The following is a 60948-nucleotide window of genomic DNA, read 5'->3' on the forward strand; positions in this document are numbered from 1 at the left end:
GCAGAGCAACGAGAAAGCTTTCTACAAGTACATTAACAGCAAAAGGAAAACTAGAGAAAACATGGGCCCACTGCTGAATGGGGCAGGGGAATTGATGGCAAGTGACATGAGAAAGGATGAGATTCTCAATGCCTCTTTCCCTCAGTCTTTACTGGTAAGCTTAGTCTTCAGGAATCCCAGGTGTCCCTGATCAGAGCAAACGTCTGAGACCGTAGGGAAGACATACCTTCAGAAAAGGAGGCTCAGGTGATGGAGTCCACCTGATGGGCTGCACCCACAAGTACTGAAGGAACCTGCTGATGTCACTGCAAGGCTACCCTTGATTATCTCTGAAAGGTTTTGGCAGCTGGAACAGGTTCCTGAAGCCTACGAGAGAGTAAATGACACACCTACCTTCAAGAAGAGCACTGGTAAAGATTCAGGGAACTACAGGTCAGTCAGGTTCACCTCAGAACCCAATAAGATGATGGAGCAAATAATCCTGGAAAACATTTCCAAACTCATGAAGGATAAGAAAATGACTGGGACTAGTCAGCATGGATTTACAAAGGGGAAATCATGCTTAGCCAACCTGATAGTCATCTAGCTTGATGGATGAGGCGAGAGGAGTGAATGTTGCTTAGCTCAACGTTTGTAAGGCTGTTGACACTGACCATCTCCCATAACATCCTCATCAACCACCTGACAAAGTTCAGGTTAGATAAATAGACTGACAGATGGATAGATAGATAGACAGACAGATAGATAGATAGATAGATAGATAGATAGAGTGATTGATTGAGTGAGTGAGTGAGTGAGTGAGTGAGTGAGTGAGTGAGTGAGTGAGTGAGTGAGTGAGTGAGTGTGGGGGAGGACGGATTGTTTTGTAAATACATGGGTTTGTCATCATAGGAAAAACTAGTCAGAATTGTTGTATATATTACTCTATAATTTTTGTTCTGTTAGCAATAAATTTTAATATTATTCCCTGTGATGAGTTTGTTTTGCCTGTCTGAGAACTTCTCTCACCCTTTAGCAAATTTATGGGAATTTTAAAATCTGCCCTGAGTAAAACCACAACATATTTTTTTTGGTGTAGAATGCGGGCAAGGTCATGAAGCTTTTGAGATAACTGAGAGAAGTTCGCAGATAAAAGACTGGCCATAGTAGAGACTGTTTGCTGTAGTTGTGGTGAATGCACAAAGGATGGAGTCAAGTATTATAATGATGTTGTTTTATTTTTTAGTAGAGAGATTTTCATTATATTCTGTTTATTGAAGGTTGCATGTTAAATGTAGAATTTAGAACTTTTGTGAATATGTAATTTCGCAGAGGTGAGGGGTGGAAAGATGTCGTGATTTTACTAGGTCCCCTCCCTGGGGCTGAAAATGCTTAATTCCAAGAGGTTTTCCTGGTGCTGAGCCAATCAAAAGCTTGATAATGCCTCTGGGAAATGACATATTTAATAGAGCCAGAAGAGAAGCACTTATTGTGCAGAGGAATTTACAGCCATAAGGGTGGCTGAGGGGTCCCCAAGCCCGGGGGGCCCCGAGCCCCCCGGCCCTGGCCCGGCAGTGCGGCGCCATGGCCAGGGCTGGGGCAGTTCCCGACCGTTTCCCCCCACTTGTGAGTGGGGGCAGCAGCGATGGCCAAGACATGCAGCAGAGCACAGAAGAAATTCCTAGAAGAGGGAGAGAGAAGCTTCAGGTAGTCTTGCTGCCCCTCCCTCACCATGGCAGGGGAAGGGGGCAACTCAAGCTGAGCATAGCGCCCCGGGCTGAGGCGCATAGCAGAGCGCAGACGTCCCGCTGCACCCAGCCCAGCCCAGGACGCCGGAGCAGAAAAAGCCACAGCGAAGCCGAATTCTGAGGCCCAGCAGAGAGGTGGCAAACTCAGCCTGGCCCCTGCGGTTCTGCGGCGCAGCAGCACGCAGCGACACGGAGTCGGAGCCGGGCCCAAACGGGCCCGGAGGAGCAAGCCTCTGTGGAAGAGCCGCCCGGGCTCCAGCAGCAGCTCGGAGCAGAGAGGCCCCTTTGAAGGGGCGGCGGCAGCACGCAGCATGTGGGGTGGAGCAGAGAGGAAAGCCAAGCTGGAACATTTTGGGGTAGGACTGAACTGAACCCCAGAACTTTTGGCCTGGGGAAGGGTGGCCCCCAAACTTGGAGGGGTTTCTCCCCCGAAGATTTATCCCCGGGCAGGGACCTCCACGTGGCAGGGAAGAGACTTTGAGCTTTAACTCCCTGTAATCTGTGGTGAAGACATGGTGAAACAGGTGTCCGCCCAAAGCCCATGGATAAGCCCTTGGTGGGAGCCAAGCAGTTAGAGGTGGGGCACTGAGACCCCTGCACCTTATAGAAGAGAGAGAGAGAAAGAGATTTTCAAACTACGGTGAATTGGAGCTATCGCCCTAGAGATAACAGAAGAGAAACTTTCAAGTGCTGCAGAATTAATTTGGAAGAGCTATAGCCCTGAGAATAAAAAAAAGACTTCTTCCCCCTGAAGTAATGTGGGGGGAGGAGGGGTGGTTTTGTAAATACATGGGTTTGTCATCATAGGAAAAACTAGTTAGAATTGTTGTATATATTATTTTATAGTTTTTATTCTGTTAGCAATAAATTTTAATATTATTCCCCCACGTTGAGTATGTTTTGCCTCTGTAAAACCTCCCTCACCTTTTTAGCAATTTTGTGGGGGTTTGAAAAATTGGGCCAGAGTAAAATTGCGACAGATAGAGAGATAGATAGATTCATTGACAGATAGATAGATAGATGGATGGATTAACAACTGGCAGAACAGTTGTTGTGAGAGTTGTGATCAGCTGCAAGAAGTCCAGTTGGAAGGAAGTCACTAGTGGCGTGTTCCAGTAGTCAATACAGGGGCCTATGCTTTTTATCCTTTTTTAATTAACTGGATGGTAGGGCAGAGTGCACCTTCAAAAAGTTCACAAATAATACAAAACCGGGAGGAGTGGCTGGTAGTCCAGATTGGTATGCTGTCAGAACAGGTTGGAGACATCAGAAGAGAGTAACCTCATGAAGTTGAAAAGATGGAAAAGCAAAGTCCTGCCCCTGGGGAGGAATAATGCCATGCACCAGTACATGCTGGGGGCTGACTGACTGAAAAACAGCTGACAAGGCAGACAAAGACCTGGGGGTCCTGGTGGACAACAATGCTGACCCTGAGACAGGAAAGGTGTTGTCATGGCAAAGAAAGTCAGCAGCTTCCTGGGCTGCACCAGGAAGTGCTGCCAGCAGGTCAAGGGTCTACTCAGGGCTGGTGAGGCCACATCTGGAGTGCTGAGCCCAATGCTTCCCAGTACAAGACAGACATGAACTTACTGGAGTGACTCCAGAGCAGGGCCACAAAGATGACTAAGGGACTGGAATTTGTTTCATACCAGAAGAGACTGAGAAAGATGGGACTGTTCAGCATGGAGAAGCCTCAGGGAGATCTCATCAATGTGTATAAATACCTGATGGGAGACAATGAAGAAGAGGCATCCAGACTCTTCACACTAGTGCCCACTGAGGTGACAAGAGGTAATGGGCAGAAATTAAAAACATGAAATCCCATCTGCTTTCGCTTACCCTGCTTGAACAGTGGCACTGGGCTTGATCTAAATGACGCCTTTCCAGCCTAAACATTTCTGTGATTCAATGACAAAACATTAATGAAAAATCCACTAATTTCTTCAAAAGTGACTGTGTTCATAAATTAAGACACAGTAAAACATGATGAATGCCTCATTCTCAGAAAATAAAATAGTAATTTGGTCTTACAGAAAACCTACTATTGCAAAGGACTGAAAGAAAAGCAGTGTTTCTACAGAAACACTATATAGCTCTGGAAACCAAAAACCTCTGTAGAATTATGAGTATCAGTCATTTTGAGTTACATTAGAATACATTACTGTGAGGAAAGATAACAGACTTTTAAATCAAAGAAAATACAAATTCTACTCTCTTTTAAAAGCCCTGCTTTCTCATTAAGAAAGCCTTAAGAAAATTCAAAGCTTACAGAACTTAGTATTATTGAAGAAGAAGATATCTAAGAGTAACTGACAAATGAAGATGGTCAGGTTGAACAGTCTGCTAAAAAGTATACATTTTAAATATATCATACCTCCTATGATGTTTGTCATATATAAGCAAAGTGAAAAAATCTGAATTTTTAACTAGGAATATAGTTCATGCCTTCTGATTCTGTTTTCTCTGTTTCTTGATTTAAGCTTTAGAGCAGGGATCTCTGTGTGATGTCTGATAAATGAAGCTTCAGATCCTGCATGTATTCTGTAGGAGTCACTATAATGCAAATAAATAAGGATAGCATGGAGGGGACAAGGTGAAAAAGAGATAGAAAAAAGAAATAATAAAAATAAAATTGCCGTAAATTAATCACAGACTTTCAAGGTGAAAATAAATTTCAGGAGAAAATCTCTAAAAATATTACATATCTAAAACAACTCTTAACTTACTGTCCACTGCAGAGTATTTGCAGAAAAATGGACACATTATGAACAATTCATATTTTTAAGAAGCACTAGGCCTCGCTTGAGATAACTTTGGAGGTTGCAAGCTGTGTGGTGTTTATACTCGCAGACTGTGTGAAACTATGTGAGTTTATAGTTGTTAGCTGTGTGAATACTGTATGTTTATAGTTGTAAGGTATGAGAAAATCGTGTGTTTATCGTTGAAAGTTGTGGGAAAACTAGAGATAAAGGGACACCTGGAAAATCTCGGAAAGCTCCTGAAGGCAGATCGATAGGAGGGACTTTGGGTGGGCCTGATGTCAGACCGCATGGACAGAGCACCAGAACCAATGAACTGAAGGCATGAGACACGTGCACAGACTGAGCTATCCAATCACCTTGTTGTGATCACGTACCTGGAAAAAACTAAACTGTAAAAAAGTTAACTCATTAAAATAATAAATTGAACATCACCTGATCATATTGCTCGTCTGCGTGCGTTCCGGAACTCGTGCCGTCCATAGTCCACAAAATGCACAGCTTTCTCTTCTCCTTGTAACACACTTGCCCAAAGGAAAGAATATTATAAAACACAGTCACTCTTTCTGAATGGAAAAGGAAAAGGGATGGAAGGCTGGTGCATGAGCTTCAGGGGAGTCATAGCATGCTGGAACATCAGGCTAAACCATGGATCTGTAGAGGCCATAAATCAGAAGGCCAAAATGATCTTTTTCTCTCATTTCCAGAAGAGAAAAAAAATCTGTTTGTTCTGTTTGCTGAGAACACGCAGAAAAAGGCAGGGTTTGGCTGCCTAAACACTGATGTCTGGTACTATAGCAGACACCATAAGGTAACTGAAATATCTACTAGCATATATGAAACATAAAGGAAAATAATCAGGGGCAGAGGAACACATCCAGATGAGAAAGAAATCATTTAGGGGCATGTATCATTGCATTATTGGTAGTTACAGAACTTCAAAAAATAATACAAAGCTCCTTAGACAATAAGCACAGCAGTCACAGAGGAATAATCATCTGAGAAAGCAGCATATACTCACATTAACTTTGTGCCAAGAGTAAAAGCTAATCCATAGTATTGCAGAAGATAATGATTGTTCAAGATGTTAGAAGAATACTCATGTGTAATATATGGATTCTTGAAAAAGAACCTACAGATTAGTACAGAATTATGTAAGCCCCTGATTATTAGTATGACTGCAATCTTGGCAAAAGATCTGCCAATAATACAACAGAAAGAGTTAGTGATCCTACTGGCAAAGTTATTATTGAAAATTAACAAGTAAAGACACACAAAGAACAATGAACTGTAGAACCCTCTGATAGCTTTGTTTGATATTTCCTTTCATCCAAAGTTATATTATAAGAATAAAACCTTCAGCTTCCAAAGTGAAGTGTAATGAATAAAAAAGCTGAAAGTTATTTTTACTTAAAGAGAAAGTGTGCCTCTCCACTCACAAATCACTGTTCTCTGAGGATAAATGGTATTCTAGAAATACTGATGTCTGAATATGATCTCTATCATCCAAAGTAAACAATACTAAGTTTGCCAGACATTCCACATCTAACTAAGAACAATTCCTGAAAGCGTCAGAAAAAAGCATGAAAATGATACAATATAAAAATACTAAAAAAGTCACACAATAATAATTGCAATACTAACTTCTTAATCAGAATTAGTTATGTGTAACTCATCTAAAATAACTTCCAAGTAAGGAAAACTCCTCCTTCATGACCTGCTATGTAGAAACACCCCATCTTAGATCTCAAAATGAAATGTATAGAAATAAAATGTCTATAATCATCTGGCTTTGGGAGGTCTCTGAGATGTTACAGTGCTCTACAGTTAAACCAAATAAACAACACTTGAATAACTACCCTTAGAAATATCACATGGTTAATTTTCAAACAAGAATTAAGTACTTATCACTTCCTGTTCCTCTCACACTCAAATTTATATTCAAAAAGCAGTCTTTTAGAAAAAGAAAACAGCAAGTCAAGGAATCAAAATTCTATTAAATAACATCTCTCACTTTATGAGACATTGCTTTGACAAGCTTCTCTGTATCATTTCATTAGCAGCAACATTTTAAAGAAAGAAATGTCACATTAAGTAATAGGACTATATATTCAAACTGCCTGTGTATTTTCTGCTATTCTAATTTCTTTAGATGGTGAAAAGTATCACATTGATGTGAAAAGTGATTCCTGAGTTTAAAATTCTGTTCATTTAGCTTTAGACATATAATATACAGTTTTCTATGCAAACTAGGCAGGGTAACTTTCCTTTATAGTCACTAGGCAGAAACAGGGACTCTAAAGGTAAGTTTTAACAATCTCATTTTAGTTATATAAATTAGGAAGAGGTGAAGTGGGCCTAGAAATGCTAGTCTCTTCTCATGGACTATCAAGGGACAGAAAGTCAGAAATTTCAGCTGTAAACAAGTACTATGTAGACCTTTATAGGTCTTGAGACTTTGATTAACTTCATTTGACCTAAAATCATAGAAAAGTAGCATGATTTCTAACCAGATTTTGAGAAACCTGTTGCATACCTAAATGACATCTAGATACTTATGTTAATTGTAGATTTAAAGGTATAGGTAACTTAAACACACATATGTGCCAAATATATTTTTGTGGAATACAGATATTACAAAATTGATATAATGTAACTGAAAAAATTTCACAGCTTGTCTGTATTTTTCTTCACTTCCTACATATCATTTATCTTGTGTTCAAAAACACAGTTAAAAAAAATCATGGAATAAACAGCATGCTGTGTAAGTCACTGAAATATTTTTTTTCCTCCTTTGTCTGTTCTTCATCCTCATCTTGTTTAAGATATCACTGCTCCTTCAGTAAGGTTGGACTAGATGACCCTTAAATTTACCTCCCATTCCAAACTATTCTGTCATTCTATGATTCTGTGATTCATCTCCTTAACTTATAAAATTTCTATGTGAAGAGTCTCTTACCAGAAGCTTCCTTAACTGAGGGATAAACCAGCTTAAATTACTTCCCATTTGTTGCATATCAATAACACAAACCAGTAACACAAAAATGTGAAATTACTGTGAAATTGCTGACGTACCACGAACCACCTGCTAGACAGTAACTTTTTAAAAAGTCTAAAATACCTCTTGGCATCCAGAACCTACTGCTACAGAAAAGATGTTTAATGAAATGAAAATAACACAATTGAACCTTATTTGACAAAAATAAAAAATGTTCACACAATTGGCTCCAAAGAACTATAAAACAGTATTAAAATCTATGCCTGGCCTTGTGTAAACAGCTACAAAATTATTTTGCCATGTATCTCACTGCAAGGGAATATTGAGGTACAAAGGCCTTGGAAAAATCCTTAATAGCAATAGACAAAAAAAAAAAAAAAAAAAAAAATCCTTAGTAGCAAGAGGCAATCTGTCTTTACTGAAGCTAATAGTGCAGAGGTTATATACGCACAATGAAAGATAACAAAAAAGGGTGTTGTAACAGGAAACTGCTTAATACAGAAATAGTGTATTCTCAATTGACCAGTGATTTCTTTAGGCATTTTTCAAATGCAGTTGAGTAAAATCCTCTTCTTGATCCAAAGATTTCATCTTAGGTTGCTTTGCTCTGCATTACACCAAGTATGCACACTATACCTTACACAAACTATGCACATACCAAATATATACCAACAATAACTGACTTTCCAGACAGTGAGAATGATGCAGAAATGTAAGCCTGAGTACACACTAAAAATGTTAGAAGATATTTCCAAATCCACCATTTGTGCAGCAACACATGTCAAGTTTTGTAACTATGAAAAATAACCTACTAGACCCTGAAAATATGCAGGAGGCAGAAATGTTTGCAGATTTGACTCCATGTGGCAGTAACAGATGACTAGCCATGTGGCTTGAAAGTGCTCTTAAAAAAAAAAACAAACAGGGAGTAACATTCACTTCCCAAAACTTAAGGAAAGGACAGCAATGTTGTGAGTCTATTTAAAAAGCACTCTGCGATTTTGCAAATATAATTATTCTCTATGCACTGATAAAGCATTCAACACCTCAAAAGAACACAAGCTTTTTTTTCCCCCAGGTTTGAAAAAATGCAAGGAGAACGTAAAAGAAGTTTTATCAGCATGTCAGTTGATGCTTTGATCTGTGGAATTTTTTTCAGCAGAAAACTCGGTGGGAAAAATCCTTTACACTCTATAACAAAAACCATCAAAGCAACTTAATCTTAAATAGTCAAAACTGGCTGATTTTTAGCATAAAGATACTAACCTGCAACAAAGACATTTGCAATGTTTCTAAATAAATAAATAATTATTTAAATAAATAGATCAAAAATTATATTAAAAGTCTCATTTTCAGATGTAGTAGTGCTTAAAAGCCATATAAAAATTTCCAATACCCAACCAATTCTGAAAATCTGAATGCAACTGCTCTGATTTCAGTGCAACTCTAGTAGTCATGTCATAAAATGAGCAATGAAATGTGTTGAACCACAGTGGAAAACAGGATGAGAATGCAGAATGCCTTTTCATTACAGCATATTAACAGAAACATTAGTTTGGCCTAGTTTTATCTTTCTCTGTCAAGCAAGATGAAATTGCATTAAACTACTTTTACTGAAGTGAGTAAGAAGAACAATCTGTGAATGACAAATGTATATGAACAATTAATGTCACGGACACTGAGTTATCGAATCCCAGCCATGAGAATTACTGGATGGCAGGACTTGCTAACCAAGCCAGGACCCTTTTTCCTATATATTGCATGCATAATAAACAGGAAATTTTTAGGGTCACTTACGCAACATCCAAAGATAAAGGATAGGTCAGCAAATGAGAATATAATTAATGTTATCTCAATTTTCCATATATGGAAATTAATCCAAATAGTTTGCTGAAAAGTGTATGAAGCATATGACAAATTTCAGAGTTGAGTCCAGAATTCATGAGTTCAAAGAACCACCCTCCTTCTCTATTTGCCAAAAGTTATGTGTATAGATTTGGCTTAGATAGCTTCTGTATTTGCAGTAACCATATAGAAGAAGGCCTAAAATCCACTGCCTTCAAGCATCCCCAGATAATACAGGTGATCAGTTATCCTACTGAATAGTTGCATTGACATAAGTGCATGGTTTTGGCACAGAGCATGAAACGTTTCGAAAAAATTGCTGCAATGTAGATTTGCCTGGCCCTATCTCACTGCTCTGTAGTAGGAAGAAGAACCTCTTGGTGCAGAGAGGTGAAACTAGGAAAATCTTGGACAAAGGCCCAAAAAATCACATCAGTGAGCTCTATTTGCCTGTTGAAGAAAACTTCCAGAAGAATGACCCTGTTTCAGTTAATAAAATCTAGACTGGATATAAAGATCATTAGAATTGGCCTTTAAAGATCATTATGGCTTTGAGAGAAGGAGGTAATGTAGGAGGTTCTTTATAATATCATGAATCGAGGTGGGGGGGAAGCTATTTTTAGTTTTCAATTTTATATTTGGGTTTTCAATTTAAACTACTGGGAATGTGGAGAGCTGAAAATATTGCTTTAATATGTCCCCAGCTGTGGACTTTTCTCTGATAAGATGGAAAATACTATTATCACCTTATATAGATGCAGCTGCCTTTGTCCCAGAGGATCCTAGGACATCGACAAACTATTCATAAAGAAAAGTATATTCACTCAATCATCGATTGCAGCAATCAGGTATTAGTCAGGAATACAAAACCAGTTAGAATAGCAGACTAAATAAGGACATTTGGGGCACTGATCTCATACACAAATCCCTGTGCTTATGGCACACGATTAGGCAACTCTAAAAGTCTAGACTTTAATTATTCAACAGTTGAATTTGAAAAGTAAGCAGCACCAGAAAAGGAACAAAAATGGAGCCTTGACTGCCCTGGTCAGTCAAACATTCAAAACAAATGTAATTCAGACCAAACATTTGTGTTTGTGCGTGTTTGCATTACACGTGCCTCTGTGTCTTTCCCAATGGGTCCTGCACATTTTTCCCCACTAATTTGATCAACTACCCTAAATAAAAAATAAACTGATCATGGCTTATATCTGTCTGACCAGTTAACCTTTTGGATAATAGAATAGTACTTACAACATTAGTACTTACAATAATCAGTGATGCCTGCAATAATGTTGTAATGTAGTCTTATAAGGTGGTCATGTCCAGGTTGGGAAGGGAAAGTCAAGGATTAAGGCTCCACCCTTAGAAGTAATTTGATTACTCCGATGAAGAATGGGAGAGCACTTCAATCCTCATTTTCAGCTTGTAGAAAATATTTCTGTTAGCTCAAATTCCATAGGAAAGCCTTGCTTGCTTTTGCTTTTACCAGAAAGCTGAAGCAAAGTTTTCATGGCTGCTGTTGCTGCTACATATCTGGATACAGTTGGCCCTGCAAGGAACACTCACACTTATTGAAATTTCATCACTGTAAGATGCCAACTGTTAAGCAGAACTTGATGTTCAAGTAGTTGCAGTACTTGCTCAGCCCAAACTCTGCCTTGAGCATGTAAATGCTGAGAGCAAGTGTCTGCAGAAGGCAAAGACAGCAAACAAATGTTGTGATGCTGTTATTTGCACTCTAAATAGAATTATGACTGTCAAGGTCAGAAGGTTAAGTTTAAATGTTAGACTGATAAAAAGCTGTTTTCTGTTTATAGAGAAAAACCAGAGAGTGACACAGCCAGTGTCCTATGTGCCTCTGAGTCTCCAACCTGACTGACCAAATACCTCTTTACAGTCAAGTTAAAATGGGGGCTTAACCTTGCCGGGCAAGCCAAATAGCTCAGGCTTCATAATGAATTTCTGTAGAAGGCAACACAGCAACACTTTTTAATTGCTCTATCGCTGTACTCCAATACTAATTCTAAAAATTAGTAGATGAGTAGAAAACTAAACAGTGAACCCAAAGGTAAAAGAAATAAAGTTACTTAGGGAAGAGTACCTGATCACCCAAGCATAACCTGAAAATACCATCTTAATATAACCAATACAGTGTTGCATTCTATATGAATACATTCTTATGCAAGTGAGCAACGTGGATTCCCATGACATCTCCTCAGTTGCTAACTCTGAAACCCCGGCTGACACCTTAAATGTCAGCACTGTTAATTATTTCAACAGAACATTCACTTAATGTGCTTGCTTCAAGAAAGAAAATCTTAAATCTATGCAAGATTACAAAACTTCCAGTTATCTACTCTTCAGTCATCAGATTTAAATGTGACCAAAAGTAGCTTCTACAGTTGTTCACACATTTTGTGCCCTTGAAAATTAAATTTTAGACTTATCATCATTTAAATTCAGGATGAAAACAAAGCACAATTTGTTTCCTGTAATCCCTTCAGACAGTACAAAGTTAAATTCATGCTTCTAGAGAGCTTATATTTTTCTGTAACTTGCTTATTTTAACCAGGATAATTTTTAACAAATCCTTATGTTGGTGTGGCACAATATAGCAACTGAAGCAACTGTGGCAGGATATATCGCAACAGATGAAATGCACAATCTGAAGAATCTTTTCTCTTTTTTTAATTTATAAGTAAAAAGAAGTTAACCCAGAAATATTCTTGGCCTATAGAGCAGTAGAAACCATTCACATGCTGTTAAACCACAAAATATTGTTATGCTTCAGTAGCAATAACTACAAAGGAAAGACTATGCCACACTAAAAAATGTTGCAGTAATGCTAAACATATTATGAGTTTCCAGAAAAACATAAGCAGTAAACATTAAAAAACAGATTGTTCTTTTGTGCATACAATATCTAGCATTATATAGATAAGATTCAACAAAGATCTTGTGTTGCAACAACCCCATGCAACCTTCCAGGTAGAGTGGCTGGAAAGCTGCTGAGTGGAAAAGCACCTGGGGATGCTGGTTGACAGCAGCGAGTCCAGGTGGTCAAGAAGGCCAGTGGCATCCTGGCCTGTGTCAACAATAGTGTGGCCAGCAGGGCCACAGCAGTGATTGTCCCCCTGTTCTTGGCACTGGTGAGGCTGCACCTGAAATCCTGTGTCCAGTTCTGAGCCCCTCGCTCCACGAAAGACATGGAGGTGCTGGAGCGTGTCCAGAGAAGGGCAACACAGTTGGGAAAGGATGTGTAGTACAAGTCTGATGGGGAGTAGCTGAGGGAGCTGGGAGTGTTTATTCCGGAGAAAAGGAGGCTCAGGGGGACCTTCTCACTCTCTACAATCACTTCAAAGGAGGCTATAACTCGGTGGGGGTTGGCCTCTTCTTCCAAGTAACAAGCAATAGGAGAGGAAATGGCCTTATGTTGCATCAGGAGTGGTTAAGACTGGGTATTAGGCAAAATGTCTTCATGGAAAGGGTTGTCAAGCACTGGAACAGGCTGCACAGGGAAGTGTTGGCTACAGTGCTTAGGGACTTGTCAGTGCTAGGTTAGAAGCTGGACCCAATCAACTTTAAGGTTCTTTTCCAACCTCAGTGATTCTGTGATTATATTTTGTCATCCTTAGAGATTGACACAGAACCACTAACTTGTAATTCTCACAAAAACCAGCCTAATGGCACTTTTATCTCCTTTCTGCATTCTCCCGGAGCACTACCCTTAATTTTCAGGTTTCCTCTTACAGGATTCTTACAATCTCCACTTTTAGACAAGGTTCCAGCCCACAGTACAACATGTCAATTGGTTTACCTGGCAAATCCTACTAAATCCAAACTCCTTCTCTTCTTCCCGTCAGTGATTTCATAGGCTGCTTAAGAAAAGAGTAGTTTTCAGTTTAAACCGGAAATAAAATATTTAGAAACACTATTCTTCCTCTATGTTTGTATTATGTCAGGATTTATCAACTCCTGCCAGTAAATTAGTTAGGCCCTTTCAGAATCTTCAGGCACATTTTATGCCCATCTAATTTTCACAAGTAGAAATCCCTCTTGCAAAGGTTCTTTTTAAAATGTCATTCTTCTCTTATTGTTTATGTCTTAAGGATTTTTTTGCATAGATTTAATTGTCTCTCAGTGACTTCTGCACTGTTGTTGATGGATGGTTTATACTTAGCTTATACTGATGGATAGCTTATACTGAGCTATTCCTTTTCCTTTCTATAAGGAAATTAAGTTGGTATGTTCATAAACATTCAAACTGACACAGAGAATGCAATCAATAAATTATCATAGAGTTGCTATGAGTCTATCACATAAATATCACTATATCTATGTGGTTTCTATGCTAAAGAAATCAGTGTTTCTTATGAGAGCAACACTGAGCTTACTGCAACAAAATGTTCAATCATATCTGTCATCTGAGATTGCAGAATAAGGTGTGAATATGTCCTGTAAATATAAACTGTATTTAAAGTTAAATACACAAATGCATTTAGTTTTTACCTGCCATTATGTCTCATACTACAAAAACAACAAACATCTTGAAGAATTAAAGTGACAAATACCTAGGAAGAATAATCAGTAGGTATATAATCGTTTATCACTTAGATTACACCTACATTATGCTACTCTTTTAACACCACCCACCACTTTCATTCTGCTCTAAAAATATGCCACATTAAATTGTGTATTATTGCTTTAGTATTAGAAACGTACCAAAATGTCACAACCCTAAGTATAGAATCCAGCATTCTGACTTGCTAAATTTCATCCTATTAATCATTGCCCAATGCTTCAATCTGTCTGGATCCATCTGCAAGGCATCTTCCTAGCTAACGCCTAGTCTCCCTTGTTTTTATAAATGCATCAGTGTTGTACCTTGCCTTGTTTGACCTTTCTTCACATTCTGTTATGTTCCTTACCTGACCTCATCTACTTTCTTCTTTTTTCTGCAGAAATGCACTTATAGGACTCCCTGAAACAACATCTCAACCTTGGCCATATTGATCATCATAACTGGTCTACTCTGGCCTCCAATCGGAGGTCTGGAGACACACCAACTATAATGCTGCTGATGCTTTTGAGAAAGCACACAGGATCACTCTTGAGGAGAAAAGAATTGTGTCTTGCAGAATGTACCACCTGAGGAGTCTTTCTGCTGTGCCTTTTGCAACCGGACATGTCTATCTCGTATTGGCCTTTTTAGCCACCAGCGCGCTTGTAACAGACGTGGGTAGAGCCCTCCCCAAATCTTCATTCGCGAAGCCCAGCCATGATGATGATATTTTAATCTATAAACTGTTTTGAAAATAATCTGTGTTTGTTTCTGGTTTTGGTTTTTTTTGCAGGCTTTTGTAAGGCATGTGTAAAGAATGTTCTTTAAAGTCACAAATAAAAGTTTTGAGTCTCATAAGGCAAAGTCTAGTCAAGATATGATGTGGATGAGCTAAAGCAAATAGGAAAGGTCATCAATTTGATATCAGATTTTTCTAATATAGTGAATGAGATATCTGAATGTACATCAGAGACTTAGAAGCACAATTCTGGCTAGTGGCAGTGGAATTGTCCTTCTAAAAAGCTTTGAAATGTAGATAGGTAACTTAAAAATTATTTTTCTGTACTTTTTAAGTTGCCCTCCTCCCAGTTCTATTTGTACATGACAGATGGAAGTTAAACTTCTAAATAACTGATTACCACTGAGAGGATGAGACATGAAGGAAATTAAAATATGTGCACAGGAAACGTGGATGAAAAGTGCACTTCAGTTGCAGCAGATGAACAAATGGAAATTTGCAAGGAGTTACATAAAATTATTTCTAGTACACAATACTTTAAATCATTCTAAAGTTATGTATTTAAAATAAATCATCCCAAATTTCACTATTTAAAAAAATTCTCAAACCAATTTCAATTAGAAGAAATTATATTTGAAACACTAATTCTATTACAGTAAGTAAATAATAAAGAAAAGTGTCATGAAGTATTACAGAGCGTAATGAAGAAAATTTTTTCAGGGCTCTGAGTGCAACAACAGGTCCCACAACTTTCTCCACTCTTCCCTAGGTGCCTGGCTGCCTGTCTTCCAGGCCACCTCTGACATGGTGCAGCCATAACTGGGGCTCAAGGCTGCTACAGGGCTGTGAGATGCTGTTTTGGGAGCCGATGGCCTCAGCTCAGGAGCAGCATTTTGGCTTTGGGTGAAGAATCTTTTTCTCATATCCAACCTAAACCTACCCTGACACAACTTCAGACCATTCCCTCAGGTTCTGTCACTCGTCAGAGAAGAGATCAGTATTCCTGGGATACTCCTGAAACGACACACAGCCATGAAAGAAGTGTAAATAAAAAATAAAGATATTTTAGTAATCTTTTAGAAAGACTACAAGGGAAAATTGTCTGTTATTTGCCAGAGTGAGTAAGCAAGCTTTATCAGAAGTTCCTGTGTCACCTGCTCTACATGACCTTGCCTTGGCAGGGTGGTTGGACTAGATCATCTCCAGAGGTCCCTTCCAACCAATTCTGTAATCCTGTGACTTTCTTGAAACTCTACATATAATTCTATTTTAGTCTCTCACTTAAAAAAGGTATTTTTCATATTTCATAGCTTGAAACAGCATTTCTCCTGACATGAAAACCATCTGCCTCAGCATTGTATGTAGGAACGAAATAAAATAGATTATTCCTTAGATCTGATATTAAAAATGCCGCTCACTTGGCTAATTTCAGTAAACATACTAAGTAAAACAAAGTCAAAGCCTGAAATTTAGTGTACAGAAGTAGACTAGCAGCTCCCAAAAATGCTCTGTGCAATTTCAGAACAATAAGTACAAAGTGAATAGAACCATCCTGGTAGAAAAACTCACTAAACCTAAAAACCCGAAATTATTCCTATAAAAAGCTGAAGTAGCTGTGATTCCTAAAAGCATTTTGTTGTTGAATAAGACAGACTGAAGGCCACAAGAATGTAAAGAGAAATGTCATCAGGTCGAGGTCGTTTGCAAAATAACCTGAAAATCATTTGAAGCCCTTTTACAAAACCATAGTTAGTCATTCAGGAAGGAAAGAATAATGTTCAGCCTTTTCAATATCTAGTAATAACAGTGTTTTAAGAGGAAGGAGAGGGGGGGGAAAAAAAAAAGGAAGAGGAGAAAAAACTCAAACCATCTTGCCTACCGATTTCTTAAATTATGTTGAAGTACATGTTCTTTACCCCGGGTGCTATTTCCAGCTCCAGCTTCCTTCAGATCGATGGGCGGCTTACTGGAGGGACGCAGGGCCCTGCAAAAGACACCGGGAGTGGCGCCGGCCGTGACACCGGGGTACCCTGGGCGCCCCCCTCCACTCCCAGCCGGAGCTGGTGCCCGCCCTGTCCCTGCCCTGTCCCGGCCGCCTTCCCGCCTCGCTCGCCGCCCTCCGCGTTACGCGGCGACGGCAGCGGGAGCGCGGGACGGCGGCAGCTGCGGCGGACGGAAGGACGACGGGACGGGACGGACTGGGCAGCCGGGCTGGCCGGGCTCGGGGCTCGTACCGAGGCCATAGAACAGCGGGTGCGGAAGGAGTGGAGGGGGAACGCGGCAGGTAACGGGAGGGGAGGGGGAGGCCTCAGGGGCGCGGGGGATGCCGTCGGTGTCCCGGTCTCGTCAGGTGTCCGAGGACCCGGGGGGTGCTGTCGGTGCCCCGGTCTCCTCAGGTGCCCGGTACAGCCATGGCTGCCCCTGTGCCTGTGTCGCCTCAGGTGTCGGTCTCCTGTGGTGTCACGGGTCCTGATTCTTTGGCAGTGTCACCTCAGGTGCTGGTCCTTGTGGAGCCAGTGCTCCTGTGCCTGTGTCACCTCAGGTGCCCGGTCCCTCTTGGAGCCAGGCAGTGCCCCTGTGGCAGTGTCACCTCAGGTGCCTGGTCCTTGTGGAGCCAAGGCTGCAGTGCCCTGTGACAGTATCCACACATCCGTGTGTACTCTTGAGAGCCCCCACTGCTCACTCCCATGAGGAATTAGGGATGTTTCATGCTACCCCATCACCTATAGTGTGGCTGGCTCCTGTTCTTGGATGCAGGCAGGCTTACCCCCACATCCTCGTGTCCTGCTGGACCCACAGAACTGGACTGGTCCCAGTAACTGATCTGTCTGCTGAGATACTTAACGACTATTTGTTTTAGACCTCATCTGCCAAGCAAGGGAGTGAATAATCAATAGGAGTCCAAAACTGTGTTTGAGAGCAATTATATCCGGGATGTAGGTTAATTTTGGTGCTCAAAGGAACGGAAATGTTTGATGCATGCAGCCATGGATCTATGGCAAATTTAGGTTTATGTGTTTCAGAGTGTCCCTCATGGAAATCCAGGGCTACGTTCAGGCTTAGCACCACCTCTAGTATGTCAGTGCTGCACCGAATGCAAGAGCTGCTGTCACAGAACTGAGCTTATTCCAGAAGTTTTCGTCTTCCCCATTCCAGCCTGTAACTAGAGCTGCATTCCTGTCCTTGTTGTTTGCAATGGGAAAATTACAGAGATTTAAAGGAAAGCGTAGTACTATCTAGTATGTACTACTTGGCTGTGTAAATGTATGCATTTAAGAATCTGAATTACTTGATTTTTGGTGTTTTAACAGGTTAAAACGACAATCAGTATTATGGAGGAGGCCTTAGAATTGTTCCAGGAACAAGATGTCACTAAGTAAGTAATGACTTAGTGTCTTGGGACTTGAGAATATGATGGAATTGAATTATGTAGGTTTATTAAAAATGTGAAACAAAATATTAATGATTTTAGAAGCAAACTTGATGCTCAATTTCTTTTTATTTCCATGCAAACTGGAGAGGTTACTGATAATTAAGATAACACATCTTACTGCTTTAGCTAATACTCTACTCACTGTTTCTGTTAGTTACTTAAATTTTTAAAATATCCATACCTGAACAAAAGGGAGGGAAATAAAAGCTATGTAGGGTTTTATTAAGATGTTAAGAAATGTTATTTCAAACTGTTTTAAAAAACAGTTGAAGTTGCTACGCTAAAGCAGTATCAACTTACATGTCACAGCTCTTAAAACATTAAAAATCTTAAAACCAAGACTATTCATTGCTAAAGCCCTAGTCTTATTTTCCACAGATAATAACCACAATTGTTCTCCCCCAGTATGAAGTGCACTTTCCATCACAATATATCTATTTTTTTTTTACATAATCCAAGATTAGTTCTTTTAATGTTAGTCTAAAAAAATATGTTAGTACAGCATAAAGTCTTTCTAAAGAAGTGAAAACACAAGTCAGATTGAATATAGGACCTCATCCCATACAGCCTCTTCAAGGAAAACAGAAATATAGGAAGTACTTCTTCATGTAAGTTAAACAGAATATTTATCTATCATAATTTGAAAATAAACTTGTTACCTATTTTTCAAATTAACTAGTTTATTCTGTCATTAGTACCAAGAAACAGTTCAAGGTAATATGATATATATTAAGTGTAAAAGTATTTCTTAAAATAATAGAAACAGGCATAATCTCTCACACCTTATTCTGGTCCAAGAAAGATTTTAATAGGATTTGAAAGTGGCCTTGTTGTACTAAAGAATAGTGGATGCACTTTTCATGATAGATAAAAATTGCTGTAGTAAAATACTATATTCTGAGTGGTGTGGCCCTTTTGCTTTGAGTGGTTTTTTTTGTTGTTAGTCATATGATTGGTAAATGTAGTCATATAAAAACTTGAATTAAAAAAAACCAAGAGATTGATATTCTTTGGATACTGTTTTACAAATCAGAAGCCTATTTCAAGAGGTCAGATTCTGCCTTGCCTGTGTTTTAATCGACATATATGAAATTTTAGGCTATAGCAGATGACTCTAGAGTGATTTGTCCCATCATAAACCAGAATTCTTGGTAGTTATTTTTTTCCATTAACTATACAAAGAATCTGGAAGAGTAGTTTAGGCTACACATTCAATGAAAGGAGACATTCATTTCAGTCTGTGCTGACAGTATTCCAGAGATAATGCAGAAGCTTTAAAATTTGGGAAGACGGCTGAGTCATGGTGGTGGAAATCATGACAATTATATCGCATCTGCAAAGACTCATAAATAACAAATAATCCATCCACAAATCTGTATGATGCTGTATGGTTGAAAATTGTTAAATAAATTAGTTGTAGTTCTTATAATAGAACTTTGGGATAGAAGATTCTAATGGACTATTTACAACTGACTTACATATTTCCTATTTTTAGAGCAAGTTTTGCGATAATAAAATGAATTAATACTGGTTCAAGAATCTGAGTTAAATACCAAAAAGTAATGAATGTTCTGTGTAAGATGGAAATATTTGTTAACTGCATAGGTTTTGCTTGTGTTTGGATAAATATGGCCATACTTATTTTCCTATTTATGAGCAAACCTGAGTAATAAGGGAAGAAGGTATGAAGTAGAGACAGACAGTCAAGACATTTCTTAAAATGGCAGTTTCTAAATTACAGTTTTATTTTAAAGAGTACGGACAATAATAATCTTTCTGTGTCTACTAGGAAACAGTCAGAAAAATACAGACCTGTGCAGAACTCCAAAAGACAAATAAATAGGGCTAGAAAAGTCTAATAAGTGCAAAAATCATTTGTGATAAAGGCCTGGAGTGAGTAAAACTTTTAATCTGCATTTTGGTTTGTCTAAAGTTGGAAACATTTAGTTTTACATGAAGATAAATAGATATTAATGACAGCAGAATATGAATCATGTCTATTTTCAGCTATATGGAAACAGAATAAAAGAAGATTAAGAGCTTGCCTACATCTCTTTAAAATGAGCTACCTTTAAGTGATTTGAGCTGTTTCAAAGTAAATGAACCGCCCCCAAAAAAGCTGCCTTTTGCCTAAGTACAAGTCATTACTTCCCTGTATGATGAATCCCATTTGGTGTATGCATTCTACAAAGTGGGAATGCTATATCCATATAGGTAAAAAAACCCATGCATACTTCTTTGCTTTATGAGCAAATTCATTGTCTGTGTGGTTTTTTACCTGATGGCATATTAAACAAAAGAAACCACTGCATTCCACACCAGTGATAAAACAAATTCTCATGATTTTGATACCACATGATTGGCCTTATTATGAAGGGGCTAGTTAGCATTCTTTTCAAAACACTTAGTGGACTAAAATAATAGTTACAGCAGCAAGTAGTACCTCTATGCTAGTAGGTGGGGATAACTGCAGCACTGTTAGCAATACCAGTGACATGGCACAGAGTAGTTTTGATAGTGGAACAGAAGCAGTAATCTGTAGCTTCTTCACATACAGCTGTCCTTTTGCAGCTGTAAGTGTACTTAGAGGATCCATGTAAGAAATTAGAGATAGTGAAGATAAACTGAGAAGCTGTTTCAGTAGGAATTTTTCTTTCAACATCTCCCTTTTTTATATATTGGTGGGTCTCTCAAGCACCATTGAGAGAAAATTTTCTAGCAAGGGCTGCAGAATTTGCCTTTTGTGGGATGATGTGAAAGAGAGAAGTGAAATTTAAAAGGGAAAGGTGCCAGTCAGGATCTGAAAGGGTAATCTGATGATCTAGGCTAGAAGTTGTCTTTGCACTTGCATAATGATATTTAGATGATCCACGCGATGCACAGTACAGAAAGTACCTCTTTCTGAAGGCTGAAATAAGATGTCTGAGTCATTGCTGGTGGTTCACCAAGGTGTTGCCACATGACATTACATGAGTCTGGAAGGGCACAGGTCCTTATAGCAGTATCAAAGAAGAGGTAGTCCTGATGCAGTATAGCTTTGTTTTCTGTTTTCAAAAGCCTGTTTTATATTCCACCCAGAGAGGATCAAAGTTTACTGCATCATTAGTGCTACTTTTGAGATGAGTTTGAGGCACTTGGAAGGGGGGTAGTTTTATTTTGAAACATGAACATCACAGTGTACTACTTGCTTGCCCTTCGTTTATTATCATCCTATGTTTCATACTGAATTTCGAAATGGCATTATGGCATTGGTAACAGTTTTAACATTTAACATTAATGCCTTTTGGCATTAAGATTTATGTCTTTATTAAAAAGGCCTTTCCAAGCTTAACATTGATGATATTATAATTTGAAGGATTTGTTGATGTAAAAGAAGTTTTAGAGAATTTGACTTTAAAAAAATCACGTAAAATTTTAATTATGACATTACAAATCTAAAAAATTTGCTCCAATTTCCTGTAATAATTATCAAAACAAGGGATGTGCACAATTTAAGCACCAAATAACAGATCTTAGATAAACACATATCCATACTAAGTAGCTGTTTTTTCAGTTTAGTGCAGTCAAAAGTTGAGCATTTGACTCTAGACCTATATTTGAAGGCGTCATTTACCTTTCCCATTTCTTTCTGATGTTAAAAAGTGGTTAATTCCATCAGAATTAAAATAAAGTTTTAGCAATGTAAAGAAAAATTTGTTTTCTCTCTTGAAAAAATAAATCTCTTCTTTTTATGTTTTTAGACCTTCTCCATGTGAAGCTGAACTTCAGGAATTAGTGCATCAAATTGACATCATGGTAAACAGAAAGCAACTGGAATGGGAAAGAAAGATGAGAGCTTTAGAAGCGAAGATGGATATCCAGGATCAAGAATTAGCAAGTGCCCAAAGCAAACTGGATCAAAAAGGTCAAGAGGTATTTAAGAATATCACGTTCTATAAAGGAAGTATTTATTCTGGTACTTACTTATTAGTATGCTTTAAATGCTCTATAAGGAGACACGTTTGTTCTGTTATGTAAAAATGCCAAACACCCTTTAAAGGTCACTAATTATCCTTAGTGTTTTGTTTTAAATTGTGCTTCTGTTCTGAAAAGTGATTGTAAAAATGTCATTGAAAATCTCATATTTCTTCTGTTTCCCTAAAGTCTAAATCAAATATCCTCAGTTTAACTGTAAAAAAAATAATTTTATGGTTTTTTTCTAAATGCCAACACTTCTCGTTTCATCAGAAATTTTAAATGGAAGTGTACAATGCAAAAAGGTTCACAAAATTATGTCTCTGTAGCTCCTGTTTATATCTGATTTTCATAATTTTACATGATATACTGTTTTTGTATGATAATTTTATTCATCGTGAAGATGTGAATTGTATTACTACTTCGACTTTCTTACGAAACGGAAAGCCCCAGTGTACCTGGTATTGTCTGTACTTCACAGTCTTGTCTGCTGAGTGTTCATTCAGAAGCATCAAGAAATCCTTGCATAGCATTCAGTTCTGGTTCAAGACAGCTGAATTTAGGTGTCTACACAAGGGCATTGCTGTGTGAGCTAGGTGTCTAAACTGCCAATGGCAGTTCTGAAAGTGGAGTAACTCTCCCTAATGAGCAATTAGGAACTTGCCCTTAGTCATTGCGGTCAGAGGAGCCAAAAGAATAATTCAGGTAGCCAATCCTCAAAGCCTCAATTTATTTGCCTGTACAGAGATGTTATCTGAAATACTTTAGCATATTCTGCCTAGCTTCCAGCTGTCCTTCCAGAAAAGCGTGTGTGTCATGTATGCACTTGGTCATATTTCTCAGATCTCTGTGAGATCTCAGATCTCAGTAATAATTCAAGTTTTCTCAAATGGTACTGTACTTAGGGAGCTGAAATGAGTCTACAGGGTCTTCCAATAATTTGTACATAAGTAGTGGAAAGTCTTTCATATGATTTATTAGAGCCATTCAAGGAAATTTTTCACAATGGGGCACAGCAGTTCATTCACATAACTGGGTCAGAAAAACTTTCAGAAATTATCTTTCATGACAGCCTTGTACAATATTATTATTAAATCATAACATAAGTATACACTGAGATTTTTTACTATAAAATCTCCCAATTTTATGTTGATACCACAATCTGGGTTTGTAGTATCCAGTTTTATTATTAAGTTACTGCATTAAAATATATTTTTAATACCTCTCCCTTAAGCAATGGTCTTCTTCCAAAGTGTAAAATTACTTTTCCAAAAATGACCTACTTTGAAACACTTCAGAAAAGATACATTTGAGTGCTTATTCTAACTGTAGGTGGGACTACTTCAACAAAAATTGGAAGACTTACAGAAAACTAAATATGAAATGGCTCAGAGCTATGAAACTCAGCTTCAAGCACTGAAATCTCAAGTAAGAAAAATGTCAATGTCATTATTTTGTGATTGTATTATAAAAAGCTTATACATGCCAAATGATATAGATGTAATGTTACGGATTTGGGAAAGATGAATCATGTCATACAAATGATGATGACTACAACTTCCTCCCAGGCTCCATTATAATTTCTGTACTGTCATGTCCAAACTGCTTGGATGGATTTTGATGTGATTGTAACATCTGTTATGAAGACAGATATGTGATTTCCTGACTTTGGACTAACAAAAACTGAAAATGAATAAAACATAGTTAGATTTATGCTATTAAGACTCTGATGCACATCAGGAATTCTAAGATTTAAACTGTTCTTATGTCTTTGCTATACATTTTTCTGCTTTTAAAGGACTATTAAAGTGATTTGGTAGTTTTCCATAAGGTATAGCTTTCCATAGCATCAAAACAGGAGTAAGCTAGATTAATGACACTGGGAATTTGTTTGAGCTTTATTTATTTCAGAGTGTACTCACAGCCCAGAAAGCCAATTGTATCCTGGGCTGCATAAAAAGAAATGTGGCCAACAGGTTGAGGGAGGAGGTGGTTCTTCCCTTCCACTGAGCTCTGGTGAGACCCCACCTGGAGTGCTGCATCCAGCTCTGGGGCACTCAGTACAAGAAAGACACGGACCTGGTTAGAGCAAGTCAAGTGGAGGCAACAAAGATTCTGGAGCACCTCTCCTGTGAAGACAGGCTTTGAGAGCTGGAGAAGGAAAGGTTCCAGGGAAAGCTTAGTGCAGCCTTTCAGTAGTTAAAGGGGGCTTATTAGAAAGATGGGGACAGACTTCCTATGAGGGCCTGTTTTAAACTGAAACCTGAGGAACAGTTTGGGTTTTTTTCAGTGAGGGTGGTGAAACACTGGAACAGATTGCCAGAGAAGTTGTGGATGCCCCATTCCAAGGCCAGGTTGGGTGGGGCTTTGACCAACCTGGTCCAGTGAAAGATCTCCCTGTTCATGGCAAAGGGTTGGACTAGATGATCTTTTAAAGGTCAACCCAAACCATTCTATGGTTTTATGATTCTGTTTGGTTGTGTTTGCTCTGCCACCTGCATTTTTGTTTCTTCACTATTTTCTACTTCAATCATAAATCAAAAATTTTTACGAAACTTCAGTTGTTTCTGTTTCTCACATTTGAAGAAGTTAACATACACAATTCTGCATTGTTTTTCTGGCCATTTTTCTGTTCCCTTCACTGGATTCTCCTACCAGATACTTAGTGTTATAATTTCCAGTCATCACACTTACGATATAATCGTCTTAGATTGCATAAATTGGCTATCATTATTTTCATTTAGAAGTGATAACACCACCTGAATACATCAAACAAATAAATGCATTACTTATTTTTAATGTTATGTTGTCTTTAATTTATATTTTGTTTTATATATGAAAATTGATTTGGCAAACAGTCCTGTAAGTAAGCAGTGAATGCTTTGGTTGTTTTGTAATTAACACTTTCAGTCATTTGGGAAGGTAGGTAGAAATAAAAGCTGTTTTATCATTTACACAAATTACATAAAAAAAAAATCTTAGCATGATTATGGAGAAGATAAACATCACACAGTGAAAAACAGTGTGACTTTTTACATATAAGATGTAAGCTACCTTTAGCAATGCAGAACTATCTCCCAAAATATAATATAGCTCTCTCTTGTCCTATCCTTTTTCACATTTGCTGCAATATTTTTCACTTCTTAATGATTTTTTTAATCACATGCTAAAAATGATTGGGTTTATGTTACATGTTCTTGCTAAGATCTTCAATGAAATTGAACCTTCTGAAATTAAAACTCCAGGCCATTTTTGATACAGATTTTTATTTTGAAACTCTTAGTTACCCTACAGGTCCTTTCCACAGGCAAATACAACATTTTCTCCTTTTTAAAAGAAAAAAAGTATCTGATATTTCCTACCTACAAGCTTTTTTCTTTAAACCTGGTTATATTTTTTGCTCAGCTCCTCCTCTTTAGTTACCACTTAGACCACCTAACCTTTCTTTGAGTTTCTTGATTGCTTCTTCTTTTATCTTTATTCAGAAGTTTAGATTTATAGCTCTTAAGAATATTTTCCCAGTCCATGTCTCCAAACATTTCCTCTTCGCTCAGTCATCCTGTTTATTTTGACAAAGGTTTCAGTACTGATGATCTTTCCATTTTATTTTCTGATTCCCATTCTTATCCTTTCACCAAACCATATTTCTTCATGAAATGCCCATCTTGTACACACTAACTGAAGAAGTAAACTGTTGAATGCCTATGTTAGGAGGTGTGCCTGGATTCTCTGTGATAAACAGAAGTCTGCCTGTCAGAACAATTCCAAGTACCTGTGCTAGACAGGACTCTCCCACTCAGTGTCTCTAGCTTTTACCAGTCTCCTTATTAAGTTTCTTTGAATTAGAGTGCTGCAGGGTCTACAATAAAATTACTTTAATGTCCCCAGTTCTCAGCTACACAAACTCATATCTGAAATACAGAGCTTCCTTGACAATATTAATCTTTGCCTTACCTCCTTTGACTCCCTTCTTTTGGTTCTTATCATCACTTGGAAGTTATACCACCTTCTAAACTGTATAATATTAAGAGCTACACTTTGGTTTTGCACAAATGGTATATCACTATATACCAATAGCATTGTAGCTTTCTCTGCAGATGTATTCTTAAAATCGCTCCCAAGATTTGTTCCTCCCTAATCTCACCAGAAATAGAAAGGATCACTTTTTCTAGCTATCAGAATGCTAGACTATTTCAAACAAATTTCTCTTCTGTTCTCTGTGCTTTTTTTTTCTTGGTACTGCTAAAAGCAGCTGTTTAATGAGCAGTAGTCCCACTGAATTGATTGTGTGCCTGTTGAATGCAGTAATACCTATATTTTTCTTGTATTAGGGAAATAATTCCTGGTATGTAACCTGAAACTCCTAGGCCACACTGCTGCACTCATTCAAATGTACAACATTTTGTCATAATTAAATAGCAAAAATTTTAGAAGTTCATCTTCATTACTTGTTCCTTCTTTTTTTTTTTTTAATTTATGTCTCATAGCTATTCTCATTTTGAAAACGACAGAAATCTCTCAGCAAAAGAACAAGAACCTATTCTTGCTCTGAGCACTTGGCAACTAATTGCCTTGCTTAGACATTTAAAAGCTAGATGGCTACATCTGAACTACCTCAGGCTCCCTTTAGAGTCAATGGAGAGAAATGGACACCCCTAGAATACAACTCATGTCAGTGTATGACAAGAATTTAAGATAGCTGAAATGACTAAGCATTTGAAGGCAGCTTTTTCTAATGCAGAGCAGCTCAGGCTTGTATGTCTAACTTTCAGAAATCTGAACTTAGATTAATTCTACCCCAGAATTCACTAAAGTGCCTCATCTTTTGGTCTTTTGTTTGTTGTTTTTTTTTCTTTAATATGTAAAACATGCGAAGAGAACAACTTGGATGTTTTAAAGTGAATATCTAGCATTAAATGGAAGGATTCTTGGCTTTTAGTCTAGTTTCTAGTTATGATAACATCCAGAATCTAATCTGTCTGTAATATACTAGTATATGTCATATACATATACTACTATATGTCATTATGTCATTAAATGCTCAGACTGAATTTTCTGATTTTAACCATTCTGTTCCATTTTAGACTGATTTGCTGAATTGCTGGATCTTGTATTTCCTAACCTTTTTAGCATGATCACTCTGATACCTGTCTTATCTGAGTTTGCTCTTCCCAGGCAGTTCACATATGCCATAATATATTCAAGAGAAAAACTGTTATTTGCAAAAGGGTATCTTTCTTCCAAGGGCAATGAGTTCCTTGTTGTTTGAGCCTGTATACTCTTGACTAATTTCAAATATTTTATCTTAACTGTGTTCTCTGGCAAGATCAACTTCAAATATAGGCAGATACTCTGCAAGACTTCTGATTCGGTTTTGAAGGCAGTATCTGTAAATCTGTGTTACAGAATTGCTATTCAGACATTCCAAGTTGATCAAATCTATCCACAGGCCTCCCCATGTCATGAAACTTTCTAGTCCAGGACAATCTATCTTCTTTTCATCCTTTCAATTAGTTTTCTCTGTCCCATATTATGATTCCCAAGTTCCTCTCAAATGTCTCTAGGAAGTTTCCATACAATTTTTTTGCTTCAGTTTCTGTATCTTTTCTAGACTTCTTTGACCATCTTTGTCATCTGCACAAACCTCAGTTGTTCAGTCCGTGTTGATTCAACAGGATTCCATTCCATTTCCAATTACTTCCTTGGAAGTAATTTCTTTTCCAAACAGTAGTTCACTTTGAGCAGTTAACAAAAATATGAGATTTTATGGATTTTGTTTGGTTATACAAAGAACTTTATGTTAGAGTCAGAATTTTTAAAGTCATATATACCTGAATTTAAAGGAACTTATCAACAAGAGACACAATCAGTAGTTTTAAGGTTCTTTTCTACTCAACATTCTTCACAAAGTTCTTTTGCTCAACTTTCCTTAAAACTATATTTTTAGTGTTTCCTTTGTCAATATTCTTGGGTTTGCTTTTTTTTTCCAAAAACAAATGTACATATCCCTACTAGATAATGTCAGTTTTCTGTATCAAACCTGTTAACAGCCACTAGAGAGACCCTTTGCTTGTGCGGTAGAGTGAACTGTTGATCAGACCAGCTGTTTTTCTGAAGGGGCTGGTACTTCCCTTGGTGCCTTCCCTTGTCTGCCTCTACCTCCTTTCCTCTGAGTCCTAAGCTGGGTTTTCATGGTAAGATCAGTAGGCAGTGTCTTTTGTCTATTTAGTGTCTAATTCTGTGAGACACTCTGTGGTAATTCCAGCAGAATGCAATCATCACACATGTAACATTTCCACAATTTTCGCTATAACAAAGAAACATGCAAATTTAAAGTACATTAATGATAATCTGTCATTCTTACTAGTGAAGCATCCTTTAAAAATGTCAACACAAGATGGCAGTAAACAAGTATAGAACATTCCATATAAACATTATAAAGGAAGTGATGACTCTATGGGTAACTGCTATGAAGAACTTCAGCAGAGTTAAGTAGCTGTCAAATGAACCCATTTGAAATGTTAACTAACATTTATGTGAGAGCTTAGTCTTGTTCATCTATAATAGATTAACTTTATTAATTGATTTTTTTGTTACATTGATTAAACATTTAGAATGCTGAAGCTGCAGTTGGTGTTTCTAGTTTAAAGAAAACTTTGGCCATGTGGTCATCTTTTATAGATTTTTTCATGTTCAACTCTGCTTTTGTTTTTAGTTTACAAAGCTGATACAAAGTTATGAAAAGCTACAGTCACATCAATTAAAACACAAAAAGGTCAACAGTAGAGAAGAATGTGAGGAAAGCCTAGTGGCATCGTCTGACCCAAGAAATTTATACAAGAAACTGGAGGTAAGAATACTTTGTTATTATATTCTAATTTTAATATCCCTTTAGAACTAATCTGTGATTTATAGTTGTAAGCTTTAATTTTCTCATAATTCTACAAAAATTATATAATTTTCTTGCTTTGTCAAGAAAGATGCATAGTTTAATATTAATATGAATTTTTTTAAAGTGTAACTATAAATAAATGTTACTGTTTTCGTGATTAGTATATGTGTATATGTGGATTATATGATCTCATCAGACCTTTTACATATGCAGGGTACTGTCACATAATACCTACCATTAATTCAAGTTTTATAAAGCTCAGGACAACCTTGACCATGTTGGGTTACGTGGAAAAAAAAGATTTAGGTTTGGAAAACTGCTTGTTGCACATATATCTTGACAGTACCCATGTAGCTGAGACGATCCACAACCTTGACCTCAGTGCCTGGTTTCCCAAGGTAATGCCTGAGGAAGGATTAGGCACTTAAAATACATGCCACAGAATCCAGCATACTGATTGGGGGACTAGATAATAGGTGCTGAGAACAGAATCCAGTCACATTTCCTATCCCTTTGGACACAATGGATTGTAGTGGACCTGTTCTTGGATACAGCATGATACTTATTTCTGATCATAATTCCCAGCCTTATCTTCTCAGAGTTACAGTTTACTTTACAATCTGTGGATTAATCAAATGTTTATTGGACCAGCAGAAAAATTAGGCAACACAGAGAACTGGCATGTAGAGAGTGTGCCTGGAAGTGGTGGCTTCTCCCCAAATACTTCTCTGGCTCCATTCACTGGTATCCAGAAACTGGTATCCAGTCTCAGTTCTTGTAACTGAGTGATATAATCTCTAGCTGTGCTAACTTTTGCTGCTTCTTTTTTGCTTACCCAGTAAATTTGCTAGTATTCTGTGCAAAGTGAAGCAACTTCAAAAGGAAGAATTCCAGAGCCTGTTAAAAAATAACGTGTTTGTCGGGTAGAAAACGAACATGAGAAGATTCTACTTCCAATTCTGTGTGGAAGGATTATGAAACTGTCTTCCACATATGGGAAGAACAGTCTAACCTGTAATCTGATGAAGCATAGGAAGATCACAAAAAGAAATTTGTACTTTCTCTGGCCATCCTCTGTAAAGAGCATGATAAAGTAGTATATGCTTAGAGCACTCACCAAACTGGGTCCTGCAGGCAAAGCAAGCAGAGGAATATCAATTGAAAGTGAGAGCTAGTTGCCTAGCTGCTAAGCATTGGGAAGATTTACATGTTTATGATGTAGATTTATGATGCAGATGATGTGGACACTGAGAATTTATGATCAAAAAATTAAGCTCTAGTAGATTTTAAGCACTTTTGTACTTTAACTGTAATTAAGCAAGGTTTTAGGGTCTTTATTTTGGACTTGTCTGTCTTTTATGTTCTTCTATAAGATACACGATTAACTTCTGCAACCTTCAGGTGACTGTACCTACACAGATATCCTAGACACATCGTAGTTCTCCATGATGTTGCTGTCTCTTCCACATGGAAGTTCTTACCATCAGAAAAGCCACTACAATTTGGACTGCAGCATAGCTGCCAACAGCTGCTACTACGAGAATAATAAATGGGCTATACATCTATCATTGTCTAAATATATCACTGCTGTGAAACTGTCTGATCGAGCTAATTTGAGAATAACCTTATTCAAGATTAAAATTTGAAAATAATGTAAGACAATGCTGTAATTTGATTAATTATGCAGTATGAAAAATAAGTGCTTGGAATATATTTAGCAAATTCTAGTATTCAGGAAATAATTACTGTGTTGAAAATTTACTAAGCTCAGCAGTAAGACCTTGAATCTGAAGTCCTCATTAAGTAGTCTGAAACTCCATTTGTATCATGTTTTATAAAATAGAAAGATATTTATTGTTTTAAATGCCAAGGCATATATTAGGAAAGCTATGAAATAAGATTTGTATTAATCTATGTTGAAAAGCATTCAATTTTGTTTCTGTAGGAAAAAAATCTTATTTTTTAAATTTGGGGAATATGCCAGTTTAGGTTAATTATAAAACATCATCTGTCTTTTTGGAACAACATTTCCATTGTGAAAAGGGACATTCTCATAACAGTTTATTAGTTTCCACTGTATAAAGGATTACACTGTTATTTTGCTAACTTTTCAAACTAAAAGAGCAACAGCTCTAAACTGGAGTTCTCCTGCTTATTTTTTAGTATACTGCCTTTAAAGTCTATTTGTGAACATATAAGATCTGGTATGATCTAAAAGCAAATTCAAATGCTCTATAAATATGAATGTAAGTGCAAATACAAAACCAGTATTAGATAAATCTGATGTAATAGAATTAAACAGGTTTTTGTTTAAACTAGGTGAACTCAGAACCCAAAGCAGCCATTGCAAAGAGGGCAAGAAGTAAAATTTATTCAAGGTAGCTGCTGACCCATCTGTTACAGAAAAATAAGAAGGCAAAAAGCAAGCACTCAAAACATGTGTCTGAATAGTAAGGATTTGATTCCCTGTTGATTACTCTGCTTGACATTGATATAACTTTAAAGTCACAGGAACAACCATCCAGTAAAATGAATATATTATGGTAATAGTCTAATATCTACAGCAATTGTTTAAAATATTTTATATGTTTTATAATTAGTATAGTTTTATAATATATTTTAAAATTTTTATTCAGGGATTATGTTTATCATCCATTTTTGTCAGATTAATATCCCTTAAGACTGGATTTTTTTCTGGTGGGGATGACTGGATGGCTGGTTTATATAATTGTTATTATTTTCTTCTTTCCAAAATTATGGAAAGATTATGTATTAATTAAAAAACTAACTTTTTTTTAGAACTATACAAATTGCAAAAATATTTAGATTATGGAAAAGAGATATTTTCCCTATGTTTTCTAGTCTTGTTTTTCTGTCTTTCAGGAATTTAAATTGAGAGGAGGGGATAAGAATGGGACAATCTGCCAAAATTATCCTGTTTATTTGGATGCTCAACAAAAATTATTGTCCGAGAAATATAATTTATTTCAGGTAAAAGTCCTACCTTCCTGCTCTAGGAAGAAAATGAATGGCTTGCTCAGCTAGAACTTATTTTAACTTAATTTAAAAAAATTAAGCCCAGAGTGAATCTGATAATGCGTGTCTATATTGGTAGTGAATATATTGCATTAGGTAAGGCAGGCCCATACTGGAAGATCTAATGATACATACAGTTATTTTACTTTAATTTTCTCATGTAAATGAGAAGATGAATAAGTATCATGATGAAAATTACAACATTTCTTAAAAAAAAAAAAAAACAACAAAAAACCTGCAAAACCCAGTGAATATTCCTTTTTTACTTTTAAAGTATATTGTGGAGATACTTTTATTTTCTGCGTAATTTACTGATATGCAGTTAATTATGACAAGTTATTTAATACTAATACCGTTTATGCAGAAAAATGAATTTTCATATGCTACTCCAGAATCATTCTTGGAGTTGTTGGCTGGATCACTTAACCCCTTTTTTAACATATTTTTCATCTTTCTAGTTATGATTCAGTCCTTGGTTGACTTATGATTCTTTTTTACTCACCAATTTGCTCATTACTTTTTTTATATTATAGCCTATTGATCCAGCACATTTTAATTTTTTTAATGCCTTCCAATCCAGAACAAAATGTTGATTTAATGATGTCTTCATGACCTATCTTGCACTAAAAAAAAAGCAAAAGAAAATAACTCACAAACTGCCTGGGCCACAAGACACCTTGAAAATTAAGTAAGGGGAAGCCAATTATGTTGCTGACTGGTAATTCCCTTTTTCACTGTTACTAAGCTCATTGGATCTTAATCTGGTGAAGCTTTTTCTTAACGATTCCTATGAGACTCTTTACTCATATCCAGAGTTCCAAGAATGACAGTTAAGTTTTGGGTTTAGCTGCTGAGAGAATTATATTCCAACTATTGAACTTCCATAAAATGTGTTAAAAAACCAAGTCTTTGACTAGACAAAACTATTGACTGATACATATTGATTATATAGTTAGACAAGTCAAAATAGAGTACTCAGTGATCATTCGCATTTTTCTGTTGAGGCTTTCATTGCCAAGAGTGAACTTTCTTTGAAGACAATTTTCTTCACAACTGTAACAGAACACCTGTTCCGATGGATTGTTACCCCTTAACTGTTTCAAAAGTGTTAATTGTTCCTGTGTCTTTGTCTCTAGTTGCTCTTTTGTGAGGTCTCTGATCGCCAGTCGGAGTCTTACACTATATTTTTCTCAGGATGCATTGACACTTTGGTATGTCAGAGTCCATAACTTAGATGTCAAAGGGACCTTAATTTGTTATCTCTAGGAAGGAAACTGCAAATTTCTTTTGGCTTTTTATTTGATATGCAGCCAATGGTCCATTCTGCTTAGGTTCTCAGCCAACACAAATTACAGGAACATAGTCAATAACATCAAAAGATGTCTAAAGCATGACTTCTTGCAGTCCTTGTCAGTGAAATATGGTATTTGTAACCCTATTTATTTTTACGATATATTTTCTTGCTCAGCTTGGTGTCTGCACATGATATATGATTTTCAGATTATATTTTGTTGTCATTTTTCAACTAATTTTCAGTCTTCTGAAAGATTAGTACTGCTTGTTAATCTCCCAGTAGAGGGGTCCATGTGGATAGTTTTTTAAACAGCAAAAATGGTTACCATAGTAATTATGCTTCTTCACAATGCCTGTGAATTCAGAAATACTGGCAAAACCAATTTTCTGAAGTTTTGGTTTTAGGATTTTAATTAGCACAAGAAACTGAATGAAGTGTAAGATTCTACAGAATGTGCAAATAATTCTTCCCCAGGTTTAAGGATAATGATCTCAAAGAAGTACAGTTCCTGTAGTAACTGAGCTGTTTATATATGAACTGTGTAATGCTAGCCCCCTAGTCAAAGGTTAATATCTATCCTGAGGCGCACACACACACAACTCCTACTGAGTTCAATGAATCAAAGAGGAACATTTCTCTCAAATTATTTTCTATAGGCAACTGCTTTGAGTAGGTCATCATAATCACCTTTTTCACATTTGAGGATCGTTAACATTAAGTAGCAGGAAAATACACAGCACAGGAGAAAAAATCCTTGCAAAAATTCTATGCCCTTGAAGGTTTCTGAAACATATTTTTACTGAGGGCAAGGAATGAGACCAAAAAAAAAGGAAGTATCCTTTAGAGAAGTAATTAAAACTGTTCCAATTGTGCCACCTTTTCTAAGCAAATAGTGGTGAAGATGTAAATAGCTTTATGATTTCAGTACTAACGGTTTGGTCCTAGCAATTTACATATAATTATTGAATTCATTTAAAATATTTTCTTGTTTTATAGAAGCAGACCCAGAATTATCAATTCCAAATACACGATAAGAAAAAAAATCAAGACGAGGTAATTACCTATGCCCAGCCTGAAAGTGAAAAGGATGATTTGATTATTGAAAAATTAAAGGCAACTGTGAATGAAATAGCAAGGAACAAGAACAAACTCGAAGAGGAAAATCTGAAGCTCCGTGAAGATCTAAAAGTGTACCAAAACCAGTGCCAGGTAGTAACAGTTTTTCATGGTGACTATGGAATTAATGCTGGAAAATTAATTACTTAGGAGTATACTTTTAAAAGTTGTATTGAGATGCCTACATAAAAGATCTGTACATTAGGTGTATTCTTTGCAGGAACACAGAATGATCTGTGAACAGTATGATTTTTTTTTTAGTAAATCAGAAATAGGTTTGATTTGTAGTAGTATATTTTTTCTTCTCTTGTTTACCTAGAGTTTTATAACTTTCCTATATCCATAGCATCTCCAGAAATATAGCCTAGTTCACTTGGTTCCTTGTATTCAAATGACTTCTATGAAATCTCTTTATCTGAGAGAAATCTCTTTATCTCTTTATCTCTTTACCTTGTTGCACACTGTGCCTTATAGCTAGTAAATAAGTATATAGAGAAGTGTGCAGTATACTTTGTTATTTTTGAGGGGAGATTTGCAGTCAGTGAATTTTTAAGTTGCTCTCTATGTAAAGAACCATTAGTTTTTACCTTACCCCTAGATCACTGTTTTTCAGCATAGCACTGATCTATGAAGACAGCCATTTGTGCCTCTTCTTTTGGTCTTGGTATATGAGTTCTGACAAGATTGAGATAATACAAGATCTTACAGCCTTTTTTACTAGCTATGTTTGAAACAGATCAGAAATGAGATTCTCATTGCTATTTTTTTCTGGTAGTATATAAAATTTATGCTTTTGCTTATTTATTTAAGCACTTCTAGGTTCAGTAATATATTGAATGGCCTCTAGTAACTTCAGCTCTTTCTGGAGAAAGATCCATTTCTGCTTACAGACAGCCTTGCAGAGTTATGACAGCATATGCAATAAACTTTATAGGAATTAGCGTATATGTGGCAGGGGTTAATTTCAGGTGTTGTCTGAACAGCCAAGTCATGTCATTTGCACACTAGTTCACTGAGTCTATTGCCTTATACAAGTTATTGGTATACAAGCAAAACCTCTGTTTTGGTGCCTGCTAAAAAGCCTGCCACCAAAAGCAGTGGTACTAAAATACAGAGTGGAACAACCATGGCATTTGGAGCAAGCGGATAGATGCTGCAAGATGGAGAGAGTAGATGTCATGTGCTGTAGCCTTTAAGAAAATCTTCAAACAGGAGGAATTTTGGAATCCTGAAGAAAATAGAGGAGGTGTAAGAAGCACTGAAGATGTTTTAAGTAGAAGTGGAGATAGATGTACATAACATTGTTACCTAAAGGGCAGAAAGTTGCAGAATAACTGTGTTGGTGGTGTGGAACACTGCTGTATTAGAAAAACTGCATTTGGAAATAGCTGCATAAGGTAAACACTGATGTAACGTCAATTTATAGTGAAAAGGGGTAGCTCAGAGGAAATATCTTTTTTAGGAATGTCTGTATGAGAAAGAAGGAAGTGTGAGGGCTGCTGTCAGCCAGAAACAGTAAGCAGGTTTGCATGAAGGAGAGATAGGTGGAGGATGGGAATAGTCGAACGTGATATAGGTAAAGGAGGAAGCAGTAGATGGGAATCCTGGTGTGAAGAAGTCTGATGGCAATGAAAGCAAGACATTTATCGTGCCTCATATATCCTCTATGCCTGTGACCATTTCATTTGTGCTGCTAAATACTTCTTTCATGCTATTAATTAGCAAGTGATAAAGTGAAATGTATGGAAGACCAGTTTGTTGGCTGTACAGAAAATACAAAGTTTAGAAAATCCAAATGGACACTGCAGTCTATTTCTCTGCCTTATGAATTATCTGACAAACTTATCTGCAGCCATACATGGGAGGCAGCCTGAAAACATCACACAGGGAGCTTGGTTCTTGAAAAGTCTGCATTAAACTGCTAGACACTAATTTACATAGAAATACATCATATAATTGTATTTAAAACATTGAACAGTGGGTTGGCATTGGGAAGGGTTTGGTAGTTGGGGTGTTCCAGGGGTGGCCTCTGTGAGAAGCTGCTAGAAGCTTTCCCTGTGTCTGACAGAACAAGTGCCAGCTGGCTCCAAGATGGACCCACCACTGGGCAAGGCCAAGCCCATCAGTCACAAACACCTTGGGGATAACATATTCAAGGAGGGAAGAAAAGAGCCCTGCGCAACCACAGTCAGGAGGAAGGAGTGAGAATATATGAGAGAAAAAGCCCTGCAGACCCACAGTCAGTGCAGAAGGAGAGAGAGGAGGTGCTCCAGGTGCCAGAGCAGAGATTCCCCTGCAGCCCATGGTGCAGACCATGGTGAGGCAGCTGTGCCCCTGCAGCCCAGGGAGGCTCATGGTGGAGCAGAGATCCACCTGCAGCCCCTGGAGGACCCCATGCCAGAGTGGGTGGATGTCCAAAGGAGGCTGTGGCACCATAGGAAACCTGTGCTGGCGCAAGCTCCTGGCGGGATGTGTGACCCCATGGAGAGTGGAGTCCACACTGCAGCAGGTTTTGTGGCAGCATTTGTAACCCCACAGTGGGGGACTCACTCTGGAGTAGCCTGTTCCTGAAGAACTGCACCTCCTGGAAGGGACTCACAGCAGAGCAGTTCGTGAAGAACTGCAGCCCATGGGAAGGACTCACATTGGAAAAGTTTGTGGAGGACTGTCTCCTGTGGGAGGGATCCCACACTGGAGCAGGGGAAGAGTGTAAAGAATCCTCCCCCTCAGGAGATTTAGTTTTTATTTCTCATTATCCTGCTCTGATTTGATTGTTAATAAATTAATTTCCCCAAGTTAAGTCTGTTCTGCCCATGGCGGTAACTGGTGACTGATCTCTCCCTGCCCTTATCTTGACCCACAAGCCTTTCTCTCATGTCTCTGCCCTGTCCAGCTGGGGAGGGCAGTGATAGAGTGGCTGTGGAGTGCTGTGGTGGGTCAACCCACCACAAAACAGCATTGAGTAGAACTAGAGCTGATCAGGAAATTTTTGAGGTTTTGTTTTGGTATCAAGCGTGCCAAGCTAGTCAAAGCAAAACTTTTCACAGAAGAAAAGAGAAGGTTTGGTAAATTTTCAGCTTGAAATAGACTCTTTATAAGTTGCATTTTATTTGATGTTCTCTAAACAAAACCTAAAGTTTTCTGATTCAAAATTAATTTTAATTTTGGTGTTTTAACCGGATGCAATAAATATTTTCTAAAATAATAAGTGGTGTATATATATATTTTTAAGTGATATGTGAATTGGTGAAACTCTTGACCTGAAGGACTGTTTCAGTTATTATTGCAACTGCTGCTGTGACTGCTGTTCTTCCTGCTACTATTATAATTCACAGAAGAAAATACAATTTATGTAAATGCGTATGATGACTTCAGTCCACCATAGACAATATGACTTCTGCCACACAGTTGTGCAAAATTCATTTCCTTTATCCACCCCAGAATGAAATCAGAGGGGTAACTGTCTCCCAGGTTCATATATTATAAAATAATTGCAGCTATTTCTTGAATATTGAAGTCATGAAGATGATAATAAGCAAGTCTTGCAGACAATTTTAACAGTTCATTAAGCTTTATTTCACCTGCATAGGCCCCGACTTGCATTTCAGTATTTAAAAAAGCTCTCTTGGCCTTAACGTAACAAAGGATAAGATGAATTAATCCATATATGCAGCCCTTGCAAAAAAAAAAAAACCAACAACGTAAAAGCACTTCATATCTGTCTTCAGCAGCCCTTTCAGCCAGAAGAAAACCACAGGCTTCTTGAAAGGAAGGTCATTCTCATATGAGGCTCTAAGGGAAATAAACCTTTGAAGTTCTTTCTTGCAGTGTCATTTCTGGATTCCAGTTGTCTTTTGAAACTTTAGAGGCTTGGCTTTATTTTTGCTTTTAAAGATGGAAACTATGTTCGAATAAAATTAAGAAATTATGAGAAATACTAATGTTTTCAGTGCAATGGTTTTAAAGGTAAAGGATCAACATTCTTGGAAAAATCCTTTTTTTTTTAATCTGGAACATGCTTTTTGATCTTAGGTGACAAGAAATAAATGTTCTCTGGATATTATTATTGCAAGAACTGATTATTATTGCTACTTTTGTTATTCGTGGGTTATATTTCCAAGTCCTTGTCTTTAGTATGTTTTCAGTTTATTTTTGTGGAATTCTGATTTTTTTTTTTGAAGTTCATATTTTATTATGCCAAATGTAACGTCTTCAGGTTGTCTATCACATTATCAATCAGAAATTAGAAGTAAAGCAGAGATATGATTTGTCAAGTCCCTAAGAAAAATCTTTTTGTGATTTTTTGAACATTTTGTGATGTTCATTTAAATAAGCAATTAACACCATGCAGATGGACCTAGTTTTGGAGATGATTTCTATAGCATTGTACTTTTCAAGCTTATAAATTTGGAAATGCTGTTAAGAAAAAAAAAAAAGGAAGCTACTTATGGCACTAATTCCTGCATGTGAAACATGTTCTATGATGCTGCTAAAACAAGCAAACTATGTATTTTAGATGCATTTAGTACAATAAAGAACTTCTGAATGATGTTTCCTATGATAGTTTCAGAAACAGATGCATTGGAACATTGCAAGAGCTAAAGAATATTCAGCATCTGATTTTTAGATGAGATTTCTGAAGAAGGGAACTGACAGGAAAGCAATACCTTTTTCAGAAATTAAAATCATGTATGTCCGTTCATTTAAGTTATACAGGTCTTGAATACAATGTGTTCCAATATAGCATTTTAAGCTGTCTAATTTTATTTAACTGTTTATGCATTTGTTTGTTTCTTTAGAATATGGAGGCAGACTTTTCAGAAATGAGACATGAGCTGCAGTCACGGGATGGTCTCTGGAGAAGGATGCAGCTGGAATGCCAGCAGTTGCATACAGAATTATTGAAAATCAAAGAGTACAAAGATACGCAGGAAATTCAAATAAAGTATGTATGTTGAAAACAATATTTAAATTAACAAGTACTTCTGAGCTAATGACTTTTTTCTTACATTTTATTTACATTAACTCTGTTTAAAAAGATACTCTGGATTCAAATATCAGATCCTAAACAATTTTAGGCAGAGCATTTTCATTGGTAATTATATATGACAAGATTTCAGGCAGTGGATGCAGACTCTGTTAAAAGGCTGTAATGATGCCGAGATCTTTACAAATCAAGGCATTTCATATATTTCTACCAATGTGTTTACAGTCTTTCATTTTCTCAGCATTAAAACACCTTGGAAATAGTGCAATTAAGACTCTCCCTGACCTCCTTTGAATAAAATGTTTGTGGTTTTATGGTTTATCTAATCTGCTGTAGCCATTCGAGATTATATGAAATACCAGTCTACAAGAGCTTTCAGGATTACTCCTGTATATACTTGCAGTGTCCTGAACCTCTAGACATCTCCCACCTGGTTTAGGCCAAATGTTGGTTGTGGTTTGTTTTTTTTCATCAGCAAGCAGGTGTTCCACAGTACTACACTGTGGAGAGGATACTGTAGGGTAAAGAGTATTGAACGTTCTGCTTGTTTCATGTTTTGTTTATTTCTTATTTAAAGGCATCAATCATCTGGTGTTCAACTTACTGAGCAACTAGAAAATAAAAACACTGGGTTATTACTATTTGCAGAAAGTCAAGAACGCCAACAAGAAGAGCTAAACAAGGTATTTCCAGATCTTAACTGCAGTGTGGGATTTTTAGAAGAGAGGAGGGTATGTGGATACGCAGAAGAGAGCAGGAGAATACACTGTAGGTTTAGGAGAGCATGGAGGTTTCATATGTGAAAAAGATTTCATATATGGTTGCATTTCTGGAGGTAGTTATGTAGATGTAAAATTGACATTCTGATTCCCGTGCAGTAACTACCTACATCATTGAAATAATGGGAGAGAGCATGCCTAAGCACTACTGTGATTCAGATAATGCCATGCAACTAATAAAGCCTGCAAGGCTATGAGTAATTAATAGCCTATGGGAGGTAAGTTGTAGCTTGTAGGTGGTCTCAGGATATGCAAACACATCAACTGATACAAGTTAGTACAGCAGATATCCACACAAGGCGAAGCTTAATCAGGTGCCTGCTATGCAGTCTAGGGCAGTGCTCTTTAGTTTGAACCATGCATCACATTGCATTGCACATTTCAGAAGCGCTGTGAGCAAGCAGCTGTGGCATGGCACTGTGGAATGGTGGATGCCAAAATACTTCGAATGTAGAGGATGCTCAGAACTCATCTAACAGGCATGTCGTGGTTTTGCTGAGTAGCAGTGTAAGCAAGAATCACAGAATTGTTTGGGTTGAAAGGGACCTGTGGAGATCATCTAATCCAACACCTCTGCCAAGGCAAGGTCACTTAGAGTGGGTTACACAGGAATGCATCCGAGTGGGTTTTGAATGTCTCTATTTCGATGAAGCTGACTTGGATGCAAGAATTTTGTCATGACAGTCATGATCAAGCTCTTAGGTTTTCTGCATTTACATTTTTTGTTTAAAATTCTAATATTTCTGTGCAGTTTCCATAAATAAAAATGAAATGCCATCTGTTACTCATTGTGTACAGTACTGCAAGGAATTAAAATGGGTTCAAAAGTTGTTAGGCTGGTGTTTGTAGTTTTGTTTCTTAGACAATAAAAAAATCTATCAGCACTAAACTGTTGGTTGTAGTAGAAAGATTATGAAAACAATCTTTGTGTTGATACTTTGAAGAACTCTGCACAGGACATAGTACAGAAAGTTTGACCTAAATTTTTATATGTAATGGCAGGAAAAATTCTCATAAAGTGATTTACCATATATACCCTTTATTTCTAACATAGTTTCTTATTAAAGGGTCTCTAGATCAATTTATTTATATTGCTCCCAAGTTAATTTAGGTTTCATTAAACTTATTTTAAACTAACTTAGGAGCAATATAAATAAATCATACTTAAGCTTATTGAGTGGATAGTTTTCTTGGATATTTACCATGAATTTCAATATTTTATTTTTATTACTTTCTTTTAAAACGTTAATTGAAATATGTTATATTTTGTTCATTGCTAATACTAAATATGCAAATGAAAGTACAAGAGAAGTGTTGAAAAAAGATGTAAAAATAAATAAAGCTCTGTGCACTGACTCATGAAGACATTTTATTTTACAATCTCAAAATCTCTGAATCAGTTAGAAGAGTTGGTGTCTTGGAAGCAACAGCAAAAAAAAGTCACTGATAAGTAGCAAGTGATGCAATGATATTTACTGCACAACATTTTTTCTTTTTGAAATGTATTTGCTACAGATAAGAAACCACATTTATCGAGAGGAGCAGTCCCATTGCTCTGAGCAGGAAAGAATGAAGACAGAAATCTCTGACCTGACAGAGGAGCTTCATCAGAAGGAGATCACTATAGCAACTATCATGGAGAAAGCTACTCTTCTGGAAAGACAGTTAAAAATGGAGTTAGAGACAAAAGATAAATTGTTAGCAAAACAACAGGTATGCAAGCAGGCAAAACCATCTTACATCATTTTACTCCACACTATTGATAATGACATTCATTATCAGTGAAAAAAAGACATTACATTTCTCATGTAGTTTTCATCAGTAGTGCTGTAATATCTGTGTGGTATTACTAAAGCAGCCAAATTGACACTGGAACACAAAAGCACTAATAAATGTTAACTGTACATCCAAATTGCATTTTTTTCTTACTAGATTTCAACATGCAAAAGATCTTGAAAACTTCCAAGTTGTGGTTATTATATGTGCTTTATCACTAGAACTGTTTATTTGATTATCTAGAAAGTTTTTAATTTTTAGTGTTATATAAAGCTCTTTCTGCATAGAAAATTCTTGTAATTTTAGAGCTGGAAACTCTTAAGATAACAGTGTTTAATGGCAAATTACAGTTTTAAAAACAAATGTTATCTTCATTATTTAGTTTGTAAGCAAAAAAACCCTTTATATTTATAGGTTTATGGTTGACTGTGGGTTTTCTGAGAGGGTCACTGCATATTGAAAATTGTGATTAATGTAAGAGTTTACTTTTGACAATAGAAAAGTTAGTGTTTGGGGAAGATTAGAGATGTCCACTAGTGTGTGGTGCTCTTTACCAGGTCACATTCCTGATCATATCACTAAAAGAGTAGATGTCGTTTCTAGACATCATGACTAGGATTTCATTAAGTTTCTGTGACCTGTAAAATCTGTTCCTCTTTGTATCTCATAACTGCATGTGAACTTCCTTTTTTTCATAAGTCTTTGCTTCTTTCAAAAAGGTAAATAAAATCAGAGACATTTGTAAATCTTCTATAGATGGCTTAATGCTTCTTTCTGCTTTATTGTTGCTGTATTTAAAAATATTATCCTAAGTATTGTTACTACTTAATTAAATAAATTAAACTGAAATATCTATACTCAGTGTTATTTGAGTTAACAGTAATATTCTTATATTTAACTAAGAATTTAATCTTTTCCTAGTTATTGGAATTCCAATACCAAGTTATCAAATCTGAAAACACACATCTAAAAGAGATGGTGGAAGACCAGGAGCATGAAAGTTGCATGGTAATTTTTTTTAATATATGAAGTATGGAGAACAGTTATGTATACTTACTGTAAATGTAGATTGAGACCATGACAGATTTAGAGATTTTTGGCTTGCATAAAGTAAATAAATAAAAATAAGGTGTGCAACATAATCAGAACCAAGTGGTGTTCACATACAGCATGAAGATGGTTATAGCTAGGAGTAATTTCTACCTTAATTGTATTAAACAATAAGCTAAATTTTTCAGTAACTGTCTAGACACTAAACAGTTTCTGGGAGCCTTTTTTGTAAGTGATGTCACTTGTTTAGGTTTAGACAGTCATCCTCACAGACACAAAAATATGTCCCTTTTAGTATTTTACACCTTTGTTCATATGTTATTTACCTAACAGTGTAGAAAACTGACACATTTTGCTCCACCCACCTTATTTTCAGAGTTTAGTATTTGTTTCTCTCCAAACAGGAGATGTTTAAAATTCAATTCATAAAAAGTGTGCCATAAGGTTATGTAGAACTTTAGTTTATAAAGATACCTGCTGCCTACCACAAAAACTTCAAAACGCCCCCTGCTTACAGAACATCTGCAGTTACTCTATCATTAAAAAAACCCAAACAGTGGAATGTTGTTTGTAAGTACTGAGGTAAATACATTTTTGGGGGATTTGTAGCCTGTTAATTGTCTTACTGTATCTGACAAATGCATGAAAGAATGTCATGTATATCCACACCCTTAAAATAGCATATATATCTGTCAGTGATTTCTTACCTATATATACATATACTCTACTATGGATATATGTGTATTTATATATTATATATTATTGTGGAAACAAAGATGGATGTGTGCATGCATGTCTAGCTCTTCTCTACAGTGATACTCTCCTTGAAGATTGAGAAGAGCTGTCTGACAAGAGTCCTTGGATGCCTCGCGTGGTTTTTAAATTTTAGCAGTAAAATCCAGTTACTACATATACCAAGGTCAATATACATTTCAGTGGATTTGTGGACTTAATAATTCTTTCCTGCTTTACTAAAGTATTGTGAGGATCTAAACAATAAAGACTGTGAAAAATTTGATATTCAGATTGTGAAATATTTGATATTCAGATTCCAGGAACTGGGAGATTTTTATGGATGCATTTGTGCTGTATGGTGGAGCACTACACAGACCTCTCAGACTTGTGTCAGCCTAAGTCAGTGTGGTGTAATGCGTCATCAGACAGGGTTACTTTCAGGGTTTAGATTTCAAAAGAAACATAGCTGTGCCAGCTCAGTTTTGGGGTTACATGCCATTGTAACTTAACTGCTGATTCTAGATCTATTACTGTTAGGATGAGTTAGCATTCTCCTTCTTCCCCTGTTCTGCCACTCCTCCCACTTGCAAGACATAGCTGAGCCCCTGCTCCCCCATCATTACAAAAAATATTAATTTTTCTTATACTTTCTAGCATTTCTATTCCAACTTGGCTCATAAATTTCCCTTAAAAGTAGCTAAGCAAGGCAAGATTCACAGGAAGAGGTGGCATCAAACCAGTTAGTGCAAGGAATAGACAAGGTTTCAGGTGCAGGAGCACAGTTGTGCTAGCAGTATACTAAGAACCAAACCTGTAATACTCATGAGTTACCGGGTTCCAAAGGAATAAGGTAAATCTAGAAATATATGAAAGAACAACTTAATAAAATGCAAGGGGTTTTAGTGTTTTGTGTGCAATCTGATAAACATTTTGAGAATTTCCTGTTGGTGACAGTATACTGTTTTGGCAAATAGATTACACGATCCAATGCAGTACTCTGCAGAGAGATAGTTGCAAAATAGCTAGCTCAGGTGTGCAGTATAGGCTTCATGGAATAAGTGATGGGAGAAGAAAAGAGCAGAGTGTCCTGGATAAACAACTTCCAGAGCTAATCTCCATTGTCCCTTTTGGTATCCTAGTGGATGGGCTCTAGTCCCTGGTCACAGTGCACATGTGGCTTGCACTTTGAGTATTTTGACTTGTATGCCACATGGGCTGACCCAGTGAGAAGCAGGGTTTAGTAACAGACAAAATGCTCTGTGCTAATGTGGCTTTACTTCACTGCCTCTGAAACTGAAGGTGACTGTCTCAACACAGGTATTAAATTGTGCCTGTGCACATACCCTCTATCTAGGATAGTAATGAACTTCTATAATTTTTCTTGTTATTTTTGGAGGAATTGTTACTGGAGGGAGCAATACAGTCTGCAGCTATAGCTGTTATGGTTGCTTTTATGTCATCAGTTTTGCAAAGCAAGCAATGAATTTGCAACAATAATATTCTGAATGTATGTTTATTGAGAAATTTTAATTTGTTTTATTGTGTTATAGAGGCTGTTTTTCTTTCATTTTCATTTATCTACAGTGATTTTTTTTCTGGAGGCAATTATCTTGGTTTGCTCTAAATGTTGGATGATTATATATGGTATCTAGGTCTTTCTTTAGCATGGAACATTGTTTTGTGTTTGCTTGTTAAAAATACACCCATTTATAGTGGAAAAAATAACTACGTAATGATGGTTTTATCTCTTTTCACAGAATATAGATTTATGTAACAAAGAACATGGAAATTTCACAGCTTCTGTTCACAAAATGAAACATGAGAATTTAAGACTAGAAAACAGTGTTGCTAAACTACAAAATGACAGAGAAATATCAATACTGGGTTGCACAGATACATATGGAGAAACAGAGCACAGCTACCAAATCCATTCAAAGATGCAAGAAAAGGAAGAGAGGTAATAATTAGATTGTACACATATATCAAACTTCCTGTAAGTGTTTTGGAAGCATCTATCTGGGTAAAATTGTTAAGTTTTTTCTGTTTCTGTTCATTCAGAACTCCCACCAACATAAATATCAGACCTAGTTAGTATATTTGTAAGCAGTTCCTACATTTTTCTGAGTGGTTGATGGAATTTGGCAATAAATGAAGTTCAGAAATGTTTTATCCCTATTTTAGTATTTAGCACATGAAACAACTTTAAAAACTTTTCATGTGCTGCTCAAGTTACCCCAAGTTCCAGGTTTTGCAAAACAAGACAGACTGTATTTTTACTGCCAAAAAAAAACAAGACAAGGAAAGGATATAAAAACCAACATGAGAGGTAACTGCTCCATGGGAGGTTATCTTAATAAGCAGTTTGAACTACAACCCCTGCTGAAAAGGTTTGTGTCCCTCCAGTTTAATTTGTTGGAAGTTTCATTAAATGTATTTTAATGCCTTGTCTGGTTTTGGTGTTCTGGGGTGACCTGATTTTTAAAAGAAACATAATTTCAGATGGCCTGAGTAAGTCATTACTACAATAAACTCCTTTTTAGGGAAAAATAATGAGACTTAAGAATACTCAGACTCATAGAAAACATTGTAGTGATGACTTTCTTCTTATTTCCCTGTATTCAGTGAGGCCCTGAATTACCTTCATGGCATTGCAGGAAATAAAAAAGAAAACAAAGTCCCTGCTAAGCAATATTTCACAGTACAGGAAAGTAAAAATTAACAGGAAGCTAAATGTTTTGATCGCTTGTAATAAAGAACTTACATGATAGCACTAATATAAAATAGTTCTGTGAAGTGAAGTTGAAATAGTTGCAGCCAAAATTGTACATTTTAAGATTTCAAACTCCTACATATAGTTTTTTTGGCAAAATATAAAATGATTTTTTTTCCTGCAAAATAGAGTACCATCACAATATATTTTTGCCTAGAAGTTCCTTTTCAAGAAGGTTGTTTAGTGTTGGACATAGTATTCATGTTTATATAAACAAATAGATATATTATATGTATGTGTATACATGCATATACATAATGTGCATATATATATACATAAACAGAAGTGGCAGTTATGGCTGTTTTCCTATGAAGTTTCAAATGATGTTGAAGGTTTTGCAGAAACAAATATTTACAAACCAAGATACAGATTATTCTGCATCTGTAAGTCTCATAACTTCACCAAAATTGGTCACTGCAATTTTTGCTCGTGCTTCCACTCTTCTCAAGTGAGAAAAAATAGAATTTTCCCCATTTTCTCAGAATTTACAACTGTACATAAGGGACTGTGAAATATCATTTATGAGAATGTACATGTATGAGACAATAGAACTATGCATGTAATTTGCAAGATTTTGATTTCATAGCCATTGAAGACCAATGTTGAACCAACACTGGGAGAGTTAACCTTTCCCATAGCAGAAATCTTAGCCACACTACAGAACACGATATAAATTATAATTGATACGATGAAACAGATATATTGAGCCTAGTTTTCAGGATCTAAACCACACATTTGAATTCCTAAATTAAAAGCTATCTAGCTAAATAAATACATACACAGATTTCCAAAAATCTGCAAATTTCATATGTACTGTATATGCACATCAGCCAGCCAGTCTTTTTAAGATTGGGCCCTCTCTATTCTATCAGTTCTCAGTTCCCAGACAGGGGACTACCTCAAGATTTTCCCAGAAAACTAAAATTAAATTTTTAATCATCAAATATATGCAGATAAACCAGGGAATTGATGTTGGTTGAGTTAAAATCTGGGGTATGTTTATTTTATTGTGAGCATAAACCCTGTTATTTCTGGTTTAATTTGCAGTTCTGTTTCCATGGTAATTATGGCACTGGAGAAAGGGCACAAAAACTTTTTTTACATAGTAAAAAAATAGAAAACATGGTGTTTGTGCAAGGGAGGGGTATATATATATATTCTAGGGTATTTTTCAGTCATATCTCTCAATCAGTACTGGAATCCTGGGTATGGGCACCATGATGACTTAGAAACGAGACCTCTAAAGAAAACATAGGAAATTCCAGGAAGTTATGTTGGCAATTTAAAAAGCAATATGTTTTCTTCTTTCTTTCAGTGTACAGTGAATTTCTAAACATTACAAAGTAAGATATGCAGGAATAGCATCTTTTTGCTAAAAAAGGACTGTGCCCACATTCTACCTGTAACCACCTCAATTAAATACTGTTCTCTTATATGATAATTGCATTACTTCTAATTGCCATTTACATAAGCTTTCCCCAACCTCAAGATTTCAATCCTTTATTTAGACCTTGACCACATACAGTTGATTTATATTTTGGCATGGTTGAAGAGGACTTTCTCTGATGAAGCTGATGTGTTTAGTTTGTTTCTTCCAAAATTAAAACATGCATGTGAGTTCCCAAACGAAAAGCTACCTATTTACCATAAAAATATGCACAAAATGCATAATGGGTCAAGCCAGAGTGCACTTTCATCATATGGCAAAAGTGAAGGGTAAAGGCGAGAACTGAATGGCTGCTAAGGTAGCTGGGGATTGCTTAAATGATGTGTGTTGACAGTGGAGTATCTGTGCTAAGGAGGTTTTCACCACCCTTTGGAGGTCACACACTCTTAGTCACACTCACCACTGTATCAGTTATTGCAACAGATAAAGTGGAAGCAGTGAAAACAATCTCTTCATGAAAATACTTTTTATCCGTTTTTAAAATGTAGCTAGCAGTTAGACTTGCAAGGTAGAAGCATCAACACAAATTCTCGAAGACATTCTGGTCATTAAAGATCTGTTGTTTTCTTTCTCAAGACTAGTTATGTCAACCAGCACAGGCTGTGCAAGGAATTTGTTTTGAAGTCATTGACTGCATAGGGACCAGGCTGATTTTATATACGAGTCTGGAAAGATGATGCCTGTTTATATAAATTCCCTTTGTCAGGACATAATTCTTTCGCTTCTTGTCCCATATGTCACCATGTCAACAGTGATATTATTTTTGTGCAGTATGTGTACATGTTAAATACCCTATGAAGTAATCCCACTGAAAACATGAATTACTCAACTGCAGTTATAGTGTATTTGCATTGCTAGTCTTAACAAGTGGACAGTTTTTTAAAAATTTGCAGATATTTGCCTACTTGTACATTTGTGTAGTAGATCTCTGGTCTTAGATATTATTTTGCACTGAACTGACAGAAATTTAAACCCCAGCTGTAAACACTGTCCAAAGTAAAGGCATAGTATCCATATCAAAGTACCTCAGGGTAAGTGCCATGATTTTCAAAAATACCAAGCAGCCCCAGCGTGGATTACAGTAGGAAGTGGAGTTCATTTAAAAAATCAGTCCTTTATTTTTGGGACGGGGGGGGTGCAAGGGAGCAGTATCTGTTCTACGAGCTACCATAACTGCAGGCACTCAAGTCTGAAAATTCTGGTCTTAATGAAGTAAGCTATAAGACAGCAGTAATAATTGTTATTAAACACATAGAGAAGCAGTTCTGAAGGGAAAAAAAGAACACGGATCATACAGATTTCATAGGTATATAAGTTTAGAGAGAAAATTACCTCCAAAAAGGTCAGAACACAAGATGAAAAAAAAATCTGTGATTTTATTATTCATGCCATTTATCTTCAATTGTGGCAGGTTTTCACTGTGCCCTTCATCCAAACAATATCTGGAATGTACTTTAAAATAGGGAGGGAAAAAAAAGCAGAAAGGTATTTTCCTGTGCCCAAAGAGTAGAGTGTGTTTATGTAAAGAGAACGTGAAGGAAAGGAGAAAACTCTGCCTCCATAAAGGTAAACATTGTAGGTGATTTAGAAAACTGGAAGATGTGGTGAATAGTCTCAGAGAGTTTTATGTTAGAATGTTTATTATTATTATTATTATTATAGTAATAACAAAATTATAGTAATATAATTAATATAGCTTTGTGCTTTTAATTTTGGTTTCTCATAGCATTCAGAGTATCTTAATCATTGCTTCTTTTATAATCAGAAAAAAAATATGTTCTTCATTAGTTCTCTGAGTTGTTCTACACAGTCCATTTATTGAATACTCAGTTTCATGCTTCAGGGCTGTCCAGGTTTAACCTGGTGGGCAGGTAAACACCTCACAGTCGCTCACTCACTCCCCCACCGCCAGGGAAAGAACTGGGATAAAATAAAGTAAAATTTGTGTGTTGAAATACAGTTTAATAGGACAGAAAAGGAGGAGAAAATAACAATAATAATAATAATAATAATAATGATATAAGAATCAGAACATACAAAACAAGTGATGCATGGTACCACTGCTCACCACCCACTAACTGATGCCTAGCCAACCTTCTCCCAGCTTTTTATTGCTGATCATGACATCATATGGTCTGGAATATCTCTGTAGTCAGCTGGGATCAGCTGTCCCGGCTGAGTCCCTTCCCAACTCCTTGTGCACCCCCAGACTCCCTGCTGGTGGAGTGGAGCAAGGAGCAGAAAAGGCCTTGACTCTGTGTGAGCACTGCTCAGCAGTAATGAAAACACTGTTTTCAGCACAAATCCAAAACACAGCCCCATACCAGCTACTGTGAAGAAAATTAACTCTACCCCAGGCAAAACCAGCAAAGGGCTTATATACGAGCAGGTCCATTAAGGCTGCACAGCCACCCTCTCCCAACACAAAATAATTTAAATTAAGATTAGAAAATGATGTTGTGATCCTTCTGCAGAAAAGTCTTTTCCCTGCACTTGGCAAGTTCTTGTTTTTATTTAAAAAGAAAAAAAAGTATGCAGCCACTGCATACTTTTGAATATTTACAATAATTATATTTTAGTGGTAGAGAATGTGCTCTTTAAATGTTTTTATAGCTGCATTTCAAATTACTGAAGTGTTTTAGGATATTTGCAATGATAGAATCTGATCAAACAGCTATCATCTTTTAGTGGTTACCTACCAAGATTAAAATTTCATCATAAGCTCAGGTCTCAGTACAATGGAAATTTTTACCTCAGTCAGAAATATCGTAACAGAAATTTATAATATCTGAAATAAATTTTTTTGCATGTTTTGATATATAATACAAGTAATTATGCCATTGATAATTAGTGCAATTCAGCAGACATTTGACCAAGCTACACTCAAAATTCTTCTTTGATCAATACCATATCAGAATTGTTCAGTTAACTATCAGGAAAGAAAATATTTTGAATGGGAAGAAAATAGCTGGTGTTTTTTTTCTAAGTTGCTGTTATCTGTAATAATTTTTGCTTTACAGAACTACAAATGAATACAAATGTATACATCATATATATACATATGAATACATATATATACATCATATAATACATCAATTCTGATCATTCTGATCATTCTAAGTGGGATACAAGAGGTACAGGACATCATAAAATACTTAAAAACTCTGTCTTAAGCTTGAAGATTTCACTTATAGCTACAAAAGCATTTTCTTGTACAATTTTTTAGAAAGTTTATTTTAAAAATCTATTTAATTTTTTTATTTTAATCTCCAAAGTGTTGTCATTAAATTAGTGGCAAAATTAGCATTGCAGTAAAAATGCAGGATCAAATATTCCTGTAATATTTTTTATTTATTTATTCTAAATTCTAGCTAGTTGTTGAAGGTGACATTAGATCAAAATTTACTAATTATCCAACCACTGAGTTTTTGTCTCTCATCTCACACTTTCATATTTCATTTCCTCTATTTGTTTGGCTAAATTCACTGTAGTTCCTGTCATACTATAAGCTAGGACATGGCTGAGGAGTGCTTCCATAGTTTGTTCTACTGAAAAGCTAAAGAAATTATAACCTTTAGCAAAGGATGGGTAACAAACACTTAAGGAGTATTGGCATCTTCAATACCTGAAGTGAGTTTGTATTTTAGCTCTTGTCCTGACACAGTTATACCAGCCAAGGCAAGGTTCCTCAATTTATACTCCATGAAGCAGAGAGAGAATGCACACCCTGGCATTTATGGTAACTTAGGTTGAAAGTTGATAAATTCCTACAACTTGGTAATGCCCACAACTTCATGCATGAAGCAGCTTGAAAAGCTAAATAACCAAAACTGTGTAAACAAAGAAAACAAAAGCCTCTGGCTTTGCTGTGATAGCTTAATAGTTTTAACTGGTTTTCATACTTTGATTTTTTTTTCTTTTAGATCATTCCAACATAAAGATGCAGGGGAAATGGAATGTCAACAGACTGATATGCTTACTGCCAGTGGACACCACAGAAACCGTAGTCCTGCTTTATATGGCCAAGGCAATATCACTGGGTCAAAAAGGGATAGCATTTTATCTTCTCATCCACTTCACAGAGGTCATGAAAACAAAATAGTTTATGAATCTCCATCACCACTAGTGGGGTATCCTTTGGGCTTTGGTGGGCCATATCCTAAAATGGGCAGAACAGGCAGTTTACTGAGCCCTGCTTACAGTGGAGAAGAAATGAAATTATCAGAAGAAATCAAATTATCAGTAAGTAACTATTTAACACATACATTCTCAAAAATCCATCTGTGGACCAAGTGCAGCCTTGGAGGAGCCAAAAATTAGATCACTCTTGTTATTATTTATACAGTGCCAGCCCAGCAAAAATGGAAATATCTCACCCTAACAGAAATGTAGTTTTTCTGGAGATTAAACATCCCCTACTGAGCCATACCTCTGTTCTAATAAGGATGGTGATAACTACCTGCCATTATGTGACTGTGAGAAAGATTTCTAAATTTTAGCTTATTGGCTTCTATATTGGGGCACTTTGCATCATATTGCCTGTGTAAGAGCACTCTGCTCTAAGTGTATTTCCATAATACCTGCAAAGTTACTGCTTTTAAAGTGCTGTTAGGCAAGTCAAGTTTCTACAGCATCTGATTGATGGATGAAATCAGAGGAATCACAGCAACTATTTTCTATATGTTAGCTATTTTATCTGAAAAGGAACAGAAATTATAACTGCTGTAATCCTTATTTTTCTTAAAATGAAAGAGAAATAGCACAGCATTCATTCTTTTTGTCTTCATAGGCTGGAAATGGTCAATCTCCATGACAAGTGGCACAAATTACACTTTGCCTAGGACAACTTAAAAAAAACTTTCTGTAATTCTTTGGCTTTAGATCTCTCTTTAAATTTGAGTTTTATCCTCTTCTTTAGTTTCTGCTGTTCTTCCTTAGGCCTCCACTACAGGCCACTATTTTTTTGCACTTGAAAACTTAGCACTTATTTTCCTGACCTCAAACTGTGGAACTCTACCATCATTAAGTATTGGAACTAACAAGGTAAGGAATGAACTGTCAACATCCTTCTGCCCAGCTGTGATACATGGATCTTTGTAATCAGGAGATCCTCAGCTGCAGGACTGTGGCTGAACTTGTAGAAGAGGGAAGATGTCAGCATTTACTAGGGGGAACTTACAGGCAATTTTCTTGCCACTTGTCACCTGAAAGTAGGAGCGAAGAGGCATCATGACACCACCAGTCATCTTCAAGCAGTCTGTTGTTGTTGTATCCCAGTTCTGCTGTCCACTTTGGAAGCAAACACACATCCTTTCCTATCAGAGACATGGCTGCTGGAAGACTATTTCCACATTCTGGAATCTCACTTTTGATAGGAAGCATCATAATAATGGCCTGCCTAGGAAGCAGGGATTGCAGTGCAGCCCTTCACTGACTGTGGTCCCATCATCTGTGTCCCACTAGCCTGAGAACAGTGAAAACCACGTAGTCCTGGGTGTTTGACCGCACTTCCAGTTTTATATTCTTATTTTTCACAGGAATTTTAAGTAAATGGATTTTGATTTCTCATGCCTTGAGAGTTTTCCTCTTTAAAGTGCCAATCATGAAAAGAGTTGTTTGGACTTTTTCAGAAGAGTCTGCTAAACACCACTTCTTTTCTGTCAGAAGTTTCAGAGACTTGAGACCCCTAAGCTTCTGTTTTCATCCAGCCTGGGAAAAATGTCCATTCTGACACACTTTTGCAGTGCAACTATTTCCCAGCTGGCACTCAGGACAGGGTCAATGCTAAGACAATTGACTAGGTTATAGGGAAAACACTTTCCAGTTGGTGTGTGGGCAAAGTACATAACAAAACTATTAAGCAAGGGATATTTCCTGTACAGAGACTAAGTCTAAATCAGTGGCACTGAAGCAAGTACAGGTTCAGACCACTGAAATAAAATCATCATTCAGGCTGACATTGGATACCACAGCTTTAGTGCTGAAATCATTCAGCAGTATGTTACTCTAGAGTTCTGTGTTCAAATGGAAAGCTGTTGCATCAAGGAGAAAGAGGGGAAAAAAGATACAGTATGTTGTAAACCAGAGTTCTTTGACAAGTTTTCTGGACTTGTGGGGAAAAGGACACAGGGACAGGACCCGAGTGAAATCTCTAGTATATTCAAAACTTCTGAAAATGTTATAAGGCACTATTTTTCTGAAGAATATTTGTAGCACAAATTGAAAACATCAGATTTCCAGGTGATGTCCTGAGACGCACCAAAATTACTCTTGCGGTATTGAGGGAAGAGAAAAAACAGTCTCTTGGGCTTTAGACAAAGACTTACATCTCTCCTCCTGGTAGAGAGTCTTCAGACAAAGATTAGTAAATGTTCCACTGGAACCTCTGCCCTTTCACATACTTACTTAGAGGTTACATGTGTAGAGTAATTCTTGCCTTAGAATAAACTAGGAAGCTCAGCTGGGAGTCACTGGAAATAATCCCAAAAATTCTTGTTTCAGGGCTTTCCAAATCTAGGGAAATACTTTTTCTCTGAACAGCACTTTGGGCTGTGCTCTCTTTCTGAAATGAACAATTTCAGAAAATGATTGCCTCATCTTTTAGTCACAAATACCTTCTCATGCTTCTTTTCAGATGCTGGACAGATGTTTTCTCTTGCTTTCAAGGCTTGGAAATAAAAGAAAGACTTGAGCTGGAGCAATGAAAATTTAAATTAGGCATTAGGAAACTTTCTAGCATTATTATGGGAACTTGCTTAATAAATAGATTGCAATGGAAAGTTGTGGAAATTCTACCACTGGACATTATTAGGAATTATTTTGACAGTTGTGATCCTACCATGAGGCATGCTGTAGTCCATGCCTCTCACTCTTAGGTATTATTTTTACCTAGCTGATTAGGTACTTAGGCCCTCTAAAAGTCTTCCTATGTCACTCAGCAATTTCCTAACCATCTCAAATTTGATTTTCATATATGAGCAGAAGCATGTTTAAGACAGACATCTGTACCTGCTGTTTAAGATGTATTGCAGTGTAGGGTTAGAGGAAATTACTCCCAAAACACTGGGGTTTGACCATTCATGATTTGAACACTAAATGCTAAAATATCCCAAGTGTTAAAACTTTCTTGCTGCCCTGCTGAAGGTGCATCCAAGAATGCTGGGACAATTCATGGGGCATATGAGAGATTAACTCTAGGCAAATTAATTAGGCAGTTTTTGAGAGAGAACATCCCTTCCTGAAGGGCTTCTCCCTAGCAATTCAGAGTTAATGCATAACCACTTTGGGTAGTTCTTATTTAAAGAGAAGACATATTTCATATGTAGAAATATGCATCTCTATCAGGTGCACTTCTTCATTTCCAGAAAATAATGAGGCAAAAAGGTGGTTCTCATTACTGGTATACACCAAAGAAATATGAGATCAGCTGCAGCGTGGAAAATGAAAAAGTAGAGTCCTTGTTGCCTAATTACCCAAACAAGTTAGATGGAAAGCTTACAATGAACCCATTCTATCCAGATCCTGTTAGGAAACCAAAAAACATAAAAGAAACGATATCTGAGGAAAAGAAATTCAAAACTAGGGACCATGAATCTCATCTGAGACATGGATTAAAGCAGCTTCTTTATGGTTTTTCTTCCTCAGATGCCAAAAATAAAGACAATAAAGAACGTAATGAAAGAACAGACCAGAGGCTTGGAAAGCAAAGCGTAGTTGCTAACAAGGAATGTTGCCTTTTAGACCTGTTTAGATAAAACCTTCTCTCAAAGTGCATGAAAAACAGTGCATTAGGGATCCATCTAAAATCATAGTCTGTGATGTCTGACCCTCAGTGGGGAGCCATGACCTGCTTATTCTAAGTGATAAACATTCTTTTCTCAACTGTGAGGGAATTCAGAAATGTCTCATTTGGAGTTTACAGTGTATTTCAAGAAGAAACACATCAAAGTAAATACCAGTTGAAGCAAAGGAAGCAGTTTAGGAAGGTAGCTTGATCATGAGGCCAATCTGTTTCCAATGACAAGTCAGTAACTGTAAGCATTGTTATAATGAATCTCTAAGGATCTCTTGTAACTTAATGCAGTGTTTCCAAAGATTAGCACCTGTGTAAATCTGCTGTCCATATGGAAAAGTCCGACATGACTTTTTTTCTCTAGGTGATGACACCTATTAAATTCATATTTCAAATTGAGATTTTTCCCAGTTTCTCATGCTTCTCACTGCAAGTATTTGCTCAGTATTGAATCAGTGATTTCAGAGCTGGAATTCAGTAAGCAAAACACATGGTGATTCTTTAAGTAAAGCCTCCAAATCTAATGTCTTCTTCATAATACAAAAGCCTTCCTCAAATAATTTAAAATAGTACTGTCAACTCTATCAGTGAGTCCTAACATCGAAAGGGGATGTATTTGTGATCCTCATGAAGGAATACATGTGCATATGGCCATGGCATTCAGAATCTCAGAAAAAACTCTTCATGTGAAAACACTGGTAATTTATGGATGGGAAATCATGCATGGGTTTATAAAGAAAACCAGAAGACAGGTGATGTCCCTCCAGTTTCTTAAACTTTAGAAGACTGCCGTTCTTTCTTATTCCTGTTAGTGCACGGATTGATAGAGGGCTGTTGTGGCACACAGTGATCCAATACCTTTGAGTTTCTTACTCGTACATGGCAAATTTTTCTCCCCCATCCTTGTAAAACACTAATTTGGAGGGACTGAGAAAAGGAAGATTCTGCTTTATCTGTGAATTTAGGAGCCCTATACATCAAGCCTGTCTCATTCTAGAAGGATGGTATTAAATTCAGAAATTCATTTCCAGCTATCGCTTACTTGCTGTACTTCAAAAAGAAAAGGGGTTTCCTATAGGAAATCTCTAAATTTCATCTCAAAGTCTCCTGCAAAGAGTTTGAATAGAATGGTGCTTTAAAGCATTTCTCTACCTAGCATCTTTTGGACTTACAAGCTGCTAAAGGGTAGTTTTCAACGAAATTGAAAACAAAACCCAAATCTGTCTCTAGTTGCTGTGGAAATACACAATATTCCACTTTGATACAATGGAGCCTAGAGTAAAAGCTTACAGGTGTAATAAAATTGGCCTTTAGCACAGAACATTTGAATAGTTGAATTCTTATTTGATGTGCTGAGACATTAACTCTCCTTTCTAAATTCTAGAAAAAGCAAAACCCAAAATTCCAGCTAATAACTCAATCAGTAACTAATATTAAGATATGGTTTAATTAAAATTAAAAATGCCAATTATTTTTCTCAATATATGACCATATAAAGATAGAAAATAATCTTTCTTTTAATATTACAGCTACTATACTAAGTTTTCTTCTTAGTCAAATATTAAAAATTCATGTCATAAAACTGTATTTATCTATACAAATAAGCATTGAATGAATTTAAACAAGCATAGTATCTTTAGGCAAAGAAAAACTATTTCATATTTCTTTTGATAAAGACATTCCAATGAATGCATCTTAAGTATTAGCAAAAGAATTAACAAAAATTGCTGCTTAAAAATTTAGAACTTGTTCCAGCAAAGACTCACTCAATGTCCTTTGCTTCATACAACTCCGCATCCCAGGACAACCATTTTAAGGCTGATTTTTGGTATGGTTTATGTCTAAGGCTACTAAATGCTCATTAAATGGAAAGAAGATTTTTCAGCTGAATTACTTACAGCGAATAAAATTTAGTACATTCTCCAGAATGTCAGGGTTTGGAGTTAATAGTACTGAAATGAGGATAAGTTTTCTTCCTTTCCTCAGAAAGCATCACATCACAGAAGCAGAGCTAAAATTCCAGGAGGCAAGCAGCAGTATCCAACACTAATTATATTTTGTATTTCCAAAAAAGGTTATTGTCCTCTGCATTGATCTACATTATACAAATAACTAACATAACCTGTAGCTGATCCAAAGAATTTAGAGGTTCTGCAGCAGCACAATTCTGTCTAATGGAATATCTAAATTTTTAATCCTAAATCTACATTCTAATGCTGTGAATATCAGAGATAATCAAACATCATGTTCACTTGATGTCATTTAGGCACATGGATGCCTTTAAAAATTTATGCCCGATTTCATGAATTCTTGCTGAGGTATAAAGCGTTATAGCGTTACTAGCTGCTATAGGTCAAGATGTTTTTCACATCTAGAATTTGATAAAGAAAACATGTTGTAGTACTTGCTGGCTTTTACTAACCATGATTTTCTATTCCTTGCTCAGTCTTCCCATGAGATGTCCTTCCTTGCAACAACAGAAAAGTTCCTTCAAGAGGAAGATAAACATGCAAGAGAGTTTGAAGAACGTTTAAATTTGCACCTTGAAGAGCTGCAAAGATATTCTGAAAATATTCTAAAAAAACATGCCAGGATACAGCAAAGCAGACACACTTAAGCCAGTCACACAATTAAGAAAAGAAAACCAAGTAATGACCCATGAGTTTCTTAAAACTAAAATCTGCAACTAGCTGCTTAATGTATTTAGGCACATTGCCAATAGCATTTATTTTTAGTACCATGTTTTCAATAAGATCATCATTATCCTATGGATTTAAGTACGTTGTAACTTGACTATATTACAAAATAAACTCTAAACATATTCTAAAATATACAGGCTGGTTTTGCGCAGTCAAATTGTGTGCAGCAGAGACCCTGTTGCAGCTCTGTAAAATAAGTAAGATATTAAAATTCTGTAGTGTACAGAGGGCTAATAAGTGAAATTATTCCCTTGAAATTGGAATCAGCCAAGAGAAATTCTCTAGATTGTAGAGAAGACTAATAAGGGCCTTTAGCCATGTTACAGCTCCTGGCATGAAGAGTTTATCTATGCTCTGGTTATTCTTGGCTGTGGAAGTAGCCCTTGGGACTCTGGAAATGAGAAGTTCGACCTCTTTCTTTCTTACACTCTAAGCCATGTCAGTCCATGAGGGGAACATAAATAGACAAAGTATATATTTTAAAGACACCCATACTGCCCCTTTTACCAGACCTATAGACTTCACCTGGGGCAGAGCCTGATCTTTACATTAACATTTTATAATTTTTAAATCCTCTATTCAAAAGCATCTCTTTGGGTATTGATGTTTTGGCTCCTTGTTTAACTACATTGGAACAGGACAAAAAAACTTTAACTTTAGACAACTTGTGATCTGTCTTAGGTAAGGGCTTAAATTCTTTACATTTTTCTACAACATAGGAAGAGTTATATAACTGAGCAGAGCTAATTCAACTCCATGTGCTGAAAAAATGCAAAATGTTGAGATTCCTTTTATTTGCAATTCATACTGAATTCTATTGCTGTGCAAGCGAAACAGAAATTACAGACACTGTTGATGAACCACCAATTTTAGTGAATGAGATACTGAAGAACTGCTTTCTAGCATATACTGTTGCCAACTTCCTGGGAAAATCTGGATAAAAATAATACCAGGCTGTCAAACTGCTCCAGTTTGTGAGTAAAAGAAGCCTCATTAATATTCAAGACCATGGCTAAAATGTAAATTCTTTTTCGATGCGATATTTCCATTAAGACAAAATACACTACATCACACTTACACAAAATACCAAGATTTTAAATACCATTTTGGCTCAGCTTGCAGTAAAATGAGTAATGAAGATGAGGACATCAAAGAACCTTTTACAGGAAAATTCAGGAAAATTACTAGACTCAGCTGGAGGAACAAGGACTGAATAAAAAGATGACGGAAGGACATCTGAACAAACTAAATATGTATGCATCCTCAACTTAAGGGGAGATGCATCTGGGAGTTGTAAAAGAACTAGTGAAGAAATTCAGGAACCTCTGAAAACGAAGCTCAACTTTAAGCCAGGCAAGATCTGTAGAAGCAAAAAGACAGTAAAATATTGTCTTTCAGAAGTGCAAGAGAAATAAATTAACCAGTTAGCCATTTAAACACACAAGATAACAGTATGCTCCATGTCTTCAAAGAACTGTATATGTCTGAGTCCAGAGGATACCTCTCAAGGTATCTCACAGACCTCTCAAGGTCTGTGTGATGATACAGAGTGAGTGAAAGAAATTATCAAAAAATGAATAAGATTTTTTTTTTCTAAAGCTTTTTAAGATCTGGCCAAGCTACTAATTTTGGCTAATGAAACAATAAGAGTTAATTTCAGCCTGGTTTTTGTGCAACGCCATATAATAAAGTCCCTGTAAAAAGCACTGAAAACTGCAAAGTACCTGTAGCTTAACAGCCTACTTGTTATTGTTATTGCCTGCTCAGAGTATATTATGCCACAAATGTGCTTAAGACAGTATGGATCAAAGTGTCATTTTTTTAACATCTACCTACCAGAAAGGTCACCCTTCTCTTCTCCAGCCAAACAGCATAAGTTGCTCATCTGACAATCCCCAATTTAAATGAGCCCTTTGCTGCCACAGAATGGTTGGAGCCACACCACTGGTTTGAATACCTTAGTTGTATTAAAAGGTAGAAGCTTGACTGAGCTGATGAGAGGTTTCTGAAAGAAGAGATATGTTCCTGATATTATCATGGCAAAAAAACTTTTTAAAGAATGATGGACAGCAAAAATAATAAAGACTGAGAAATTATACACCTTATAAACAGGGGTTGGGCATGTATGTATATTGTCATAAAAAGGAATAATCAGAAGGGTCCAAGGCTATAAATGCCTGAAAGTACCAATAAAAATGAAAAAAAAAAAAAAAGAATTATTAATCATTAAGTTCATTTGACAGGACAAGGCACAATGTTCAGGAGCTATGGACTGCCCAAAACATACAGACAATTTCTATTCTACTTTGTGAATAGCCAGGCAATGGAAAATTTTTGTAAGCTGCTGGACTTTGATGATTTTTCAAAGTTCTACTGAAAAGCATTTTTTTGGCTCCCAGTTGAAAGACTTGTTTTAAATACAAAGAACAATGGTTCAGGCTGCCACCAGCTTTTGCTGAAGGAAAAACCGAGGTCATGTGCACGCAATTGCCAACATGTTTCATCAAGATGTAATTTTGAAATAGTCGGTGGCATAAGAGCTGCCAGAGCATTGCT

The 60948-nt window shown here is 36.6% G+C and overlaps 1 protein-coding gene across 1 annotated transcript; it reads left to right on the plus strand.

Moving 5' to 3' along the window:
* Positions 1 to 16537: 16537 nt before the first annotated feature.
* DEUP1 (deuterosome assembly protein 1) lies at positions 16538 to 58469 on the plus strand. The gene is made up of 15 exons (XM_029960889.1): positions 16538 to 17227; positions 17944 to 18008; positions 21806 to 21977; positions 23352 to 23447; positions 28735 to 28869; positions 31795 to 31902; positions 33084 to 33158; positions 34238 to 34450; positions 39157 to 39302; positions 39922 to 40027; positions 41639 to 41836; positions 42821 to 42907; positions 45442 to 45641; positions 51825 to 52143; positions 58140 to 58469. The coding sequence occupies exons 1-15, from the start codon at positions 16538 to 16540 to the stop codon at positions 58308 to 58310; spliced, it is 2781 nt and encodes a 926-aa protein (XP_029816749.1). The 3' UTR covers positions 58311 to 58469.
* Positions 58470 to 60948: the final 2479 nt, after the last annotated feature.

Source organism: Manacus vitellinus, unplaced genomic scaffold (assembly GCF_001715985.3).
Source record: "Manacus vitellinus isolate BGI_N305 unplaced genomic scaffold, ASM171598v3 scaffold_2_pilon, whole genome shotgun sequence".
Taxonomy (NCBI): Eukaryota; Metazoa; Chordata; class Aves; order Passeriformes; family Pipridae; genus Manacus; species Manacus vitellinus.

Bases quoted from the DNA above. Each gene is read 5' to 3' on its own strand.
- DEUP1 (XM_029960889.1), top strand. From the start codon at position 16,538: ATGTTCTTTACCCCGGGTGCTATTTCCAGCTCCAGCTTCCTTCAGATC. The intron at 23,448-28,734 runs GTAAGAAAAATG...TTTTGTTTTTAG, and splicing joins TTCAAGCACTGAAATCTCAA to TTTACAAAGCTGATACAAAG. The intron at 34,451-39,156 runs GTAGTAACAGTT...TTGTTTCTTTAG, and splicing joins TGTACCAAAACCAGTGCCAG to AATATGGAGGCAGACTTTTC.